Genomic DNA, 72,089 nt, shown 5'->3' with positions numbered 1-72,089 from the left:
AAGGGATTTAGTTTATGTCGGTTATTTTTGAAATTAGATTTGGTGGAATTGTGGTCCATGATCTTGTGTGCGTTTTGACTACTCATTTGGGAAAATTTGACGGGTAAAATTATGGGTTTTTCATGTTACAGTTTTGAGAAAAGGGGGCGATGGGCTGCATCCCTGGTTTTGTTGGAAAACCGTAGATATATTGTGATATATATTGTGTAATAGGGATGGTCGTGCGTTGACTTTATTTAAACTGTATAGGCTTGGAAAACATGATTTTTGGATTACCAAATGGGTGTGGTTTGTTTGGTTATATGAGCATGCATGGTTGTGTTTTGTTGAAATGCAATAGGAACTGGGTTTCGAGTTGTTCCAGGTACTGAAAGAGTGTTCGACTCTATATTAGTGGGCGTATTAAATTGCTAGGCCATGTTTGGAAAGAGTGTCCAGCTCTATATTCGAGGGCATGAGCCTTACCGGCTGATCATTGAAGGGTGTGGATCCACCATTTTGTACCGGCACGATGCCATAGGAGCCTGGGGTTCGCCATGTGCCGGGGGCACCATGTATTGCGGTCAGCTACGGATCGACCCTGGATATCACGGGCTGGCTACCAGCCCAAGGGTGTGATGACACTAGGTTGATCGTGTGTGTGTGCGTGTATGCACTGCACTGGAACTGTTTTGTGAAAATACTGGAATTGCATTTAACTGTGTATGTTTTGTTGTCATGATAACACTCAAATGCCACACACCAATGTAACTTGTATCTGCCTTACTGAGAGGTGTCTCACCCCTGCTATACGTACATATTTTTCAGGTCCTTCAGGTAACTGGAGCTAGCTTCTTGGTGTAGGAGCGTAGTGGTCGGTGTACCGTGAATAACATTTGGGTAAGTGCTGGGACTTTTATTTTGCGGGTTGCCATTTTGGGGTATGTTTGGCACCTGAGTTTATGTTATGTTATGGAGCTTGGACTCCTGTTGTATAGACTCTGATATGGTACTGTATATGTTTAGAAAGACCTTTTTCCGTTGTGTATTTGGTTGTATATGTATGTGTATAGGGTGCCTGGGAACCCCATGGGATCGGACACTCATTCATTGTACTGTATCTCTGGTTGATTTGTATGATACAGGGACAAGTTAGATTACATTTTCACCCCTGGGTCCCATTTCCAAGTTTAGGGCGTGACAACTTGGTATCAGAGCTAACCGGGTTGTTAAGTCTTGTAGACTTGGTTAGGCATAGCTATGTGTACATACCAGAGTATAGGATGTCAAAAATGGGTAGAGTAGGTTGAGGGTTGTTTTGTTACTAGACAGGGACTCGTTGGCGGTATTCCGTGTTTTTCTTGGAATGAGGATTTCAGTAAAATCAAGGCAAACCATTGATGACTTTCGTGTCGGTGTGATAGGATAGACCTGGACCTGACAAGTGGTAGTTAACATGATTAAGGTTAGATAATTATGTTAACCGTATTTTTGTAGGAATGCTAATAGGTTCCTATCAAATTTTCAGAATGAAGCCCAAGGATAATAACCTGGGAAGTGGCTCAGAGGTGACGACAAGCGATGAGTCTCCGTCAGTGCCTTGAGATTTGACGAGGCAGGTCCTACAGAAGATCGGACGAAGTGTCAGGAGATGCGAACGTTCTCCTATAGCTATGGGGTGCATTATTGAGAGGTTCACGCGGATGCATCCTTCGACGTTCTCAGGGGGACATAACCCTGTGATAGCAAAGGACTGGGTCGAGAAGATTGAGAGAATTTTGAAGGTCCTACATTGCACGGACAGTCAAAGAGTCCTCTATGCTACCTTCCAGTTGTTAGGGGAGGCAGGACATTGGTGGACTGCAGTGAATCTGTTGGAGAAGTAGAGGGCCGGTTCGGTGGAGATTTCTTAGAGCCGTTTTAAGGAGGTGTTCTTTGACAGATTCCCAGCTTCTGTGCATGACACTAAGGCGAATGAGCCTTTTGTACTGATTCAGGGGAGTATGACGGTGCAAGGGTATGCTGCTTGGTATATAGAGCTATCTCGATTTGCGCCGTGTCTAATCTCGAACGAGTACGAGAAGACTCAGAGGTTCGAGAAGGGCTTGAGGAAGGACATCCGCAGATTAGTGGGTATGCTTCAGATCCGCGAGTTCTCAGTTTTGGTGGATAAAGCCACTGTGATTGAGACTAGTATCCGAGAGGACGAGGTTGATCAGGAGCCGAAGAAGAAACCAGTACTTTCTGGTTCTCAATATGGATCTCGTCAGGGATCATGGAAGAAGAGGAACAGGGGCTCAGGGTACCGCCAGAGTATCAAACATTAGGGTTCTCAGATGAGTCAGATAGGTGATCGTTGTGTCAGGTGCCACAAATGGCATAGTGGTGAGTGCCAGCCGTTTGGGAGTAACTGCTACAACTATGGCCAGTCAAGTCACATGACTCGAGATTGTCACGCACCAAAGCGGGGTACGCTTTCTTTGAGTCAGAATCGGGGGAGTGGTCATGTAATGTCCCGCTAATAAAATAAAATTTTTTCCTCTATTTTAATATCAAAACATTAACCTAAACAGCAGAAAGCCACATACATAAACATAACCACATAAATTATAATACCAGAGCGTCTATTTATCTCATAAATTATACATATATCACTGTTCTCCTCGAAACTATTCCTTACTGACGTCAAGGCATACATAAATACTACCCAAAAATACTACTCACCCTTAACAGGACAGACTAACACCCCTTCTACCTGTGAGCCTGATCCGCTTGCCTAGCTAGTTCACCTGAAAAATAATTCAACACTGGGGTGAGACGACGCTCAGTAAGACGAATCATGCTATTACTAGTGTGTGGTTACTGAGTTATATTTCTGTATAAATAATCTAATTTAAAAAAAAATAATATCATGGATAACTGAAATTGTAAATGCTGGTATAAATAACATATGTTAAAACTATATAAATTTACTTATCATAATACTACTACTATTTCTAGAAATCTACTTATACTTGTAATATTTGAGAAAATTTCCCTAGATGGCTGTATGTCATGATTTAACCCCTCATGACAGGGTTGTGCGGCTCGAAGGCAGGACCTATCCTGGCTGGCCGACCAGGGTAAGTCAACTGAATTCCAATAGTCTGATCGGCCCCCTCAATCTATATCTGATGGAGAGCCTGTCCCGACGCGGGCACGATCAACCTCATACCACTTACTATCTGAGTAAAGTGGTTGCACTCTTAACTGAATGTCTATAGCTACGGTACCATGCTCTGCTGAATCTTATCCATCTAGGTCTGATACTATATAGGTAGTTGATATCTTTAACATACTTTTTTACCATGATTTCCGAAATAACCATAACTCCATAGAATTTATCTGAAATTCTAAATTAACTGACTGAAAATTTGATTTCTGTATAACTGAACTGTTATCTGTATAACTAAATATTGTGACGTTATGGTATTGAAAAATTGATTATTCTGAAATTACTGAAAATATATTTTTCTGAGTGTACTATATACTAAAAGTCCTTTAATCTATAAGCATGTAAATATCATAGTATTTTTGTTCATAAACTGTAAACATGGTATTCATGATTTGTATAAATATAGTACTGTACTCTAATCAACTCAAGTCACACTAGTAAATATTATTATAATCAGGCTCTGAAAACCGCATATATAATTTGAATAATAACTTGATAACATCCTATATTTTGTACTGAAATCATAATGAAGTTTCCTAGTATAGCATGTTCCCCTTACCTGACTACTAGAAAGCTCCTACTGAATATTGGTCCTACACCCGCAGGGTTTCCCACTCAACTCCCTGAAAACAACATTCACCAGAACAAAACATCTTTATTTCTCTATCTACTTCATTTCCTACAACTGTTGGAAATCCTAATTTTGAATAAAAGGCCTAAACCTGGAGAGAAATTCAACTCGATCCCATCGATGATCTGCCCCAGTAAACTTGGAGAGAACTTCGTCAAGAGCGTCGTGGTGGCCTCAGATCATCAATCCGGCGACTGACAGGGCCGAAATCAAAGAAAGATGGAGGTGAGACCATAGAGAGAGAAGAGAGAGAGTTTCTGTTGAAAATCCTGCGTAAAAATTCGAGGGTTACACTATTTATACTACGGCCTTCGTCGACGAGCCACGTCATCTCATTGACGAGTCTAAGAAGCAATTTTTTGACGAACTCTCCCCTTCGTCAACAAAATTCAGAATCGCCTAAAACATCCTCTTAGTATCTTCTCATCGACGAAACATGCCCTCATCGAAGAGACACTCTTGTACCCTCATCGACGAATCCCCTGTGTTCGTCGACGAGGCCATGAGAAAATTCCTTGGGTTATTACATACAAAAGTGCAACATTGTCAACGAAAGCGAAGCATTCGTCGATGAAGTCTTCTGCCTCCTTCTGTTTCTGTCCCCATTTCTCTCCATATTTATTATTTAAATACCATTATTCTTAGAGTCGTTACAAGTCAGGTATTCCGAGGAACCCACCAGGCGAATACAGTTCCGGCAAGGGTGTACTCGCTTACTCCGATGGATGCTGAGCAGGCGGGGAATGCGGTGATAGTTACTATGAAATTGCTTTTGAATAAAGTTGTAGTTTTATTTTATCCGGGTGCGACCCACTCCTTTATATCTATAAACTTTGTGAAACTATGTGGGGTGGAGACCCAAGTCATGAATGAAGGATTGTTTAGAGCTACCCCATCCGAGAGTGTGTCTTTCTGTAGAAGGATGTTAGAAGATTGCCTAGTGGTAATTCAAGGAAAGTTCCACTAGAGAATCTTGTGGTATACGACATGTCGGGGTTTGATGTCATATTAGGGATGGATTGGCTATTCTCTAGTTATGCTGTGATCAACTGTTGTAGAAAGGTGGTGGTGTTCAGACCTCCTGGGGAACAGGAGTACGAGTTTGTGGGATTGTGTGTGCATTCAATGCCATAGATTCTATTGGCATTGCAGGTGAGGAGATTACTCTTGAACGGATGCCAGGGGTACCTAGCTTGTGTGAAGGAACCACCGCGGGATGAGTTGAGACTCGAAGATATTCGGATAGTCAGTGAGTTTCCAAATGTGTTTCCAAAGGATTTTCCTGGTTTACCTTCGGATCGTGAGGTGGAGTTCGTAATAGAGTTGCTGCCTAGCAAGACACCGATCTCTAAAGCTCCGTACCAAATGGCTCTAGCAGAACTTTGGGAGTTGAAGGAGCGGTTACAGGAATTACTGGATATGGGTTTCATTTGACCTTGTGTTTCACCCTAGGGAGCTCCAGTACTATTTGTGAAGAAGAAGGACGGGTCGATGCGCATGTGCATTGATTACCGTGAGATTAACAAAATAATTGTGAAGAATCGCTACCCTTTGCCTCGTATAGATGATCTCTTTGACCAGTTGCAGGGTATGCAGGTCTTTTTGAAGATTGACCTACAGTTAGGATATCATCAGGTGACGGTCAGGTCTGAAGATGTAGCAAAGACTACTTTTCGTACCAGATACGGCCACTACGAGTTCCTAGTTATGCTGTTTGGGATGACGAATGCCTTGACAGTGTTCATGGATATGATGAACATGGTTTTCCATAACTACCTAGATCGATTTGTGGTGGTGTTTATTGATGACATTCTGGTATACTCGAGGAGTTCGAAAGAGCACAAGAATCATCTGAGGTTAGTATTACAGATCCTGCGAGAGAGGAAGTTGTATGCTAAATTGAAGAAGTGTGAATTCTGGTTGAATCAGGTTGCATTCTTAGGCGATGTGGTGATTGGTGACGGTATATCAGTTGATCTTAGCAAGATTGAAGTTGTGGTCGACTAGATAAGGCCAAAGAGTGTGCAAGAGGTTCAGAGTTTTTCAGGACTAGCGAGTTATTATCGTTGGTTTGTGGAAGGTTTCTCTAAACTGTCTAGGCCTCCAACTTGATTGACCAGGAAGGGGTGAAGTTTGAGTGGAACAGTGATTGCGAGTAGTGTTTTTAAGAGTTGAAGCACCATTTAGTTACTGCTTCAGTTTTAACCATTCCTTCTAGGGATGGCAGTTTCGTGATTTATAGCGACGCGTCTCTGAAAGGTTTGGGTTGCGTGCTTATGCAGCAAGGTAAGGTAATAGCATATACTTCTCGGCAATTGAAAGAATACGAGAAGAATTACCCTACACATGATCTAGAGTTGGCTGCTGTTGTATATGCACTAAAGATCTGGCGACATTATTTATATGGTGTGCAATGCGATATTTTCACTGAACACAAAAGCCTCAGGTACTTTTTCACGCAGAAGGAGTTGAATATGAGGCAGAGATGATGGCTTGAGTTGATCAAGTACTACAATTGCACCATTAGCTATCACCCGGGAAAAGCTAATGTGGTGGCTGACGCGTTGAGTCGGAAGTCGGAACATATGGTTGTATCTGCAGTTGTAGTTTAGCGTCACATCATACAAGATCTGGAGAGCTCAGGTATAGAGTTAGTGCGTGGTGATCATCAGGCTTTCTTTACTAGTTTGGTGGTTTGGATAACTTTATTTGAGCATATAAAGGCTGCACAGGCTAGTGATGCGGAGTTGACAGAGGTTATGGAAAAGGTACAACAGGGATTGGCTATAGAGTTCAACATTTCTGAGGGAGGTGTGTTGAGGTTTGGGACCAGGTTATGTGTTCTGAACAACGGTGAGATCAGAAGGATGATTTTAGAGGAAGCGCATTGTTCTTTGTATACGGTACATCCAGGTAGTACAAAAATGTATCAGGATTTGCGCGAGACCTTCTTATGGAGTGGTATGAAAAGGAAGATTGGTCAGTTCGTGGAGTAGTGTTTGATGTGTCAGTAGGTGAAAACTGAACATCAGAGGGAGATGGGAGCATATTTCCATGGATTTTGTGACCGGATTGCCGCCAGCACTTTATAAGCATAATGCTATTTGGGTGATCGTGGATAGATTGACGAAATCTGCTTATTTGATACCGATGAAGGTTAGCTGCTCTTTGGGTAGGCTAGTGGAGTTATATGTACATGAGATTGTGAGAATGCACGGAGTACCGGTGTCCATTGTATCATATCGAGACCCGAGGTTTACTTCTCGATTCTGGTCTACCTTGTAGGAGGCATTGGGGACAAAGCTTACTTTCAGTACGGCGTTCCACCCCTAGATTGATGAACAATTGGAGAGGACGATACAAATCTTGGAAGATATGTTGTAGGCTTGTGTATTAGACTTCGGTGGTAGCTGGATACAGTTTACGTCACTAGTAGAGTTCGCTTATAACAACGACTTCCAAGCTAGTATCGGGATGACACCGCTTGAGGCTCTATATGGTCGGAGGTGTTGATCTCCTCCGTATTGGAGTGAGGTTGGTGAACGTTAGGTGTTAGGACCTGAACTTGTGTAACATTTGAGAAGGTGGGTTTGATCCGGGACAAGATTAAATCAGCTCAGAGTCAGTAGAAGAATTACGCGGATGTTCACCGCCGTAAGTTAGAGTTTGAGGTGGGGTGTAAGGTATTTTTGAAGATCGCTCCGATGAAAGGGGTGATGAGATTCAGGAAGAAAGGTAAGTTAAGCCCGAGGAACATCGTACCATTCGAGATTCTTGAGCGAGTGGGTTTGGTAACTTATTAGATTGCACTACCCTTAGCACTCTCAAGGATCCGCGATGCATTTCACGTATCCATGTTAAGAAGGTACGCGTTGGATACGTTGCATATTATTAGTTACAAGAACTTGGAGATTGGGGATACTTTAGCATACGAGGAGATACCTGTTCAGATTCTGGACCATAAAGTTCAGAAGCTACGTACCAAGGACATACCTTTGGTGAAGGTATTGTGACTGAATCACGAGGTTGAGGAAGTTTCTTGGGAATTGGAAACAGAAATAAGCCGGAAGTATCCACAGTTGTTCTGAGTTATGTACATTACCCTTCTTTGTATTGGAATAGGTGGTTGGTCTTGGGGAGTGTGTGTATTTGTGAACTCTTGAGACGGTTTATGTTTGTAACCACGGTATTCCTCCGCCATAAGTGAGGGTATGTATATGTTTTGACGGGACTGCATAATAGTAGTCGCCAGTTTTCTTCTGAAGTCGAGTATACAATTGATTTCATGAATGAGTTGTGAATGAGAGATTGCAAATTTCGAGGACGAAATTTTTGTAAGGAGGGGAGGTTATAAGAACCGAATCGTGATGTATGGGTTTAAATAATTAAGAGAAGGGTAAATTGGTAATTGAGCAAGCTTCGTCGATGAAGCCAGAGTTTGTCGACGAAGTCCATGTGCTGCTCGTCAATGAAGTTCAGAGGCTCGTAGACAAGGAGAAGCAGAGGGGTTTCAAAAAATCGATAATATCAGGTTTGTCGACGAGGCGATCGTCTCGTCGGCTAGTTGCCTATGCAACCTTGTCGACGAGGACCCATTCATCGACGAGGAGTGGTCGGGTTAAAGGGCTATAAATATCCATTTTCATTACTTGTCAGCTAAGAAAACTCAAACTCTCTCTTTATCTCTCTAGAAACTCAACCTACTTTTTATCTCTTTAGATTTCTTCGCCATATGTTGTTGGAATCGTAGATTCGACGTTACCACGGGAATTAGGGAAGGATTCTCTACAAAACCTACGGATCGGAAATTCACTTTGGACGTTTTCGGGTTTTGACTCAAAATTGAGGTAAGGCTCGATTTTCAATTCCATTTCGGTAGTTTGATAGAGAACGGAGTCGTGAGTATATTATGTATTGTGTTTCGTAGGTTTTGAGAACTCAGTTCGCTGTTTAGGATCCGTAGAGTTTGGGATTGGTCATTTGGGGGAAAGGTAAGGGGATTCAGTTTATGTCAGTTATTTTTGAAATCGGATTCGGTGGAATTGTGGTCCACGATCCTGTGTGTGTTTTGACTACTCATTTGGGAAAATCTGATAGGTAAAATTATAGGTTTTTCATGTTACAGTTTTGGGAAAAGGGGGCGACGAGCTGCATCCCTGGTTTTGTTGGAAAATCGTAGATATATTGTGATATATATTGTGTAATAGGGATGGTCGTGCGTTGACTTTATTTAAACTATATAGGTTTGGAAAACATGATTTTTGGATTACCAAATGGGTGTGGTTTGTTTGGTTATATGAGCATGCATGGTTGTGTTTTGTTGAAATGCAATAGGAACTGGGTTTCGAGTTGTTCCAAGTACTAAAAGAGTGTTTGGCTCTATATTCGTGGGCGTATGAAATTGCTAGGCCATGTTTGGCAAGAGTGTCCAGCTCTATATCTGAGGGCGTGAGCCTTACCAGCTGATCACTGAAGGGTGTGGATCCACCATTTTGTACCAGTACGATGCCATGGGAGCCTGGGGTTCGCCATGTGCCGAGGGCGCCAAGTATCATGGGTCGGCTACGGACCGACCCTGGATATCGCGGGTCGGCTATGGGCCGAAGGGTGTGACGACACTGGGTTGATCATGTGTGTGTGTGTGTGTGCGTGTATGCACTGCACTGGAACTGTTTTGTGAAAATACTGGAATTGCATTTAACTGTGTATGTTTTGTTGTCATGATAACACTCAAATGCCACACACCGATGTAACTTGTATCTGCCTTACTGAGAGGTGTCTCACCCTGCTATACGTATATATTTTTCAGGTCCTTCAGGTAACTGGAGCTAGCTTCTTGGTGTAGGAGCGTAGTGGTCGGTGTACTGTGAATAACATTTGGGTAAGTGCTGGGACTTTTATTTTGCGGGTTGCCCTTTTGGGGTATGTTTGGCACCCGAGTTTATGTTATGGTATGGATCCTGGACTCCTATTATATAGACTCTGGTATGGTACTGTATATGTTTAGAAAGGCCTTTTTCCATTGTGTAGGGGTCAGACGCTCATTCATTGTATTGAATCTCTGGTTGATTTGTATGATACAGGGACATGTTAGATTACATTTTCACCCTGGGTCCCATTTCTGGGTTCGGGGCGTGACATTTTCCACTGGGCATAAATATATAGATCAGTATGAAGCACCCGTATGTCCCCTTTCAGGGCGAGTTGTATATGTATGTTATCAGAGACAAGTATGTTATGTATGTATAGTAGCACTCCAGGCCCACCTAGAGGATCGGAGCATTACAGGTAACGTTTTTATGTTTGGGATAAGTAATAGTTTATTTAGTTTTAAAGTAATGTATTTTTTTTTTTCGTATCCATGAAGTATATCAAAATGTGTGGTATGAGATTGGTTGATTAATATTAGGGAATAAGTAAAATGACCAGTTAACAAATTTCAAGGACAAAATTTTTATAAGGTGGGGAGAATGTGATGACCCAAAAAATAATATGCTAGTAAGTGCGATTCAAAAAAAATTAAAATTAATTATTAATTATTATTAAATTGAATTAATTAAATTAAGTAATATGATGGCTATATATATATTGTAATCTAAAGCTTCTTTAAGATGCTTGCTTCAGATTCCAAATTCAATTTGGATTATAGCTTGCGCCTCTCTCTAGCACTCTCTCTCTCTCTCCCAACTCTCCTTCTCTCTCCTCATGACCTCCCTCTATTTCTTTAGATTATTTCTCCATTTGTAAGCCAAATAAAAAAACGAACACCACCACGAGATCCCGACTTCGATCCTGAGCAAATTAATCAGAGTAGATTTTAGGTTTGGGCATCCTAGGATCCACTCCAAGGTTCAGGTAAGGGGAATAAATTATGTTAAGAATTTTCTAAAATTCAACTGATTATATTTGTGATTCCAGGAATTGATATATATATATATATATATATATATATGTTTTTTGGGTATTCAGATTTATGGAAATTGGATTTTGGATTATTATTATTATTATGAATTGATTAAACTAGTGTTATGAGCTTAGGGATTTTATAATAATTGTTATTTCCCAAAACTAACTGATTAAATTTGGGTATAAGGCTACAAGGTTAAAGTAATGGACTTTCTGAAAAAATTTGACCTGTTGAAATTATCAGTTTGAGTTATTAAACATGTTTTGGTAAAGGATCAAACTGAATAGGGTTGATCATCTCAGTTTAGTAAATTATGATTTAATGTTTGAATTGTGTTATAACGACTTCAAAAATCTTAATATAAAATGAAACATAATAAATAGAAAAGTCAACCTGAACCCGTGAGTAACGGGGACACCTGTCAATCACAGCGGAAATCTAAGCAGTAGTAAATATAAATCACATTCTCAAAACTATAGAATACATAATACCAGAGTCTATTGTAATTCCATAATACTGTGTTTATATACAATTTCCAAAACATTAAAATAACCCTAGGATCATACAACAAAAATCTCCTGATCCTAGATCAACGCTTACCCTTTAGTAGGGAAGCACAACTCACTCAACGGCGGCCTTGACCCACTGGTCTCTCTGGGTTTCCTGAAAATCATTTAATGTTCGGAGGTGAGACACTTCTCAGTAAAGGAAAATAAACTAAATACAGTTGTGCAACAACATAAATATTTATCGCAGTTATACATACTCATTACATTTCATATACTAAAAACATACATCATAACATGGTGGAATAATCATATACTTTCATATTTTCTAATAATTCATACTGATCATGAAATGTCTGTTATAGCTAATAATACTGAAAACACACCCAAGACGAATAGTTAGCTGATGTCATGTATTACCCCCCATGACGGGTTGTGCAGCCCGAAGGCAGGACCCGACAATGGCTGGCCGACCACTGCCGAGTCAAAAATTTCTGTAAGTACGATGGGCCCGCCACACCCTGGTCCGGACTACCAGGTGGACGTCCACACTCTACACTGAAAGCCACATCGACTATCCATCTCCCACCCCCTCGTGGGGTGGTTAACACTAATTTGATTATAGATATCTAATCTATAAGTTACGGTACCGTGCTCTTGAACTGAATTAAACTAACATTCGGGTTCTGATAACATATAATACATGATATTATAGCATTTTTCATCATTCCATAAATACGACCTCGCGCCGAAAATCATTTCATAAATATGATCTTGCGTCGAAATCATTTCATATATATGGTCTCGTGCCAAACATTTCATAAATACGGCCTCGCGCCGAAATCATTTCATATATATATATATATATATATATATATACGGCCTCGCGCCGAAATCATTTCATATATATATATATATATATATATATATATATATATATACGGCCTCGCACCAAAATCATTTCATATATATCATTCTAAAAATAAATTAATTATCATGTATTTTCAACATCATTTGTACCATATCATTTCATATTCCTGAAAACATGCTTCATTCATAATAAAGTCATATCGTAATACATTTCACGTAAAGTAATATTCATGCCACACATTTGTTGTATAAAGCCATACATTGTATTCTTAAAATCATAATTTCTGGCATCTCATACATATATATACATTTCAACATAATAACAGTATTTTCCCAAACGTGCATTTCCTTTGTAATATATAGATATAATACATGCTTTCGTGAAAATAAGTTTACTTATACATAATAATACTTTGCATGGAAAATAACTACTTTAGTTTATTCCCTTACTTGGCTACTAAGAAAAGCCCCTATAAATTATGGTCTCACACCCGTAGGATTTCCTAATCAATACTCTGAAAATGAAAACTCCCAATACTAAACTTCAGTATTTTCATGCGAATATCATTTCCTATATCTACAGTAGGATCAAATTCGGCATAAAAAGTCTTACCTCCACTCAGGGATGATTTTCAACGAAATTCCACCAACGATCCGCTCTGACAGATATGCAGAGAACTTCTCCAGGAGCGTCGTGGTGGCTTCAAATCGTCGATCCGGCGAGTGACGGAGTAGGAATCGAAGAGAGAAGGGAGAGAAATCGAATAGAGAGAGAGAGAGTGAGATTTTTTCTAAATTTTGACGTTTAAATCCAGGTTTTTGATATTTATAGGATTGGATTCATCGGCGAGACATGTCACCTCGTCGACGAGTCTTGTAGAAAGTTCGTCGACAAACTTGCACCTTCGTTGATGAATTTTAGACTTCCTTAAAACCCTCTCTCGGTATCTTCCCATCGACGAATCTTGTCTTCATCGACGAGGTCCTCTTATATCCTCGTCGACGAATCCCCTGTGTTCGTCGATGAGGCCCTGATAATTTCCCTCGGTTATTCCTTCCAAATTGCAATGTTGTCGACTGCCTCCTTCTATTACTATTTTCATTTCCCTTCCTCTTTATTTAAATTACATTATTATTATTCGGGTCATTACACGTGTGACATGAGAATAAAATTTTATAATTAAACTGCGGGTTATGAACATATATGTGTGTGTGAGGTTTATTTGTGAAAGTTTTGTGTGATGTGAAAGTCCTTGTGTGGGCCACATACTGAGAAGTATGAAGTGAAAGTCCCTGTGTGGGCCACATACTGAGAAGTACACAGTAAAAGTCCCTGTGTGGGACACGTATTGAGAACGATGGGGAGGTACGCTCAGTACATGACGAGGAGGTCAGAAAGTAAAGGTGTGATGTAGAGATGCACATTTCAATCATGGATGTGTGTGCATGAATGTGAATTGAATGTATGGTAATTGTGATGTGATGTGGTAGACATGTATGTAGATTTAGTGGTATGGTTGATATTGAATGTGTGAAGGTTTTAGTTGGTAAATGAAAGTTAATTATAGCAAAGTATTAAATGTAATTTTAAATTGTGGTATTATGTATGATTGAAGTGAGATAAACTCTCCGCTTGAGGGCTTGCTGAGTCAGGCGGGTGTCTTGATAGGTATCTATTAGCTTTGGTGCAACCTCAAGAGGGGGGGTGAATTGGGTATTTAAAATTTATCGCCTAGGTCTACTGGTTTTAACAACAATATAACACAACCTAGGGTCAGTCTATGTAATCAATAAATAAACATACACGTACAGTAAAAGTAAAGTGCAGAAAAGTAAACAATACACGCGATATGTTATCGGGGTTCGACCAAATTGCCTATGTCCCTGCCTTGGCCACACCAGCACAAAGATTCCACTAAAACTCACTTAACGGGTGAAGCGACACCGATACAACTAGGTCAATTCAAGGAGCTGACCTCAACTAACACACCTTACCAGGATGGCACACCTAGCTTTCCTAACCGGGTCTAAGCCAGTCCGGGACTATTCAACAGGGCTAGTCTCTCTCTTCAGGCCCGCGCCTGGAATACAACCAATGTGTATAAAATTTGTACACGAAAATACACTTCTACACAAGCAGATATGTGCACCAGTACAGCTCAATCAATATTGCAAGCATGAATGATATGTAAATATGTTCAGTGCTCTAATGTCTGCTAAACACTTAATCAAGTATAGATTATGAGTCCATATCTATAGTGTATATCAAAGCAAGATTTGAAACACAACACGTTGATGATATAAAATCAAATCAGGGTTTCAAATATGCTTAAGCAAGTTGAACAATCTCAACAAGATATTTTAATATACAAAGCACAATGGAGTTGTTTGAAAAACTAGTTTTTGAAAAAGATTTTTGCACACAAAAAAACTAGTCTTGCAATGACAATGCAAAAACCACAACCTTCTAAGTCTTCCCACACAAGATTTATCAAGTAAAATCAGTGGAAGAACTTAAGACTATACTCTAAAATAAAATCAATCAAATAATATACCAAATGAGGGTATTAGCTAGTAAGACTAAGCACAATCAGTTTAGAAGTACTCACAACACTTGAAAGATCAAGAAATATGGAGAGTTTGAGTGTTTTGGAGTAGTATAGGCTAAAATAGGGTTTTGGAAATTTAGAGAATTTTTGCCTTAATAAAAAATGCTAATCCTTGCTATTCATGACAAATGAATAGGTATTTATAGGCAAGGAGGATTTTTTAACCATTGGGGACACAATGGGAATAATTAAATTTATTTTAAAAGCTATTAAGGAAATTAATCCAATTTATCCCATTAATAAATCGGTAAAAAATATTTTAACCCACGAGGTTCGGGTGCCCAAACAGACTCAGTCAAAAATTCAATTTTTAATGATTTGGGTGCCCAAAGAAACGGTCAGTTGGCTAAACAAAAGTCAGTAGCATTTTGCTTGTAAATTTGGGTGTTCGGTTCCAAGTTCGAATAACCAAACTAACCAATTTGGTCGCCCGTGTAGTTGAAAAGTACACTGACACAGGTTCGGGTGCCCGAGAAAGATATGCTCAAAAAGGTTTGGGTGCCCGAATAAGAGTCAACACGTTTGACTTGTCCAGGGTTTGGTTGCCCGAAGCATTTTAAACGTAGTCGTTTGGTCACCCGAACACTCTTAACATTTTCAATTAAGTCCATTTGAGCCAAATTTAATTCCCTTGATATTAAGAGTGATATTGGGAAATTTTTGTGCATGTGTTTAGGGACCTAAGGTCTTTCTATCTCATTGAAAAAATTCGACGTCGGTCGACAGATCCCTAAGGTCTTTCTATGGTCTGTGTAGGTACCTAAAGTCTAACTAGGGTTTATTTGAGCATACATACCTATCATGCATGATGCAAATTATTACAAGCCATATGAGTGTACACTCCATAAGAAAATTAAATCCCATAATGAAGAAACAGAATAATAATTACAAATACAACACATATCACTTCATTCTTCGGCACGAATACCGCACGCCACCATGGTATGTCTTTCAGTCCGAATACACGTGCACAGTGAACCTATATGTAAGCTTTAGTACAACCATTAGTATCAAGAGTATTTGTCATGATCAAAATCGGGTGTGACCTATCAAGTCAACAATATCAGTTGTAACTACACCCAAGCTAAATGAGCAAAGTTACATAAGGTATCAGAGCAAAGGGGCGTTACAAGTATGGGCGTATAATCTTCCAAATCCAGGTCAAACTCTCGCTATAAATAATAGTGTATGTGAATTGAATGCATCGTGATTTTAGATATATTGTGGTGTGATCTGTGATTGTGGATGTGCTATGGTAATATGTGTGATGTATGTGTATGTGGATTTTTGTGTTATGGATGATGATGTATGTGCGAGTACTGTCTGCAAGTGTTTGTTCAGTTATTGTTGAATAATTAAACTGTTATATTTTGACTACACTAAAACTCATCTATCACACACTAATAATAATTTATTTTGTCTTACCGAGAGGTGTCTTACCCCACTATACAAATTTTTTTTTTTCAGGACCTTCTAGTCGTCGAACTTAGCAAGCTCCAGGGCAGGGTTTTCGGGATAATTTTGTATAGTGTGAGTATCTGCAAGATATTGGAGCAATTATGTTTATGTTTATGTTTTAATTTCTTGGGTATGTAACATGGCCGAATGGAGGCCCTTTTCGGTTGTATAAATTAGCACTTTGGTAATATAAATTGAGAATATTTAGCTATTTTCCACTACGTGCATGTTAATGCTGGTATCAGAGATCTGTGAATGGAACACATAACACCTCGGGCCCCACTCTTGGGTTTGGGCGTTACGCGCTGCTTCCGAGATAAGACTTACGATTTGCTTTGATTGCTAGATGTAGGGCCGGTTAGTGTCCCATGGGTTTGTTGCCACATCAAAGATTTCAATGTGGTTTGTTGGTGGCTAAAGTTTCTGTGTCATTTAAAAAAAAAAAAAAGAAATAAAATGAAAATCTGTCTTTATAATTTAATGTATTTATTATATAAATTTTGTTTCGTTGCATTTGCATTTCATTACTTTTTGACATTCTAAACGTTAAGTATTTATTTTTTTGAAAAATGCACTAAAAACACACAAAAAAATGTTTGTATGTACCGCCACAACATTTGACCTTCCCAAAATGCATAGATCTCACAAATCATACAATATTAATTCATGTGATTGGCATCATTACAAATTAATTTATTACCTATTAACACAATTTTATTTGATTGCGAGTTGTCAAAAAGAAAATGATCCACACATGCTCTTATGAGAAAAAAAGTATAACAATTTAAGAACTCGATTAATTATAATTTTTGTTTAACATTTTTCATTTTATTATGTACAAAGAATTATAAAATTTCAATTTATTTTTATGTTTAAAATTTTTTAATTAAAAGATAGAAATAAAAAGCTTGTTTATTTCGGTAAAATATTTATTTTTTATTTTTTATTGTGGAGTGTAAAATAATTATAAAATTAATTTATTTTTAATTTTTAAAAATCATATAATTAAAGTAGTATCAGAGATCATAGTTTTTAGGATTTGATACGTGGAAATATAAATGAAAATTGATATTACTTTATACTACATTTTATCATAATTTACAAAAATTTAAATTCAAAATCTAAATTTCAACTCTAAATGTAGAGTAAAAAATAAAAATTTTTAAAGAATAAATAAAATATTTCTAAAATTTTCTTTATAAATTTTAAAAATTTTAAAATGACGTAATGTTTTTGTAATTATTTTTAAAAAAATGATCAGTGTAATCATTTTATATTGTCAAAGAAATTTCGATGATTTGGTAAATTATGTATCTCAATGTGTCAAAGTTAGCAATAGGGAGTTCACTAGGGAGCCTCCCTTTGGCCAACTTTTGTATAAAGACAAAATATATGTTCATCTCTTTTTTTTGGGAAAAAAATTGGTGTGGTAATGAATTTTTATTTTCAAAAAAAAAATCATGTAGTAATATAAATCACATTGGCAAAGTAGATGTTTTGATCCATCAATTAATGAGGTATAACTGTATGTTTGATACTTAAAAAATAAGATAAAATCAGGGTGAGTAGAATCAAACTTATCATTTAATTTTGTTATATTCTATTGGGCAAAGTGATAAGAAAAGAAATTGCTGTTGTGTTTGGAGTTTAGATTTCGGGTTTTAAATTTAAATTTGGGTGTGTTTGGACAAAATTCAATACAATTTTATATTACCTTTCGTCTAAAGTTGCACAAATCCAAATTCAGTGCCTCTCCCAAATTTAGGGTAAGTATATTTAATTCAAGTGACTAAAAATAATTATGAGATTAGATAGAAGACATTTGTCTCAAATGAGGTTTAAGAAAAGATGAAGACCTTTCCTCAGGTTTGTCTTTTTTAGTCAAGTGACTCAAATTTTAAGGGTGTGTTTGATTTGGGGCACAAAAAATATTCTTATAAAATGACAATTTTGAAAATTTCATTCCATGGGATGGAAACTGTTTTTTATGGGAATTTTTTGTTTGAATCATTTTATAAAATTTTCATATATAGGTAAGATTTCATGCGGTATTTGGTTCAATATAGGAATTGTGTTAGACATTCGAGGAATGACACTTGTATAGACAATATAAGAATAATAATTATATTTTCAGCGAATAAACTTACTAAGAATATATATTTGATAAAAATTATATTATAAAATTTTCAAAAATTATAATAAAAAAGATCCAATACTTGATCATTAAATTAATTTAAAAAATTAAGGAAAAGTTGGTCTCTAAATGTTAATCATTATTTATACTATTAATTAAGGAAGAAGATGTAGTTTTTTACCTGCATTTTATTCCTTTTTTTTTTTTTTTAAGAAGGGCAGCACCTCTATTTATTTATTGATATACCCTTACTTTTGGCGGAAGAATATCATGGTTACAAGACAAATAATGAGAGATTATAATAAAAAAAAAAAATTTAAAAGCCTCCCCAAAACAATACTAACATCCAACCAAAACAGGACTACAAGTCCAAACAAAACTAAACAAGGACCTACTAACCAATAAAATACCCCACACATCAAATCAAACAAAGAAAAAAAAAAAAAAAACATATACCAATACCAAAAGGAAACCAACTAAACATATCTTATATAAGTTGTACCCATCTTATCCAGTTTATACAAACCATTGATAATTTTAGGAAGTTGACTACTATTTGTAAACAAACCATTTCTTTACATAGCACCTTATCGAGTCAAATTATCTGTCGCTTTATTCCCTTCTCTATGCAAATGATTTATCAAAAAGTTTACTTCCTCTAATAAATCAATAAGCTGCTCTCAAAAACCCTACAAATACCATAAGGAGTACTTACTAGATCTTATCTAATTTACTACAATATTCGAATCACATTCAATATCAATACTGATATGACTCAAATGTTTGCATATCTTTATTCCTTTCATCACAGCTCTCAATTCAGTTTTATTATTTGAACAATAGCCAAAATATTTTGAAAAATCAAAAATAAAAGAACTTGAATAGTCTCTAATGATGCCACCACCATCCGCCGAGCCTGGGTTCTCCAAGACCTACATCTTTTCCCTTCATTGTATCCTTTTAAAAACCTTTGATAACTCCTCATTTTCTTTTTAAGACCTTTAACTTAGAGTTGTGGATAACACAAAGTGTTTGCCCACTACTCGTATTATATATATTATTGTATACTAATAATAATAATTTCTTTTATTTAATTAATAATTTATTATTTTAAATTTGATAATAATGTATAATAATACTAAACTATAAGAATTTGATGTCTAATAAAATAAAACAATAATAGTAATTTCATCTCAAAAAAAGAATTCAAGAAAATACCTTAAATTTAAAATTATATTTAATTTAGATAAAATATAATATAAAATTATATTAAAATTTATCGAATTTACTCGAATCTAAATTTGAGGTCCAAAATTTATAAGATGTGGCTTAAATTGTTTTTTTTTTCGAAAATAATCCCATTTAATATCCATTATTGAAATACAATTACTGTAATATATCCAATTAAAATAAAAGGAAATGCAGAAAAAAGGAGCAGCCAATTGAAAAGTGCGTTTAAAAGGGTCCCCCTCCTCTCTCTCTCTCTCTCTCTCTCTCTCTACCTGTATGACGTGGCTGAGGGAACGCAGTCCAGGCTTTACGAGGCTCCTTTCTTTTTCTCAACTTACTTCTTACTCTATCGTCTTCGAATCTTCTTATTTTTCTCAACCCACTTCTTCTTCTTCGCTGGTCCACTTTGTATCCGTAGCAACTTACTTCTTACTCTATCGTCTTCGAATCTTCTTATTTTTCTCAACTTACTTCTTCTTCTTCTTCTTCGCTGGTCCACTTTGTATCCGTAGCCCGACTGCTAATTCCTTTCTGAATATGATCTCTCTCTCTCTCTCTCTCTCTTCTTGATAGGTATCGGAATTTCAGATCCTAGTTTTGCATGGGATCTGTCTCCATATATTCGTCGGTTCTTCGAGTATTCGTTACTCTGAAGCCGACTTTGTAGCTGAAGTAAGTTTATTTGCACTGAGTTACCATCGAACTATTATTTTCGCCTATTTATTTCATCTTAAATTATAGTCTACGAACATCTCAGGACTGTTCATGCACTTTGTTCGTAGGGTCTGTTTCCCCGGTCTGTGAATGAATAAATTTTAGCATCTAATTATCCTCACATGTGAATGAATTTTCGCTGCTGGAAATGCTGATAGAGTAATTTGGTTTGAGGATTTAGTGCTTGATTGGCTCATAACTCTTCCTTGTGCAGCTGTGTCTTCATCGTTTACTTTGTGCGATTGGGGAGAGAATTTTTGGTGTGATGAGGGGCTTTCTTTTAATTTGTTAATTTTTATGGGGATTATACTTGATCTTTTGGGAGAAACTGCTTGTGCTGAGAATTTGTGGGTTAGACAACCCATCGATTTTGACAACATGATGGCCCGCCACATAGATTAGAGGCATAGAACTGAGGGAAAAAAATGTTAATTGAGTCGTTATTCTAGGAATCTCCAAAATGCTTGGAGTGAGAGAGTTAGATGAGAGACGCTTTCAAACTGCATGATGAGGCTTTTATTATTCTTTTTGGTGTTTTTTCACTTGGCGGGGGCTCTTATTTATGCTGAAGCACATGCCATCGCGTCTTCAAGTTCCTTTCAATCACGCACGTCGTTTTTAATGGGCTTTTCATTGTTTCAAAGTTCCTTCGACTTCAGTTGTCAGTTTTCTTCATTAGTACATCAGCTCGAGTGACTTTTACCCGTAATTGCCTCGTGTGGTGATAAATCCGAGTCTCTGACTTCTCGTCTATTCTATTCTTGTCTTGCCAATCATCTTTTTGAAAAACTCCTGTTTTTCTGTTCCACAAATCTCTCATTGGTAGAAGTATATTGAAGCATCTCAAATCAAGAAAATGGCAGTCACTGAATTTTTTGAGTGAAATAATGGAGAAACAGATGCCAATAACTATGACCACCAATACCAATTAAATAAACTTTTTTCTGAAACTTTATTGCCTATGGACATCATACGTTATCATTTATCTTGTTTAATCTTATTTTTTTTTTATTTAATTCTAATTTTTGCTATGCTTTTATTACATAGAGCAATGATGTTTGTGAATGATCATTGCCTGACACCAAAAACTGCCTGCTAAACTGCATTTTCAGGCAACTCTTGGTAACCTTCAGAAGGGAAGTCTATGTACTGACTACCGAAGTGTTAATCGTGTCGTACAATCATATGAAGAAAGTGATGTGATGGCTGGGCAATCTAAGCATCCTTATCAATCTGTTTGGATGGCTCGTTGGTTGCAAACAAGCTATAAGTCAGTACCACAGGTTCATAGCCGTTTATCTCTTCAATATGAGATCAATGTAGGTGACAATGATACTAAGCAGCATCTTTTACTTGGTGAACTAAAGCGAGCACCTAATTTTGAATCTGCCAAAGAATGTAAACAAGTACCCGTAGGCAGAGCAGTTAATATTGTGAACGAGACTCTGAAAACAAGTTCAAAAAGCTTGAGAAATGAAAGATCTGATTATCAGTCCTTTCCAATTTTCAATCTTTCGTGAAATAGAGAGCACATTTCTGCTTTAGATTCAGGGAATGACCTGGCTGCAACCTCTCGTAGGCAAGTAAGATCTCAAATCAATCTCAACTCTGGATATGATACTGTAGCATCAGGGGACTGTCTATTGCAATCTGGAGGTACCTCTCTGAATCATGTGAGATCTGAAAAGTTTCTTGAAAAAAGCTTTGCTTTCTCAAAATCTTTTCAGGTTGATTTCGTGGGATCGACTTCTAGTATTCTGCCACACGGATTCAGCGGTGGAAAAGCTCCAATAGAATCACTGGGGGGTAGACAAGAAGAAGTGAGTCAATCGAGTTCCCTTATAGCGTCCCGAGGACACTTCATAAATGCTAATCCAGGACATTTGGAACGTGAGCATTCTAATTATCATAGCTATTCTGCAATTTTGGTTCGTGAAAAGAAAATAGGTGATCGCCAAAATTTGGGAAAGTCTGGGAAGTCATTAATAAGGGAGAATAATATTGGTAGGTTACCACATGATCCCTCTTCAAGCAATGAACAATTACCAGTTTTTTTTGAAGAGCATTTCCAGAAGATGCATAATTGTTCTAATTTTGAATTGTTTCCACATCAAAACAATCCTGCAAAGGTTACCCACTCAGAAAAGTTATATAGTGGGTGTTGCTCACTACAAGGAATGCCATTTTCTGTACATGATGTGGATACTATGAAAATACGAACCACCTTGGATTCTGTGGAGGGATTACCGGGAGCTCTTCCCAAGTTTGTGCAAGCCACTCACCTTTTCTTGAATTCAAAAGTAATGATGTTAAATTGTCTGCAGGTGGTCAAATATTTGGCGAGGCAACAGTATCCCCCAAATCTGAAGGAAACAAATTTCGTGAATTCCTTAGTGTATCCCCTGATTTTGGTTTCTGTGGTCATCAAGGAGTGAAACTTCAACCACTAGGGAGCTCTGCAGAGTGTAGAGGTGCAGACAGTGAGGAAGGAAATGCTGGAGACACTAAAAATATAGAAGTGGCAGTTAACTTAAGGAATGAATCGTCAGCTGAAACTGATACCATGGACATGGATGCTTTTCCGGACAAGAACCATCTTTCTGGTATGTATTTGCGTCATTGCATCTATTCAGATTTTAGTTGAACTTCAGTTTGTATAATGCTGATATGGGAATGTTTTAGGTTCTACATCATGAAATTAGATATATCGCTTTTAAGCAATTTGTGATTGAAAATATATATAGTCTTGTGAATATTTATTTTTAAAGAACCTTATAATTTATCATGCTCATGCACATTTTGTGCATCTAATATGTTTGTTGTGTTGAATTATGGCTTATTCTAGAAGCCTACCATTGCCATTGAAGTCTTCAATGGTGGGCTATTTTTTCTAAGGTAGGTGATTAGTGGTTGTAATAGTGATATTTCCTAACCTATATAAACCCATCACCTCCATTTGTAATTTCATCCCCAAATTTGCCTACTTCTCTCTTAGGCACATTCTCTCTTCTCTCTCTCATTTTGTAATATTTCTACAATAGAGAAATATTGATTGATAGTGTCCGAGGACGTAGGCACAATTAGCCGAACCTTGTTAAATTCTGGTGTTCTTCATTTTATCTATTCAATAGTTAACTTTTGTCGGGTATAGTTGTAGTAATATATTGTATGAATTACATGTCTAAGGAAAATTCTGTCTAGGAAAGAGGGATTTAAGCGGTCCGTTGTGACGCCCCACTTCCCTGGGAATTTACCTAGTGTAATTTTGTACAATTATTCACTCTCTATTTACCTATACAATAGTAAACTGTGATAAAGTTAGGTGGAACAATTTCAAGTTTCACAACAATTGGTATCAGAGCCAAGGTTATTCTTAGTATGCTCTGTGGTTGCAGCTTAGTCTAATCTTCCACATCAGAAAAGTTTTCCTTGAGCTATTGGCATTCCGCATCGACAACTATTGAATAGCATTTATGGCAGAGATGGCAGATAGTGCAAAAGCATCCACATCAAACTCGTCTATTTTGGCAAGAACTACTGTGACAAATGCCAGATTTGCAGTGGAGATTTTTGACGGCACCGGTCATTTTGGTATGTGGCAAAGTGAGGTTCTAGACGCTCTCTTTCAGCAAGGTCTAGACATTGCCATTGAAGAAAAGAAACCAGAAGATATTGAGAAGAAAGAATGGGGGACCATTAATCGGTTAGCATGTGGTACAATTCGATCGTGTCTTTCAAGAGAGCAGAAGTATGCATTCTGTAAGGAAACTTCTGCAAACAAGTTGTGGAAGGCACTAGAGGAAAAGTTTTTGAAGAAAAGCTCTCAAAACAAACTCCATATGAAGAAGAGACTATTTCGCTTCACTTATGTCTCGGGTACCACTATGAATGATCATATCACCAACTTTAATAGGTTGGTTACTGATCTAGTTAATCTGGATGAGACTTTTAAAGATGAAGACCTGGCTTTGATGTTGTTGGGATCCCTTCCTGAGGAGTTTGAGTTTCTTGAAACTACTCTGCTCCATGGAAAGGATAAAGTGTCTCTTGGCGAGGTTTGTGCTGCTTTGTACAGCTATGAATTGAGGAAGAAGGACAAGCTTGAAAGCACAAATGGAGCCAACGAGGCTCTAGTAGTTCGAGGTTGTTCACAAAGCCAGAATAGTAGAAAGAAAGAGAGATCCAAGTCAAGGTCCAGACCAAACAAAGATGAATGTGCCTTTTGTCGGGAAAAGGGGCACTGGAAGAAAGACTGTCCGAAGCTAAAGAATAAAGGCAAACCTGATAAAGGAAAGGTCATCTCAAATGTGGCTAAGTACGAAGATGGGAGCTCAGATCTTTCGCTTGCTACTACGCCATCAACTAGTTCTTCGAGTATATGGCTACTAGATTCTGGGTGTAGCCATCATATGTGTCCCAATCGGGATTGGTTCTTTGATTTTAAAGAATTAGAAGGTGGAGTCGTCTACACAGCAAATGATGTCCCTCTTACCACACATAGGATTGGTTCAGTCCGCTTGAGAAATCAAGATGGATCAATCAAAATATTGACGGACGTTAGATATGTACCAAGTTTGATGAAGAATCTTATTTCTGTGGGAACCCTAGAATCAAAGGGATTCAAAGTAACAGCAGAAAACGGAGTCATGAAGATCATCTCTGGTGCACTTGTGGTAATCAAGGGAATTCGGAAGAACAATAACTTGTATCACTATCAAGGTCGTACAGTTATTGGGATGGCAGCAACAGTTTCTTCTGATGATAAAGCAATAGAAGCAACTAGGTTATGGCATATACGCTTGGGGCATGCAGGTGAAAAATCCTTGGGACTTCTTACATATCAAGGATTATTAAAGGGAGCAAAGACCTGCAAGCTAGATTTTTGTGAACATTGCATCAAAGGGAAGCAAATAAGAGTGAAATTTGGTACTGCAATCCATAATACCAGGGGTATTTTGGATTATGTTCACTCTGATGTGTGGGGACCTTCCAAGACAACTTCACTGGGAGGAAAACACTACTATGTGACCTTTGTTGACGATTTTTCTCGAAGAGTATGGGTGTATACTATGAAAACTAAGGATGAAGTGTTAGGAGTCTTCCTCAAATGGAAAAATATGGTGGAAACTCAAACAAGTAGAAGGATCAAGCGCCTCCGTACAGATAATGGTGGAGAATATAGAAGTGATCCATTTCTTAAAGTCTGCGAAGATGAAGGTATTATACGACACTTCACAGTGAGAAGTACACCACAACAGAATGGAGTGGCAGAACGTATGAATCGAACATTGTTGGAGAAGGTTCGGTATATGTTATCCAATGCTGGGTTGGGTAGAGAATTTTGGGCTGAGGCTATAACATATGCCTGCCACCTCATCAACCGCCTACCATCTACTGCTATTTGTGGTAAAACACCATTGGAGAAATGGTTTGGAATGCCTGCTACAGATTATGATTTCTTACATGTATTCGGTTCCACTGCCTACTATCATGTCAAGGAATCAAAGCTGGATCCGAGGGCTAAGAAAGCAATCTTTATGGGAATCACCTCTGGAGTAAAGGGATATCGTCTTTGGTGTCCAGAAACAAAGAAAATAATCTTCAGTAGGGATGTTACCTTTAATGAATCTATTTTTTTAAGAAAGGTGACAATAGAAAGTGTTGAGCAAAAAGATGGTGCTCCAAAACAGGTGGAGTTTGATAGAAGAATTGTTTACCCAGAAAATGAAGACTCTCCTATGGTAGAAGAAGAGTCGCCTGTAGAAGAGGTTTCAACCCAAGAACCTCCACAGCAACATGAATCTATTGTATTGAGTAAGCTAAAGAGAAAAATTAGAAAGCCTGCTCGCTTTGTTGACATGGTGGCTTACGCATCTCCAATTGCAAACGATGATACTCCTGTTACTTACAATGAAGCAATCCAAAGTTCAAAAGAAGAAAAGTGGAGGGAAGCCATGAATGAAGAAATGCAGTCCCTTCATAAGAATCGAACATGGAAGCTTGTTAGTCTTCCGAAGGGAAAGAAGGCAATTGGGTGTAAATGGGTATATACAAAGAAAGATGGATTTCCTGACAAGAATAGTGTTCACTACAAAGCAAGGTTGGTGGCTAAAGGCTATGCACAAACGGAGGGAATTGATTACAATGAGGTATTTTCTCCAGTAGTAAAACATTCCTCCATTAGAATCTTATTGGCTTTGGTAGCAAAATTGGATATGGAACTAGTTCAATTAGATGTAAAAACTGCATTTTTACATGGAGACTTGGAAGAGGAAATCTACATGACTCAGCCAGGAGGTTTCAAAGTTGCTGGAAAAGAAAATATGGTGTGCAAACTTGAAAAATCGTTGTATGGATTAAAGCAATCCCCAAGGCAGTGGTACAAACGATTTGACAAGTTTATGATGGGGCAAAAGTACAGAAGAAGCAAATATGATCACTGTGTGTATTTTTGCAAGCTACAAGATAGATCTTTCATATATCTTTTTCTTTATGTTGATGATATATTGATAGCCTCCAAGAGTCAGACAGAAATTGACAAACTAAAGGCTCGGTTGAATAGGGAGTTTGAGATGAAGGATCTAGGCGAAGCAAAGAAAATTCTCGGTATGGAGATAAGTAGAGAAAGGAAATTGGGGAGGCTTTGTTTGACTCAAAAACAATATTTGAGAAAAGTACTGAAGCGTTTTGGTATGGATGAGAAGTCAAAACCTGTTAGTACTCCGCTTGCTCCTCATTTCAAGCTGAATGCATCTATGTCTCCAAAAACTGAAGCAGAACGACAATACATGTCAAAAGTACCGTATTCAAGTGCTGTTGGTAGCTTGATGTATGCCATGGTGTGTACAAGGCCCGATATTTCACAAGCCGTTGGAGTTGTGAGTAGGTATATGCATGATCCTGGAAAGGAACATTGGCAAGCTGTGAAATGGATTCTACGATACATTTTGTATACGGTAGATGTTGGACTAATATTTGAGCAGGATAAGCAAGATGATCATAGTATTGTTGGATACTGTGATTCCGACTACGCTGGTGATTTGGATAAGCGTCGGTCAACTACTGGCTATGTTTTTACTCTTGCAAAAGCGCCAGTTAGTTGGAGGTCTACCTTACAGTCAACAGTTGCTTTGTCCACTACAGAGGCAGAGTATATGACAGTCACAGAGGCTGTGAAGGAGGCAATTTGGCTTCAAGGATTGATGAAAGATTTGGGAATTGAACAAGAGCACATCAAGGTGCATTGTGATAGCCAAAGTGCTATCCATCTAGCAAAAAACCAAGTCTACCATTCAAGGACAAAGCACATCGACGTTCGATATCATTTTGTTCGAGAAATTCTGGAAGAAGGTGGAGTAGTAATCCAGAAGATTCGAACCACTGAGAATCCTGCTGATATGATGACAAAAGTGGTAACTGTGGTCAAGTTTCAACATTGCTTGAACTTGATCAACATTGTTAAAAATTGAAAGATTTGCGCTACAAGCACGTTTGAAGACATTATGGAATCTATGAGAGATGTTAGGAGATGGAATTTCGCCAAGGTGGAGATTTGTTGAATTATGGCTTATTCTAGAAGCCTACCATTGCCATTGAAGTCTTCAATGGTGGGCTATTTTTTCTAAGGTAGGTGATTAGTGGTTGTAATAGTGGTATTTTCTAACCTATATAAACCCATCACCTCCATTTGTAATCTCATCCCCAAATTTGCCTACTTCTCTCTTAGGCACATTCTCTCTTCTCTCTCTCATTTTGTAATATTTCTACAATAGAGAAATATTGATTGATAGTATCCGAGGACGTAGGCACAATTAGCCGAACCTCGTTAAATTCTGGTGTTCTTCATTTTATCTATTCAATAGTTAACTTTTGTCGGGTATAGTTGTAGTAATATATTGTATGAATTACATGTCTAAGGAAAATTCTGTCTAGGAAAGAGGGATTTAAGCGGTCCGTTGTGACCCCCCACTTCCCTGGGAATTTACCTGGTGTAATTTTGTACAATTATTCACTCTCTATTTACTTGTACAATAGTAAACTGTGATAAAGTTAGGTGGAACAATCTCAAGTTTCACAACATGTTGTTCTGATGCAGGTGTAGCTTCATCCTCATCAGATATGGTAACTTTCCCTTTGTTTCTATTTTATTAGTTGGTTATTTTTTGTTTCTGCGGGCTGCATAAATATAGCAATCATGTACCTATCTTCAGATGTCAGGCACACTGAGTTGGGTTACAAAAATATTTTGGCCTATCTATATTCATGTCATGCATGCTAATTTCTCACAATATTTTGTTCATTTCCTGCTTATGTACTGCTTACTTATTCTACCAACCTTATGAAATATTGCTTTTGTTTTTGGCTATTTAAGTCTTGTGTTTGTGTGTGTACATATACGCAAAGGTATGGCCAACTTGCACGCATGGATGCGTCTAAAACTTTTTGTATAGCACTAGAGCTTAAATATTGCTTTTGATTATAGCTATTTAAGTTGTGTTTGTTTGTGTTCATATAAACAAAGTTATGGCCAAGTTGCACACATGCATGCATCTAAAACTTTCTGTGTAGCTCTAGAGCTCTAATTTTGACCATTAGATATATATCCTCTTACACTTGGGACAAAATATACTGACCTTCCATAGGTTTATCAAAAAATAAGGACATCTTTTACAGCCACTCCACCAACAACAACAACAAACCAAGCCTTAGGTCCCCCACTAGGTGGATAAAGACCTCTTTTAACATTTGAAGAATTCAACTAACCTCCCTTGACATTTGATCTTGGTTAGTCCACCATTAATAAGATAAATAAAATGCGATGATGTCATCTTCCAAAAATTTTAAATATCTTTTTTACCCTCTGTAGACAGCCAAAATTGTCCTTCAATCTTTGCATCCACAAATCCTTGAGGAACACCTGCAACTAGGATTGAGAACTTGGTCATGAATGAGCCAAATTAATTGAAAATTTTCGGTTAGGGGATGGCCTACAAAATCAAACTGAATTACACATTATATCAAACTATTAGTTGACCAAATAATAGTTCGGTTAATGACAGTTAAGTTGTTAACCAAATTGATTTAGTGTTCAAATCCTTGCTTCAACTTGTTGAAAGTCCCACTTCAAGCAATATTTAATAAATGAAAATCCTGCTTAAAAGTTTAATTGGCTAAAATAGTGAAGAGTGAACTCGGTTAAAAACTTAAAAGTTAAAATGTGTGTTATGTATTAATATATGTTTATATATTTGATTAATTTGGTCAACTGCATATATTAATTCCTTATACCAAACTGAAGACCGAATAAACGAGTTTCCATATATTTCCCAAACTGTCTGAATTGGAAAACTTAACTGAATTGAGTTAACCGAATTTGATTGATTTGATCAATTAATTCAATTTTGACTAAATATTATTAAGCTTACCTGCAACCAAGGAAATATCTTGACCTTCCTTTTAGATGAGCTCCCCCTAACTTAAATGTTGCTAGTGGACCTTTTTATTCTTCAATCTTGCATCTTGGATGCTTGGACCAAGCTCCGAGGTGATATGTGGATTCTTGGACCAAGGTGGCCATTGGGCTTCTTTATTCTTCAATTTTACACCTTGGATGCTTGGTTTGAGGTGCTCCTCAGATTCTTGAACCAAGGTGGCCATTAAGCCTCTTTACTTCTAAATCTTAAACCTTGGATGCTTGGACTGAGGTACTACTCGGATTATTGGACCAAGGTGGTTATTGTGCCAATGACCTCTTGTTTTAGTGATGATGGAGTCCTGCTTGTTGGGAATTAACAACAAATACCCGAAACCTGTGAGAAACAAAATAGAGAAAGAATACACGCCAAAGAAAAATCAATCATACGCACAAGACTGTATTTACGTGGTTCGACAATTTTGCCTACGTCCATGGAGTTGCAGGAATTTCACTATTATCAAGATGAAAAATACAAAAAATGCGGTGGTACAATGCTCTCTCTCTCGCTCTCTCGCGAAGTGTGACCGCTTACCCTAATCACCCAAAAAAACAATCATTTTATATGCTGTGCACAGGGTTCCAAATGGGCTACAAAATGGACCCAAAAAATTTTCCCGAGGGCCCCCATAGGTGCGGCCCAAGCCGTAGCACTCATGGATTAAGCCTTAGGATAGAAATCTCTTATTAAAGAAAGGTCAAGTCATCATCCAAATTTAACGCAATTAGGTTCCACAAAAGCCCAACGCTGCACATCAAGGCATTTCCAAGCTTACCACCTTGGGTCTTATGACCAAAATGGTCTTCTCTTTCATAGGTATTTCTTTGGGTTTCCACCTCTTCTTTTAGCCATGGTCTCTTTCCTATGGTTTTCAGGGTTACCACCTTGTCTTGTCGATGAAGGTGGCTTGCTCTCTAAGGTTACTTGCCAAGGTTAATTTCCGTCGTTGTTGCTTGGGTCATTTTGCTAAATAGGTCTATTTGGCCTTTTGTACTTGGCCTTTTTCGCCAAGTGAGCTTATTTTTTCTTTTGTTCTTGGTCATTTTGCCAAGTGGACCTATTTGCCTTTTGTACTTGGTCTTTCTTCCAAGTGAACCTATTTGGCCTTTTGTATCTAGTAATTATGCTAGGTGGGCCTAGCTTTTTGTTTGAGCTAGGCTTTAGGTGGGCCTTTTTGGCCTTTTGCACCTGGCCATTTAGCCAAGTTTCTTTAGTGGGCCTATTTGGCCATTGTACTTTTGTATGTTGTGGCTTCATAGTGTGACTCTTTGGGGCTTAATCTTTGTGACCCCATATGGAGACCCCTTAGGGTTAGGCCTCCTCTTTGGTATTTTCCTGCACATGAGTTGCTAAAAGAGAAAACTGCATTCTGACAATATTGTGAGGGTGTTGTTTTACAATGTGAATTTATTAATAATTTTTTGTTTATATTTTCTGTTGTGTGATATGTAATTTTTATGACAGTTTGCCATTGCCCATTCATATAAGGGTGCTTGTCTTACCAACCCATTGGTTTGTTATTCCCTCGTGTTCATTCATTGGCAAATTGAGTGATGTAATTAAGTGTGAGAAGGGATGTAAGAAGCCGCTACTACGTACGTTCTATGGCATGTTACAATATTTTAATGATGTGCTTAACTTGGGTCCCTTGCTCTGATGGCAAAACACAGCCCTACAAATTAGACAGTCGAGAGACTTTCCCCTCATAAGCCTCGACTTGCCAAATCTATACATTGAGAGCTTAGCTGTTTGCTTGTCTTCTTTTAAGTGCATGCCGTATTTTGGGCTGAACAACCCATTGAAATAATTGATTTATTTGGGAGAGAATAACCCCATTTTTGGTTTACGAATAGATTTTAGCCAGGAAGGAATTGAGTCAGCAGAATCAAGATGGGAGTGGAATCACTGTTGGAATGCGACTACTATGTTTGGTTACTCACACTGAATGATATTTGAATTTCATTCCCTCATTCGGTACTCTTGAATGTGACTAGAATGGAATGAAAAATAAGTCACCTAGTACAATATGTTTCTTTTGCAATGATCTCCAATGTAACTTCAATTGCAATATCAACTAGATGGTAATAATTTTTATTTGAAAAAACACCATTCGGTAATTTGAATCTACAGATGAATTACACATTATGTAATCTTATATAACAAGGCTATATCTTCTTAAATTTGATATCCTACCCTATAAATTAAATATACTTTTTTTTTTTATAAATAAATAATGGGCACATCTCCTTTTAAAATTTGATCTCACACCTGTAAATTACAGATAATTTTCTAAAATATTACATGCATTTAGAAACTTGGAAAATTGAAGGTTTTGTGTTGGAATTTTGGTGCTCTTGCCCTCCTATCTAAGGTATTTGTGGACTAATGGTCAGTGGATTCCATGACTGTTTGGAATGGATCTGTATCTTAAAAGTTTAAAAGTTAGAGCATATTCGACCAAAGTTTGCCTCCAACCTATCATAGAGTAAACAGGATTTTGATTCTCTTGACTCTACACCAGAATGATCCAACCTATACTTCATCTTATTCTACTTGGGTATTATCGTGAGTTGTTTCAAAAAAAGTTGGTTTTATTAGAATGCTAGAATCTTCGCATCAAACTAAATGAAACACACATACACAAAGAAAGAGATGCTAGGAAGTCCTATAGAACATGCAGTGGTGGTCAATATATGCATGCCAAATTTCAAGCTCATCAAATCTTTCAGTTCCCACTGCTACAGTGGGAACATGCAACAATTGAGGGGCAGTAGCCAGCTTAGAGCTTTGTTCTATGCTTCATGAGATGCTACGGGTGGCATTTGATTGTACTTTGGGTTATTATGTGAGGTATACTTTTGGTTATTAAAATATTTATAGGTTATAATTGTTCTCTAAAAATAAGTCAGGATTGAATGGTTGACCGCCTGGGTTAGAGGGGGAATCACGCATTCTTCAATTGGAATTCAACAGGATAGATTCCAACGCCTTTGTTCTGTTACCTCAAACATAGGAATTGTATTGGAGTCACAACACCATCAAATGCAATTCATTCATTCCAGGCATGATTTGTGCAGACCAAACCCAGGGGTTGGAGGTGGGTGGGATGCTGAGTTTAAGAATGAATTTCACTTTTGTTAGAATAGCACTGCTATGGCACTTTTTGTGTCAATCCCAACTTTGAGGATTTGGATTGACTAAGCCAATTTTGGTACTTTATGACTTGGACTTAGACAAGCACCACTTGCAAGACTTAGTCTTTGTTTGGGTTCTTTAGAAGTTGAAATCAGTAAGAAAAATCATTGGTGCGTCCTTTGAAGGGTTTGAGGATAGAGCCTTACAATTGTTTGAGGATATTGAAAGAAAGAGAAGAGCGGAGATGGTAAGTAATCACAAAAACCATCCGGTATTATTAGAAAGTTGGATACCGACAGTTAATTAAAGTTCTTGGAATGCTTAGTGAATTATGGAAAAATAGGAGGATACCTCTATTCTTAGTGGTAAGATTCCCTACTCCATTCGCTTTCCTAATTCACCTTTATTCTCTTTTACTCCTTGTATATTTGGGTGTGTGTTCTTTGTTCATCAATTAACTCCTGAGGTGGATAAGTTGGATCCTCATACTATAAAATGTGTCTTTTTGGGCTACTAATATACTCAAAAGGGATATCGTTGTTATAGCCCTACACTGCATCACTTCTTTGTTTTTGCAAAGTTACCTTCTTTAAGTCTACACCTTACTACACCTTACTACACCTAGTCTCTGAGTGCTTCTGATCTCAGTAAGTGTCTTCCTTTGTCTAATCTTCCAAATTCTAGTTTGCTGTCCTTGCCCAATCAAACACCTGTGTCGCCATATAGTTCGAGCCCTTCTCATAGTCTCGATTGTCCTAATTTGGAGGTGTATTCACAACATCGGCTCCAAGGAGGAGAGTACCCCTTAGCTTCTACTATCATGCTTTTAGTTTCCTCGTCTGATGATCATATTTTCCATGATGTATATCCTCCTATTGCTGTCCGGAAAGGTATACACACATGCACCCAACATTTTATTTCCAACTATGTTTGCTATGACTTCTTATCACCCTCCTATTATTGTTTTGTTATGGCTCTATCATTTACTGGCGTTTCCCTAAATCTGTTTCGATCCTAGCACCACTCTGGGTGAGGAGTGCCATGGTGAAGAATGAATGCTTTATTAGGACAATGGTACTTGGTACTTGGTAATCTTTCTTCTTGACACGTATGTGACTATTTGTCGTTGGGTATACATTGTGACAGTCAACCTAATGGTTTTTGTGGCTCGTCTGAGACAACGGTCTATTTGCTAATGAGTAAACCATATGTATGGTTTGTATTATTCAAACACTGTTTTCTTCGGTTGCCCAAACTTACATTGTACTTTTGTTCATCTTCTGTTGGCTACTTACTTGTCATTGGCCTCTGCATCAGTTATTGAAGATCCTTCTTGCGCGTAAAGGTGAATCCATGCTTGGTGTGTCAGCATCAGAGACCAACAATATGGTGAAAAGAGTCTTCTCCCTAGAGCATGGTTGGGTCTATTCATGTTGTAAGTACTTGAGTTTGGATCTCGTGGTGTGCATTGGACCATTTTATGTTTTTATTGTCATACTTCATTAGTAGGGGGGAAATCCTCCTTCTTGTGTATGTGAGATAGTGTTATTACATGTGATTGATGATAAAGATATTTAGAGTCTCAAAACTTTGTTCTACCATGTAGTTTCAAACCAAGATTTGGGTCTATGGAAATACTTCTGGTATAGAAGTATCTAGATCTCGTATAACTAATTTATGTCAAAAAGGAAGTATGTTCTTGATTTATTGGATGAAACTAAATTATTGATCCAAATCGGCTGATACTCTCATGGATTTAGTTTGCAAGTTAGTGTCGGATTCCTAGTCCTGACAATATCATAGACTTGTTGGAAGTTGAATTATCTCATAGTCACTTAGGAGGGTCGGGTGTATCTTTTGCAAACAAGTATTTGCAGTCAATTTCTAAATTCTTCGAGTACAATTCACTGGACGCAGTAATTCGCCTCTTAATATATCTCACAGGTTGACCTAGGAGAGTTCTTTTTATATTGAATGTAGGTCACACTTATATTCAAAGATATACAGATGGCAGATGGGTGGGTTCGCTTCTAACCGCAGATCCACACTCAAGAATTGTATCTTGGTTGGCGGCAATTTGGTTTATTGAAGAGTAGAAACAACTGCGTTGCTAGGTCACGGTGCTGAATCAGAGCATAGAGCTAATGACTCACACTACTTGTGAACTTGTTTGATTGAAGAACATGTTGAAAGAATTGAGTCTCCCCATTCTCAGCCTATGGAGTTGATGTGTGTCTAATCATGCTTCTTTGTATTGCCTCCAACCTGGTTTTTTATTTGTCTAACGAAACCATTGAAGTTGATTGTCATTTTATTCAGGTACCCTTGTGCAGAAGCTTATTACTACCACTTATGTGAAGCCTGGTATGCAACTTGCTGTTTTTTTTGCCAAAGCTTTGTGGGGGAGGGGGGTGCTCCTGTTAAATTTTATATTTGAGTAACAAGCTAGGAGTAATATGGAATGATTTGCTCAACTTAAGGGGGCTGTTAAAGTTATTTTAAGTCATTTTATGTATTATTATTAAGTGTTCTAGTATGTTAATTAGTGAGAGTAAGGTAAAGGTATTATGGTTATTAGAATGACTTGATTTGTACTATAAATAGAGGGAGAGACCTATCTTCAAGTTAGGTCATTCATTTAATCAAAATCTTAATAGTAGTCACCAATGATTGTGCTGAGATGGCTGGTTAGGCAAGTTTCTCAAAGTCACTGCTATTTTTCTTCAAACATAGGGTGCTGGAAAATTGACGAATTAACGGTGATAACTGTTATTCATCAGGTCCTTCTTCCTCAAAATCTTGCTTCAAGAAAAGTGGCCTAAGCCCGCCCGTGAAATAAGCCTAGTCCCTTCTTATGAGGTGATCACTATGGTATTTGGGAAGCACCTCTTCCTCTACCTGGTGCACCAATCTGTTTTGATGCGAAATCTTGCTCAAGTTTTTGTTCCACTGACGCCTAGACAATATCTTGCAAACCGAAGAAATAAAGTGGCTTGGGAGACCCCTTGGTTGCTGCTGACCTCTCCTATTCTCACTTAGAGCTAGGACGGAGTATAGGTAATTGTAACTATATGTTTGTAATCCCGATCTAATTGGTTAACCCCTGACCTTCCTTTGTAGTGGCTTCCTTTTATAAATGCCGCAAAAAAAAAAAAAAAAGGATTGGGGGTTATGGTATTTGTGTGGGAGGTTACAATAACTTCCATTGGCCCTCCATAATTCTTTTGGTGTTACAAAGTACTCCTTTAGTTCCTTGGACAAACAAGGGGACTCCCTATTGAATAACTTTGAGGACCCCTTTGCTATGCTAAATTGGTATTTTGCTCCGATCACCTCATAAAACCTCGTTAAACTTTTTAAACAATATTTTTATTCTGCTCTCTCTTTTCTCTTTTCTTCATTCATTCATCCCTTCTATGATCAGAATCCACCTACTAACAAAAGTAAATCCCCTCTTCTCCTTCTTCCTTCTTCTCCTCCTCCCTCTCTGTCCTGTGTGCTGGCCTCTCTCTTCGGTTCTTAACATACTAAAATCTCCCCTGTTTTTCCCTTTTGTGTTCTGTCCGCTGCTGTCTAGTCAGCCCTTTTCTTTCTTCTTTCTTCTCCTCTTGTTCTTCTTTCCTTTCTCTTCTTCTCTTCTTTCTACTTTCCCATTATTCTCTCAATCTCCATATTTGTAAGTTTCTGTCGCACTCCTACATCATGGATGCACTATCATTTTGGCTTCAATACCTCCATGGTCCCTGGAATTCGTGGCTGGCAATGATTTGGTTGAAGGTTGCATTTATTGATGTTTTGTTTGGTGATGATAATGACAAAAGATGATGACAATGGGATGATGACAGTGGGGAGCATAATATGGTTTTGACAGGAAGCTTGAAGAAGTCATGAAAGACTTTAGCAGCGAAGAGGTACATGGTGGCGGTTGCTTCTCTACTTTCTCTGGAATTCTTTTTTCTTTTGAAAAAAAGTTAAATTAATAGGGGGCAAGGACATCAAAATAACAAAATCTGTTGACTTTGGTTTTCTTGACGGCAGGGTCACTGTAATTTTCCTGAATGGTTAGGAGCTCTCTATCTTTTTCATAAACATTGGGGATGGCTCTGATAGTGTATTTCTCCTTATAATGCATGCTCAATCTCAACATGATAGAAGATCAATCTCTGTAACCTGTCTCAGCCTTTTCCAAATTAGGGTTGTACTTATCCTTTTTATAAGAAAAAATGATGATTTATGGGTTTATGGTTATGCTGGCTACAATATTCGATCAACCCAAAATAGCATGCATAATGGGGACAAGAGCCATCCATTCAACAATGGTATTGACAAGTTGGGTTCTACCAAAGGTTATTTGGGGATTTAGATACTGAATCATAGTTTTGCTTTTGTTAAACAGATTCTTCTCCACCCACCATAAGTGTTCACATTCTTTGCAGTTAAGCATGGGAGTGTGCATGCTCATGCATTTGTTTGTAGTTAAGTGACCTTTGGACTTGCCAAGTTTTTCCTCGGTGATCAGTAAAAAGTTCATTTTTTTCATTAACCAGCAGAATGAATTCCAAGCATCCCCTTGCTATTAGATCTTCATGTGAAAGCTAGGTGTTTGCAGATAGGCATCTTTAAGCTAATCATCTATCAGTGCCCTTTTATGGTGTATGTGGTCTTAAGTACATTGGTCAACACTAAAACTCAATTTATGTCAGCGTCAGACTGTTAAGGTATGGAAAGCTTGGCATAAATAATGAAAAACTTGCCCTGTGATGGTTTTGTTTGGATCCCTATTTTGTTCTACTATGAAATTTTACTGGAGATCAATAGAGGAAATAAGATTCTAATGTCTTATTCTCTTACGAAGATACTGCCTTTAAAAAATAAGTAGTTTGATAAGAAATTTGTATTTTTTTTTTGGTTTTTGGAAAAAAGAAGGTAAGGAGTGGAGTGGGGAGGAATTATTATTATTATTATTATTATTCAAAATAACACGTATGACTTTCTGGACCATGTATTCACGGTCTCTTTCCAAATAATCACTGTAGATCTGCTGATAATTTTGAGTTAGGATTGAATCAGCAAATTCTACAGCCTGGAAGAACACATTTTTATCAATGAGAAGCCATCTTCTTAGTTATCAAATAATTTTTTCTTTTTAACATTTTTTTATTTCCAGGGCTTCATGGGGAACCAGAATACAACATCATCTCAAGCTACAGTTGATTCAGCTAGAGAAGAAGTTGGAGATACAACGCCAAACAAGGATATACTTGATATAAACCAAGAGGTTCCTGCTGTTCCAGGTGCCACAAGCCCAATGGATGAGGGGGAGCCAAGCATCTCAAGAACCCAGAGCTTGGATGTGGAACATCTTATTTCTCAAACTGAGCAGCATACAGATTCAAAGTTGAGTCGTTGTCCAGATGGTGCTCAAGAACCAGAACTAAGCAGCATATGGGTAAAGCGTCTGAAACTGAGTGCAATTGATTCTTTTGGTCATGGTACTAAGAGCTCAAAAATAGAAGATATCTCATCCCATGAGAAGGCAAACAAGTTCTTAAACAAAATCATGAAAAGAACCAGAACTGACTCAGAACCCAGTATGGGTAAACGCTGTGGTAAAGAGCCGATGACACAGGATCAGACTCCAATGTTTTCGAGTAAAGATGAGTCTGCTTCCATGGTCTTAATAAAGAAAGATCGAGAGATAACCCTTTCACATTCTTGGATTCAGCATTGGTGTCATAATCAATTTGTGATGCCAAAGAAGAAGCCTCAGGCAATGGTGATTTGTGAGCCTCAAAGCTCAAAGGCAGTTTTGAATGAGTACCAAATGGAGCAGTATCCAAGCACTGAAGCTATGGCACTGATGGGGAAGGCTATGAGTGGTTTTTGTCGATTTGAGTTCAGGAAAAGAGGATCTTCTGTAGTTTGGAATACGGAGGGCTTTTGAGATAATTTATATGATATGATTCAAGCTGGCAACAAGTAGAAATCAGTGTGCTGGTTTTTGAGGGCTTCAAGAGAAGTAATGAGGGCAGCGTCTGGAGCTTTGAAAATGCTCTCCATTCTTGCTGTCCTTTCCCCATCCAATTGGGGAGCAGTGTCTGAGAGTTTGGAAGCCTAAATGTTCCAGTGGTATGTATTTACCTGTAATCATATTGTGATTTTCCTTTTTTTTTTTTTTTCCATTTTCTTTTAAAAAATTCTCTTGAAGAATACCTGTGTTTTGCTTTAGCCATTTGATGGAGAATATCCTTACAGGCATTGTTTGTGAAGGTGGCCACTTTGGTAGCATCAGGGCCACCTTAACTGCTGCCACTTCATTTGGCGAGCTTAGAAGCACTCTATCATGATGCAGATCTGCTCCTTTTTTTTTTTTTTTATAAATTCAATATAACACTAATGGCTAGAAGGGAATTCAACATTTAAACTTGCAAACAGAAAACTAGAAATGAACAAGATATGAGTCACATAGTTTAAAATTAGAGATGGTGCATGTCCAATACCTTATGGAGTTTATGCTGGAGCTAGCACACACTATATATTGGCTCATGATGAAATTGGAGATTGGTAGATAGAGAATGTGGGTACATTGTGTTTTTTGGTTGCCCATTTAAAGACTTAAATTTATTTCGTTGTAGAGAATTGGATGTTCTTGCAATTCTCTAGTAAGTGTTGCATGTGTGCGCATGCATGCATGTGTACATTTGCTCGTGTATGACTTGCTAACTGCAACCACAATTTTTTTACACTTATTGCATGACTGGATGGTAATTGTCTTGGACCTCTTGATAACTTCTTTGTAGGATTTGTATTTGTCAATCACATTGTTGGATTGAGGGTCCTTTGATACCAAATCATGCTTGCCAAATATCAAGATGATTGGAGACTTAGACCTGTCCAATCCATGTAGACCTTTTTAATTTTTACTTATTAGAAGAATGTGAGCTTATGGATGCTAATAATATTTAATCAAGCATGAAGACCTGGTAAAACATGGGTCCTAAAGATGTGATTGAAGGATGTGAGAGAAGCTTTTTTCTTAAATTATCCCCCTTGAGGTGAGTTTGCACTACTAGTTTCCTATGGGTTTATAGATGTAACTTCAAAGTTAGAGAGCAAACCTTTTGCTTATATTTTCTTAATGATCCCTTGTATATTTAAAGTTTAAAACTCGCCCTCTTCTCTCTCTCTCTCTCTCATTTTTTTTTTTTGTTTCTGCTCCAGTGCTAGAATTTATAGTTGCTGAAGTTTTGTCATCTGCTGAACTTTACATTTGTGATTCATGGTATGCGAATAAAACAAGCTACATTCTGTCTGGTTTACTGGAGAAATATGCACATTTTATTTTTTCATTTATTTATTGGTTTGCAATAAGGTCGAAAACCCCGAAGAGCGACTTGAGTACTAGAAAAATGAACAATGAGTAGATGTGGATGGGCAACGCCCAAAAGGCCAGCCCTCAAGGTAGTGAATCCAAAACTGTGAAGCCAAGCCAAGGCCATAATGGACACTTCGGGAATGCATTGCCAGTCCTTGAGAGGAGCTCTATTTGCTTTTGCCATTGTGGGTGAAAAACCCAGAAGCCATCTGCCTCCCAGTTTGCAACAATCGGATGGGCTTGGCTTGAGACTTTTATATTCACAATTGTTTTGATCAAGGTTTTGGTTAAAAATGAATGAAAAATTTGAAAGAAATTTATTTTTCATTATATTCCCACATATGGTACGATAGTGTGAAAAATAGTTCCAACACACATGCGGAAGGCAATGACCTCGAAGGATCTACTTTTGATTCTTCTAGAGCAGCTTGGTACTTGCACAAGTTAGAGCAACGAGTGCAGGAAAAATCCTCCAATGCTAGTGAGTAGGGTAAATCCTACTTAATGCAGGGGATGTATTGATATAGGTTCTCAGCATCTCAATTTTCCTCATTATTTAAACAAATTTTAATATAATTTTATATTATATTTTATCTAAATTTAATATAAATTTAAATTCAAAACTTCTTCAAACATAGATTAGTGTTTAACTTTTTTGCAATAGAAAACAAAGGGCCATACCGGCGGTGAAAATAAATTACCATCTCAATCCATTATGCGTTTATACAAGAACAGAAGTATTACAAAGATGGCATAAATAATTCTCCTCACACTGTTTTCTATGGGGAGAAATTGAGTTCACAAAACAGGAAAAAAAATACAAGAAAATACAAAGTAGCCTCCCCAGGAATGATAAATTGGTACTTGAGTATTGTGAGCAAAGGAAGAATCAGTGATTACAAACTATACTCCCACCTTCAACATGACACCCACTCTGTTCCAGAGCAGATTCGAAGAAGCCAACCCCATTGATTCTTGAATCCACACATGGCGGAGCAAATTGAACAATTATCTCTCTTAATGTTAGAACTCCCGTTGCTTGCTGCCGTTCATCAACTAGAAAGCTGAAGTTGCTCTTTGTCTCGGCCATATTTTTCATGGCCTGCTTGAGGGTGTCGGTTTTCTTGTTGATCACTGGCAAGTCCATTCTGGGAAGGAAGCTGTTCTTCAGCCGGAGAATCCCTTCCAAAAGAAGAGCCCCGAGGTCTTGTTCAATGGTGGGATCAGAGTCTAACTTGCCTCCATCCAAATGAATGAATTGCTCAACAGAAATGCTCCTGTGATTTTGCAAAAGTATGCTTTTAATCGTTCTTTCTAGTAAAGGGAAGTCCTGTATTTTCTCTGTTGTCTCATGGTTCTATCAAGAAACTAATGCATAAACCGCAGAGAAGTAGTCTAAATTTTTCACCAAGAGCTTCCTTATGCTGCATTTTGGAATATGAATTTTTGGACCTTGAATTTGGATTTGAGTAAATTTGAATAAATTTGAATACAATTTTATATTACATTTCTTTTGCAAATCCAATATAAATCCAAATTCAAGACCTCTCCAAACATAGGATTAATAAAATTCAAGTTTGAGAGGGAAAAAAGTGGCTTATTGAGAAGGGATGGTCTTTACTTTCTGTTATGAAAGAGATGGCCGTTGTCCAAAAGAAGATGGACATCGCTGCTCCTCACACAACCAGTGAGCCGATTTGTTTCTCGGTTTACAACTGCAACGGCACTGATTTGGCTTTCCCATAGGATGTGCAATGCCTCTGCTATGCTTTGGTCTTCAAATGCCTGAGGAACACGGTCTTCATTTTCAAGCCTACGCCGAAAGTACAACGGGAAGAAGGAGCATTTTGAGCAGATGGGTCAGTCAGCCAAAATGAGAAACATTCAAAATATTCACCATAAGGCTCCATTTGGGTCGAAGGAAAGAAAAATAAAATAAGAAGAAAAGCTATCCTTTGTATCTTATTTCTATATCAAATACTAGGAACCAAAATTTGTTGAACTCTGATTAGAACTTTAGAAAAATCAAAAGTTATTTCTGGTTTTCCCTGACAACTAGACAAGAAAAAGTGAATTTCTTCATATTTTCCTTTCTTTTCCCTTATGTTTTTTGAGTTCCAAATGGGGAGCAAATGTTTTGGGTAACGTACCGGAACTCTGTTAGAGCCTTGTTTGCAATGTTGTCGAACCACTCCAGTCCGCTAGATTGAAGCAGCAACTGGATCACTGCATTCTACACCAAGGCAATGGTTGCCATTCCAAAGCTAAGAAAAAAATTAAGAAATTTAACTATGCTGATTACTGTTTCACTAAATTTTAGCCATGGGGGGATGAAAATTATGTTTGGGGTTTGTGGAAAGGCTTGCTTTATCATTCATAAAGATTAGTTGTCTTCATGATAGGGAAATGAAATAGAATCCCATGATCTGAATAATGCAAATCAAATGAGGAACAATTCAAACTCGAACCTGATAAAAGTACCTGTGTAACGAAACCTATGACCTGAGAATCGGATTGCTCGATGACAGGCACGACTTTTAGCCGGTGCTTTGAGAGAAGCAGGAGTACATGAAAGAGTGTGTCATCTAAGTTCACAGGTAAGAAGGGATCCCAGAGGAATGACTTCGCAAGCTCTCCCACCTATAAAATCAGTGGTCAAAATGCAGCAAAGCACTCACAAAACAGGAAATGGTAAAGCATTTTGCTCTCTTTGGGCAAAGAGAGAGTGTTGTTGTGGGTGTCAGCAATTCAAGAAAACCAGAAAAGGGGCAAGAAAGAAAGGAAGAAAAGCAGAACAGAACCTTAGTTTGGCCAATGTGGGGATTCTGTTCTAGCATGGAGAAGATCCCACTGCTGCTGGCCTCATTGTCGTCACCATCTCCTTCTGTATTAATTTGATCCTTCTCACTTCTCTGGAAACACATTTTAGGACAATTACTTAACATGTGCTATTGCTCTAATTTTTACAAGGACAAGGAAAAATAAGAACTGAGGAAGGTGTCAGTGATCAATACTCCCTACTCCTTCGGATTATGTGCACACCTAGCGAATCAAAAAGAAACTAGAAGAAGAATGCAGCATAACTACCCCCATTTTAATTTTACAATTTATCTGTACTTTCTAAAGATTCCTATTCCATTATGTACTATTTAAGAGTATTCTCATTTCATAACACATGTGTATCATAATAAATGTCTTCGAAGAGATGTATCCTTCCCTGAGAAGTTGTTTCTACTTCTATAGATAATTTGTCCAACCCAAGAATAGCTATAATGTCCTGGAGTTCTATAGCGTTGTAAAGTTTAGTCGACTCTTTGTAATGCTCCTCACCAATGAATCTGGGCCAAAGCCTGATGGAGCAACGACTCTCTGTACTTGGGGCGATCTTGCTGTTCCTCCGAGGTGGAGACAATGGCGTTGGTCCATGAATTTTCCTTCCCTTTGCTACATTTCGCTTAATGGGTACATTAAATACATGAGATCACAATAACATGATCTCCTCTCTCTCTTCTTCTTCTTCTTCTTCCTCCTCCTCTATTATTGATTGTATACTTTTATGTTATCTATATTTAGGCATCTGTATAGACTGTTCACCTCATCTCGAGCCTCCCCAATGAACTGGTTCATGAATGGAAGATGGAACTTGGGAAAACTAAATACTGGGAGTTTAAAGAGAATAATCTCCAGAGGTAAATATTTGGCATTGAGCACGACTATCATAAGTGCATGTCGAGAGACTGAGATGCAGGGAGACCAGCAAAACTAAGGTTACGTAGAATGAACAATTAACTATATAAGAAATTATATTGTTATTATAAAGTAAATAACGTGAAATATTTTATTGAGTCCATAATTATGAATAAATAAAAAAATAACTATTTTCAAATTTCATGATGGGGCTTGCATGTTGAATAAAATAATTATATTAGGAATATATATGCCATAACTATTCCCTTAATTTTCAAAATTTAAATTATATTCTATCTTCTGCTGAATCAAACGAGCAACAGTTTGACCTCGGAAATGGTGTTTGCTAGTATCACCCCATATAGAGAGGGAGGTACATATTTAGAACAACGGTTGTTATTTTACATTAGTTTCACTAAATTGAGTAATGGTAATTTTCTGATCTAACATTTTCTTTCACTCGGCCAAACAAGAGCAGGGGAAAGAAATTTTTTTTTTTCTTTCCTTTCCTTTTTCCTTCACATTTCCTTTCCCCTCCCCTGTCTTCCTGTCCTAAACTCGAACCAAACGCAGCATATGAGTTCTTTGTTTGTCATCCATTTGGGGCAAAGCGACAAATATATGCAAACGGTATATACATCACCTCAAGAGACCACAGAAGCATGCTGGCGAAATCAATGAAACCAATGTATCGATCCGAAAATCTCCGGGCGGCAGCATTGGGATCAACGACGACATCTGCTATCGGAGCTCCTGAAACATTTTTCTCGTACAGCAAACGAATGGCGTCTCTCAAAGAATCCCCAGTTTTGAGTTCCAATACTTGAATAATCAAGAAAAAAATTTCAGCAGAATCCATCATCGATCGTCATCTTTCACATTAAAAAAATAATAAAACTAAGCGAAAAACACGCGCAGATGGGTTGAAGAGGGGGAGTACCAGGCGGGTTTCGGATACCGGGGATGGAACTGATGGGAATGTGGTTGAGAAAGAGCTGAAGAGCGCTGCTGGAGTCGGTCTTTCCGGCGCCGGCGGGGTTGCCGGAGTCGTCGTCATGGAGTTTGGAAATGAGGTTGTCCTTCTTATCACCAACTCGACCTCCTGAGTCCTTCATCACCTCCTCTATTTGCCTTAAACTCATCCTTCCGTTCTGCTTTTCTTCTTCCTTCTGTTGAAATTGGATTACTCTGTTTTTGAAATGGATTATTCACTGTTTCTTTCCTCCATTCTTCTTCTTCTTCTCCTCTCTCTCTCTCTCTCTCTCTCTCTCTCTCATGTCTTAGACAAGTGTTGGAAGGAGCTTCTTACACGTTTCAGTAAGAGAAATTGAACGAATCAGCGATTAGCACATGGGAAGGAAAAACAAAGCATCGTAAAAAATATTTTAATTTTCAGGTCGGGCTGAAAATATTTTATTATCACTTTTCAATAGTACTAATCACGGTGCTAAATACAATTTTAATCTTTTTAAAATTATATTTTTTATTTGTTATTACTATACCTTCGATTTGCCCTTTTACTTTTATAGTGGAAATTAAATAATCGCAAAAACATTTTAAAAATTAGATCAAAGGCAACTACAAAATGAAATTTTCATACCTATTCATCATCCCCATGTTGTGAATCTCATGAAGTGCAGGGTGGCTGAGTGTGAAATTTTATTTATTCTTGTTTAATTATTAAAAATAGTAAATAAATAAAAAATAAATAGAATAGGGTAAATATTTTTATTCTGCATGCTGTTAAATTCAAATTTTACCACTCTTAAATTATATTTTAATAAATTTTAATTTCAATAAAAGATATTTAATTAATTAATTTGCTGGGTGGTCTTGTAGCACATGACAGAACTGCTTCACACCATTGCAGTAAACAAAAGCTCTCTCTCTCTCTCTCTCTCTCTCTGAGTGAATCCCTGTTAACAGAGCTGCAATGAATTTGGCCCCAACTGTCAAAAGCCTGCTTTCAAGTCAAACTTGGAAAATATTTGGACCTTGGAAAGTTGTGAAAATAGGTTGTCCTGTTTGGCAAAGAAAACTCCTCATCAGCGAGAAAATGGTAAGGGGAGGAGCTGATAGTTGATAACGAGCCGAAGTTTCGCTTGAGTTTGTTCAACATTTCAATGAATGGCAATATTTGTTACCTGTGACTTTGAGAAATAGTGTGAACAAAAGATAACATAGATGATAAAACTGCTTCACCCCATCTGCTGTTCCCATTAGAGATCAGTACTCTAAATCCAGCAAAGGGGAGATGGGTCTTTTTGACTGCTTGGTGAATATGCATATACACTAAAAAGTAAAATAAAGGCCCTATTTTAAATATATTGGAACTTAAAAAAGAGTCTGAAACAAGCCTCTCTGGACTCGCTAACATTATTGTTCTGAACCAAAAGTTTTCTCAGCTAGAAACTCCTATTGGCTTTTATTTTTACATGACTATGGGTTTCGATACATGCAGGAATAGAGGCAGAATCATGCAAGGACGACCATCTTCGCAGCTTCTCGTGCAGCCAACTGAGCCTGCTTCGCAAATCCTCTTCAAGCTCTCGAATTGAACAACACCGAAAGAGTGCTTGAGATCCATCTATATAACAGTGCCATCTGGTATTGTTACTTTCTCCAGTATAATGGTAATCCCATCCCGAATGTAAAAGCCTTCTTCTGGCCTATCTGCTTCTTGGACACCCTAATAAACCAGAGCATTTGGATGTGTAATGTCAATTATTGATAACATTTTATGCAGAGTAATTGTTCTATTTAAACAAACTTATCAAAGGAGGACACGGTGAGCATGGTAACTGTGCTTACATCTCTATTCATGATAATCACATCCTTTCCTATCTTTGCATTCTTGTCAATTATACAGTTCCTTCAAATCAAATCATGTTAGAAACAAAGGCACAAACACACACACACACGCACATACATATATATATGTAATGACTGAATGAATTTTGTCTCTTTTACCTGATTTTTGTATTTCGTCCCACTCCGATTGGGACCTTCCCCTCTGCCAGCAGGGATGCAATTTCAGATTCTGTTTGGTAATTGTCTGCTCCCATCATCAATGTATCCTGCAAAGAATAGATATATAAAGAAAAAAATTGAATTGTCTCACTCTATTCTTCTTGTTTATATGAGAGCTCAAGCTCGTCTATTGAGCTTCTTCTACTTATCAATGGAGAAGAGATTTCTGAACCATGATAACTCACCTTAAGTTCAACGCCATAGTCTAAGCGTGACCGTTCACCCACTATGGAGTGTTCAACACTACATTGTTGCAAGAAACACCCATGTGATACTATTGCATCCACAATCTGCAAATGACCAAATTGAATCATGAGAAGCAACACACTTGGATGAAATCACTGTAGTCACACATCATATTGGAAGCATAAAAGCATACCCGGCATTTTTCAATTTTGGTTGGCGGTAAGAATCGAGGAGATGTGAAGAAAGGTGTCTTGGGATCATAAAATTCAAACTTTGGTAACTGCATGAAGTGGAATGTTTGGTCATTATGCAGAAGTCAGTCTAGTACTTCATTAGGAAATCTAATTTATAAGAAATTCTGGCATTTTAAAGAAATATGAATCGCTTGCATCAAGTAACTTGCTCAATGTCTTAGATGTGTAAAAACAAATAATAGTATCCAGGAAAAATAAAAACTCTCCTTTCCTGTTGATCATAGTACAGCGCCACTTGATGGTGTATTTGCAGGGTACCACTGGTTTGTGGATGGATTACCTCCAAGGATTTTCTTACTCTTTTGGGTACGATAGAGGGCACAACATACTAAAACCTTTTGCGACTTGCACTTGCTGCTTATTAAGTTAACTAAACTAATGCAGAACCAAAGGGATATAGAACAAGAAGATGTCATTTATGTAACCCAACCTCCTCTGTGAGTGCCAAATTAGCATCATAGAAAGACTTTATTGTTCCAATGTCATCCCAATAGTCCCTGAATAGGTATGCCTGCCAGGATAAAAAAAATTATGCAAATTTAATGTTTGCTCCCCTTTTAAAAACAGACGGTTTATATGAGAGAAAATGAATAGTAAAAATATAACTTGAATATATAGTTTTTTGCTGGAACTTCATTTTCATCAATTTATTTACATATGCACGTGTTTGGTGGGAAGGAGCAGGCATGTGTTAGAGAAATGATGAATAAACAATGACGACTACCTAATGGAACCAATGAGAAAGAAAATCAAGAGAAAAAGAAATTCAAGCTTTAGGCTTCTCTTACTTGGACATTGTGCTCCATCACAGCTGAAGGAATGATTTCAGATCCAAAATCATTGGAAGTAGGATATCTCCACCTCAGAAGCTTCAATAATATATCCATCTTGAATACATAGACTCCCATTGATGCTATATATGGGGATTTCAAGGCATCTTGTGGAGACAATCCTAGGATAGCAGTATCTGCTTGCTGCAATATATCCAATAAAAACTAAAATAAGTTAATCAATCTTATTTTGATGATCAGGATATCCTAACTACAAGGGTTAACCACCTAACTGAAATCTAAGGCCTCATAGTTGTATCTGCTTGCTGCAATATATCCAACAAAAACTATAATTAGTAAAAGTCAATCAATCTTATTTTGATGATCAGGATATCCTAACTACAAGGGTTAACCGCCTAACTGAAATCTAAGGCCTCATGACACTAATGATTTAAAAGTTAGGCACAGAACCCAGTCTTTCTGATGTCAGTACATGGCTTCCAAAAGGGTGAGGAGAATCAAAGAAAGACTAAGTTGGCTTTAGACTTATTAGATATCACTAGCTGCACAGATTTTAGATCTTTTATACAAACTTGTTGCTATTTGCTCTGAAAGATGTTAGTGAGACCTTCTATGATGGTGGGTGTCTCGCCATGTTTTAGATTATGAAAAAATGATATTTTAGCCAAATTTCTGTCTTGGAAGGTTCTCTCAGGGGTTTTATTACAGGAACACATTGAAAAAGATCAACTTTTTTTGTGCTCTCAGGTATAATAACATTTAATAATTATCTGAATAGTAGGACAGAGAAAAGTACGTCAAAGCATAAAATCTTCTTCTCACCATTGCTTTCAGATCATCGCCCTTGGGTTTTTCCGCAAAGTGAATGACTCGGCCTCTGCTGTCTATCTTCATTAGTCCGTAATCAGATACACGGCTGGGGAACACCATTCAATTTAAGATGTGATCCAAGAAAAATAAAGAGGAACCCCCCTACCCACCAAAATAATCAATTAAGAGAAAAGCAGTACAAAGCAGAACAATTATCAAGTGATAAAATAAGTTCATACAGACCTGCCACCAACTGGCACACATGAAACTGTAATTTCAGCTTGCCTGTCAATGTGATTCTGTTGACAAATTGTAAATAGTGAGCATGACTTTCTAGAAAAAGATTTAAGCTTGTTCCCCAGTGGAAGTAAATGAATACCTGCAAAAGTTCCATGTAGTTCATCCGATAAAGATGATCTCCTGCCAATATAAGGATATTCTCAATGTTCTTGTTCCTGGCATCCTGTACATGAATAGATGGAATAACATTAGACTCAGCTCATTACAGCAGCAACAACAACAAAACAAAGCCTTAATTCGCACTATATGTGGTTGTCTACAAGATTGGCCAAAACTAAACTGAAATACTCACCTCAAATACCCATGTAAATTGCCTCACAGCATCTGCAGTTCCTTGGAACCACTTCATTCCTGCTTCTCCTGGTGTTTGAGTGGCTGCCAAAACCTGTTTGAGAGGAATTGACATTGCATAAATGAGACATTGATGAAGGAATTATTTATTTAAGTGACGAACATGCTCTTTGTCCCTTAGTGTCGTTCTAAGTGGGCTTTGAAATTATGCAATATTTTATAGAGATCCTTGATTCAAATTTTATGCTTAAATAGTTAGTGTATATCAAGTTACTTGACCCTTTCCCTCACCTATGACCATGTCTTGTATGCAAAGAGACAAACAAATATACGAACTTGAACAGGTCCACAAGTACATATAGAACAGAACGGACATAACGGGAGAAAACATATATGACATGACTTGAACCCAGGGCATCCTAGAACTAGGGCTCTGATACCATGTTGGGTTATCTAAAAGCTAAAGCTGTAGGTGATAGGCCAAGAATACATAACAAGCTATTCAACAGAAACAACCTAAGAATTTAAATTCTCCTGCATCAATTAAAAATCATCCTTTGTGTTCATAAGTTCGCCATAAACTCTTTCCAGAAATTCATTGAGGCGATATCTACTAGATTTTCTCTTCCAATGGAGAGAATACAAATTAAGGTTTCGTACCTCAACAAATCCATCCCCAAAGTTTATACCATTCCCAAAGTATGTGGTGGCGATGTGATGATTGAGGGAAGCAGAGTTGTACTGGGTCAGCACAAATATCTTGTTTATGCCACTGTTGATACAGTTGCTCATTGGAATGTCTATAAGCCTGTAGCATCCTCCAACTGGAACCTGCAGAATAAAATCATCCCATATTAAGACCTCAAATATTTTGAAACTCCACATATCCAACAAAAAACGGTACAAAACCAGTGCTTGAACCGCTTGGCAATTCAACAGGGGAAAAAAAGAGCTTTTTCTCCAACAAAGCTCCTCAGTTTCACCTCAGTGACCCCAAGATTCACAATCAATAAGTGTGTGTGTGTGTGTGTGTGTGTGTGTGTGAGAGAGAGAGAGAGAGAGAGATTCATCTGTGTGGAATACAATCAGGGACATAAAGCATGGTGTCTTCTTACAGCGGGTGTGGCTCTTCTGCTGGTAAGAGGAAAGAGCTGAGTCCCAGCGCCTCCCCCCAATATGATGGAAGCTACATTTTTTGGGTCTGCTTTTCGTCTCTCAAACACTGGCACTTGCAGAGTCTGAAATTGAATCAGACAACAAAAAGAATGAGACTGAAACTACATACTCAACAAAGATATCAAATTAAAATTGCATAATCAACAAAAAGACGACAGTTCAAAATCAATTTTCACATTAAAAATACAAAAAAGCTATTGGATCACATAACCCCTCCTGTAAATTGAAAAGGGGCTATTCTTGTTCTATCCCATTTTCAAAGGTATCAATTTGTCTTCTCAGCAAAAATGAAAAACAAAAAATCTGCAGATAATCAACTCACCACGGTCTCTTTGACATCATTTGGTGTCAAAACAGAGAAAGCAGCCCCACGATTGATCTTCCCTTCCCTCTTCTCAGTTCTCAATCTTTTTGAAATATGATTATCCCAAACACTTGTATTCAGACTCCCTCTGATCCTCTCCCCCCAAAATCCCTTATCTCCATTGCTTAGGCCAACTTTGCCGGCTCTTCCAAGATGGGTGTTGGCTTTCAAGTTGACACAGCAAGAATCCATTACAGCAGCTTTACTGCTAGGGTATTGGCTTGGTCAGAGGTCAGTGGTTCCAGAAGATGACGGATCAGAAATACAGCACTGCTAAATTACTAGCTATGAAGGGCCTCAACCCAAGTCCCAATAAAGTAAAACGCCAATCAGAGCAACCAAGTAAAGTATAGATCACACAAAGATACGACCAGGAAATGGAGAGACAGTTGCATTACCATTACATCTTAAAAGCTGTTTATAACATAGTACGGAAAATTTTATAAAGGCAACCGCAGAGACGAAGCTTAAGGGTCAGAACTACGTACGGAAAGCTGAAGAGAGATCTAGAGAGAATCAAGCATTATAAATTAAATACTACAATACCCAGATCGCAAAAATACTAAGAAACGAAGATTTGAAGTACCCAGAAGCTTAGAAACAGAAAATCCAGAGGAAAAGGCAAAACCCTTAACAAGAAGACAAAGGGTTTGGAGGGAGGGAGTGAGTGAGTTCAAATGCGTGATATCAGAGAAGCTGTGAACCACTGAAAATGGAGGCAGCTTAAGAGTTAAAGAGGGAGGAAACGCGTGAACAGATGTTGAAAGGGGTGGTTTAGCTTTGCTGGCTTGTGAATCCTCCCGACAATTGCCGCTAACTTGGGTTTTATACAGAGGAAGAAAAATGTACGCTAGTTTCTCCCCCCGGCCTCCTCTGCCTCTATGCGCCTGTGAATTTAACTCTTTCTATAGTCCAACTTTCTAGGCTCCTCAGGCACATGGAGTCTCCGTTACAAGACAACATCTGTCCATTTTAGCCACATAAGAAAATTAGATTCGCTTATCTTGGTTGGTATTTTTCCCATCAGGAGATGAAAATGAAAATTTTAAAAAGAGAAAGAATTGATTACCCTTTCCACCATTTAAGCAGTTCTGAACTCTCATTCGACGATCACAGCGGATACTTGCTGCCCCTGCCTCTGGGCACGTTGATTTTTGACGATGATGGCTTCCGTAGATTACAAAGGTGATTCAGTTAGCCAATTGTCAAATTTTGCAACTTTGGCATTTGGTAAAGGTTAATGCTCGTCTAAGAAAGTTTATTTGTAAATCTACATTAAAAAGAGAAACACAGACACACCTCCTTTTCGACAATTGGGAGTCTAATAATGTTCACCCAAAAAATAATCATGTTCACCCAAAAAATAATCATGCAAGTTTAGATTGGTGTCCTGCAGCATTTTCACTTTTGGAGACAAAATACAAATATAACATAACTACGAGGAGTTTTTTTTTAATTTATCTTTTTTAAAAAAATATATATTAAATAATATTTTTTTTGGGAAAATAATTCTCGGACTCTGACGTAATATTGCTACTTGCTCCAGTGAAATTTAAACAAATTTCGCTTAACCAAGTAGAGATTTAAACGGTAAAGAAAATTCATGTGTTCACGTATAGCGGTCAAATCTCGCTGGATGGAGTAGCAAGATTTAGCAAATCTTACTACTCTATTCAGCGAGATTTGCATACATGAGAAGAATAAGGCAATTCATAATTATAATAGTAGTAGTATCAAATTGTTCTATTTTTCCTTTCGGTCTTCTCGACTTAGTCCTCCGCTATCATCGGATCAAGTCCTCCTGAAAACGTCGGAGGGTGCATATGTGTGAACCTCTCGATGGTACACCTCGCAGCAGTAGGAGAACGTTCACATACCCTAAAACTCCGTCCGATCTCCTGCATAACCTGCCTCGTCAACACTCGAGGCACAAAAGGAGACTCATCACTCACAGTCCACTCGGAGCCACTATCCAAGTTGTTATCCTTTGACTCCATTTTGAAAATAGAATAGGAAGCGGTTAGAATTCTTATGTTATATACAATTCACACAATCATTGACATCTAATCATGTTAACTACCCATCTCACGGGTCCAAGTCTGTTCTATCACACCAACACGAAACCATCAATGGTTTGCCGTGATTTTACGGAAATCGTCATTCTAGGAAAAACACAGAACACTGTCAACGAGTCCCTATTTAGTAACAAAACAACCTTCGACCTATTCTACCCATTTCCTACACTTATACTCTAGTATGTACACATAGCTATGCCTAACTAAGTCTACAAGACCTAACAACTTAGTTAACTCTGATACCAAATTGTCACGCCCCAAACCCAACAATAGGACCCAGGGTGTGATGTAGTAACCTAACATATCCATGTATCATACCAAACACACATGATACTATAATGAATAAGGGTCCGACCCCGTGGGGTTCCTGTACACCCTATACACATTCACATACACGACATATATGCAGCGGAAAGGTTCATTCCATACATACATAGTACCATGCTAAAGTCTATACAAACAGAGTCTAAGCTCCATATTACAAAACATAACCCAGGGTTCCAGCAATACCCAAAACGACAACCTTGTTACAGTCCTAGTACTTACACAAGTACTCCATGCAGTAAACCGACCACCACGCTCTCAACACTAGGATTCTAGTTCTGATTACTCGAAAAACCTGAAAACATGTACGTACGATAGGAGTGAAACACATCTTAGTAAGGTAGATCTAGGTTATATCGGTGTGTGGCATATGAGTGTTATCATAACATAAAACATACACAGTTCAGTTCTAGTATTTCCACAAAACAGTTCTAATATAGTTCTCAACACACACATGATCAAGCAACCCGGTGTCGTCACACACTTCGGCACGAAGCCGACCCACATTACATGGCGTCCTTGACACATGGCGTAACCCCAAAGTCCCATAGCATCATACCGGTACGTTTGGTGAATCCACACCCTTCGGTGATTACCTAGGAAGAGGCAATATTTCACGCCCTTGGATATAGAGTCTGACGCTCTTGCTAGACACTCTTTCACAACTTGAAACAATTCGGAACACACGTTCCTATATCTCATTTCAACAAATCATAACTCAATGCATATTCATATAACAGTTCATTGCACGCTCATTCGATAATCACAAAATCATGATTTTCAAAATACAGTTTAAAAAAGGTCAAGGCACGACCATCTCCATAACACTATATATAACACAATATATCCACAATTTTCCAACGAAACTAGAGATGCAACTCGATGCCCCCTTTTTCCCAAAACTATAACATGAAAAGCTCATAATTGTACCCGTTAGATTTTCCCCAAATAAGTAGTCAAAACACACACAGGATCGTGAACCATAATTCTACCAAATCCGATTTCAAAAATAACCAATATAAACAGAATCCCCTTACCTTTCCCCGAAAATCCCAACACGAACTCTACGGCTCCTAAATAGCGAACCAAGTTCCCAAAACCTATAAAACACAATACAATAATTACTTACAATCTTACTCTCTACATATCTACCAAAACAGAAATGAAAATCGAGCCTTACCTTGATTTTTTGGGTTAAAACTCATAGACCTCAAAATGAAGATCCATTCCACAAAACACCTAGAGATTCCTTCCCTGATTCTCACAGTAACGTCGGTTCGTCGATTTTAACGACGAATGGCAAAGAAATCTAAAGAGAGAGAGAGAGAGAGAGAGAGAGAGAGAGAGAGAGAGAAATTTGGGTATCTTAACTTCTAAGCAACCCAAAATGATATTTATAGCACCTTTGACTCGACCAGCCTCGTCGACGAGTTGGCGTCTTCGTCGAAGAGCTCGCGAAGGAAATTCATTGATGTAGGGGTGGCCTCGTCGACGAGCTTGAAATTTCATAATTTCCCACAACCTCTCGGCTTCTCCTCATTGACGAACCTCTGCATTTTGTCATCGAACAATAGAAGGGCCTTTGTTAACGAAACTACGGCTTCATCGACGAAGCCTACTCAATTTACTGTTTTACCCTTTTCTTATTTATTTATTCCATATCTCATGGGTCGGGTTCTTACATATAATCAAAATTAAATGATTGAATTGGAGAATTAAAGGATACAAAATTGTCAATCAAATAACAAAGCAATGATAAATATTAAAAAAGTAGGGTAAAAGATATTGATTTACATAAGTTTGTCTAAAAATGTGGATCTCCCCTAACGTTTCAATAATTTCATGAATCTTCCTTGAAGTTTAGTAAAAACTCACAAACCCTTCTTTAAAGTCTGAAAAAAAGTTATAGACCTCCTCTGAAATTATAAAAATTACATAAACATCCTTTTGTATTTGCCTTTAGAATACTTATGTCTCTCTAAGCTTGCCTTTTTATCCAATATCAGGAGAATTAGGGAGGTTTATTTCTGTCTAGAAAACTTTTAGGGAGAATCCGTGAGATTTTTAAAACGATCTTCCTCTTTTTGCTAAATTTCAAAGGAGCTTACCAAACTTAAGCTCCCGAGTAGCTTGTCGGCTACTTGGTTCATTTGCATATCTCCTCCACCATTTGTAAGAACAAAGGTTTAGTCCACCTTGTCCCCAAAGGCCTTTGCCTTTGGCTACAAGCTTGAGATCCCGTTTCACCTCTTCTACCACTTCACTTGATCTAAAGAGACGGAAATAGAGGAGGTCTACAAGGCTCACTATTATGGCTTCATCATGTCAGTCAATGGCCTTTGATTGAATAATGTAATGAAGTAGACCTTATCTCAATTATAACTTGCTCTATCCTTTGTGTTCTTGCAACCACTAGATATAGGTTTGGTGAGAGAGATTTGCCTCAAGCTTTGAGCTTCCACCATTTTAAAAATGATGCCTTAGTTATTAGAACAAAACAAATGAAAAGGATCCATATGTGAGGCTTGGGTAAAAGTGAAGGAGGGATGAAATTTGGTTGAAAAGAGGGGATTTCTTAGGTAGCCGAGGATGGAGAGATGGAACGAGAGTAAATAAGGGAGAGGTTTCAATGAGAAAATAGGGGGAGGGGGATTTGTGTGTGTGTGTGTGTGTGTGTGTGTGTGAGAGAGAGAGAGAGAGAGAGAGAGAGAGAGAGAGAGAGAGAGATTGGGCGTATTGCTATTATTTATTTTTAAAACATGTCCAATACATAAGTTGACATAGAATTCAAGAGTGCAAAATTCAAAACAATCAATGTAATGATCCCAAAAATATATATACGATTAAAGCATAATAATAATAATAATAATAATAATAATGCTCATTAAGTTAATATGAATACGAAGGTGTTTCTCTATTAGGATCATTAATTCCATATTTGATACCAAAGAAAAACCTTATCTTAATGAGTATTTTGAGACTATTGCGGCTCAGTCGCTCCTTGGAGGTCGATTTGGTCAAAATGGAATTTCGTAAAATAAATAAAGTAGACATTATTTTTACACACGTAAATAAGTATATATACATAAAATAATGTTTTAACTGACATAATTTATAGAAATATATGATAAAATAATAATAATAATATAGATATCCTATGCGGAACCCATATGACCATGTGGGGGCCCACATGAGTCCCGAAATCGTGTGGGGTCCACATGAATCTCGAAGTTATATAGGATCCATAAGATCGGAGTTTTCCCAATTTGCCCTTTTTTTAAAAAATATATTAAATAATACCTTTCTTGGGAAAATAATTCCCAGAATAACCTTGACATAATCTCGCTACTTCAAGTAGAGAGATTTGCCACGTATCATTTCGGGAATTATTTTCCCAAAAAAGATATTTTTTAATATATATATATTTTAAAAAATGATAAATCAGGAAATAATTTCTCTTGCGTAATAAATAGGGAAATAAATTTTTTAATAAATTTTTTAAAAAATAGATAAATCGGGGAATAAAACAAAATTTAATTCTTTCTCTTATTACTTTTGGAACAATAAATTTTTTAAAAAAAGAAAATTCCTATTTCATTATATCTATTTTTTTCTATTTAATATATTTTTGAAAATTTTTTTTACTTAAAAGTACTGTTTTGTTCACTAAATTTAAAGATTCTTTATTTAGTATATCTTATATCAATATAGAAAATGTATATACGATACTCATTTCTCTATTTGGTTCATAACAAAAATAAAATTTCTACATAAGATTCTCATGAGTTGCATAAAATTAAAATTTTCATATTTTGTAAGCATTGTCATATGTGAGCATAAAGATAAGAGTGTCACATTTTTAAAATTTTTATATTCCTCAAAATATGAAAATTGCCATTATATATGGCTTTCTAATCACTAAATGTAAAAATAAATATCATGAAGACTTTAAAAAAAAATTAATGGTCTATTTAGTTATGGAAAATATTTTTAGTTTTTAATTTTAGTTTAAAAAAATATTTAAAAAATAGCTAATTTTTCATTTTTTAGAAGTTTTTTTCTAAAATAAATTAACAGTATAAAATATTTGACATTATTTTCTTGTAGAAATAGTTCTACTTTTATTTTTTAAATAATTAAAAATGAATTTTTTTATTTTTTAAAATTCATATAGAAAAGGTAACAAATATTTTTTACTGTTTTTTAGATTTCTAACTCTTATTTTGTTAATTAAGACTTGAGAGCATGCACTCATATATTAAATTTTGATTTGTGAATTCAAATCCAAAATTAGTGATCAAATATATTAATATGACAATTTATATATAATATATATTACATAAATTTTAAAAATAATATTAATATTATGATATCATTATTAATATTTTTATTATATATAATAATATAATAGCATATAAAAATTTATAGAAAGAATTTATTTCCCGATTTATTACGTAGAAGATTTATTTCCCAATTTGTCATTTTTTAAAAATATATATAAAATTTATTTCCCTCTTTATTACGCAGGAGAAATTATTTCCTACGTAATATCTTTTTTGGGAAAATAATTTCTGAAATGATACGTGGCAAATCTCGCTACTCCAAGTAGCGAGATTTCGGCAGGGTTATTCCGGGAATTATTTTCCCGAGAAAGGTATTATTTAATATATTTTTTTTTAAAAGGACAAATTGGGAAAAAACTCCATAAGATTGTGTAAGGATTATTGGAATTATGTAAGGTCCACTTGGGTCTCGAAATGCCATAAGACTCACAAGACCATGTGAGGCCCACATGAGTTTTGAAATTTAAACTTAATTCTTCTTTCATAATAAATACTAAGACATAACTTAAAAATAATAACAATGATAATAATAATAATAATAATAAATAATAATGAGTTAAAAAAACTAATTAATTAATTAAATGGAAGTGTCGGCAAGCACTCCCATTTTTTCCATATATACCCACATCCCCATCTCATACCTCCCATCCTAAACTCATACCATGCTCATTACATGCACATTCCTTAAAAAAAAATTATAATTTCACTCATCTCCACACACTTTTATAAATTTTATTTTCTTTATCAAAATTTTCCTATAAATAACAAGCTCTTAACCTTCATTTTTTACAAAAAATTTTCAAAGAAAGAGAATGATTAGTGAATAAAAGAATTAGTGGTGGAGGGAGAATTTTGTTATAATTAAAATTTTCACTTACCCACTTTTTCCAATTTCATTTTCAGAGATATTCATAGTGATCGTTTCACAAGGTTAAGAAAGGGTAAGTAAATTTGATTATGTTAGATTTTTATTAAAATTTATACTCGAATTTATTTGTAAGTAAATTTTGATTATGTTAGTTATTTTCATAAATTTTCTCGAATTTATTTTTACGTATATTTAATTATACTTGTTTTATCTTTAATATACTTGCGTTTATTTTTGAGTTAAGAAATGTTCTAAACCCCTTGGGTATTTTACAGCATTAATTTTTATTCAAGAAAATATTTTTAATACGAAAATCGTGTAACATGAGTTTATTTTTACGTTGCATATTTCACGAAAGTATGAGTAAAGATGACATGAGTTTATTTTTACATTATATATTTCACGAAAATATAAGTAAAAATGAGATATTCATGATATTATTTTAATTGCATATAAATTATATATTAAGATATTTTCAAAACCCCTTATGGCTTAGAGGATACAAAAAATTACGAATGTTCGGTACCGTAACTTAAAGTTTAAACGGATGAGAGTGCACCTATACTATTTACAGAGTGGTTTTATATGACAGTGGATTTCTTCTGAGTGCACACTTGAGTCGGACCAGAGCTTAATAGGAAAAATCTCACTTAACAATTATGTACATTGATTTAGTTTGACAGGTCAACTAGCTAAGTCTAGTTTTTAGATCGCACAACTGTTAGGACCGGAGGAGCCCATGGGTGGACTTGATACACATGGGTGAACACCAATTTGACCCAAAAGTTCAAGCTAATTGGGTCTTGGGTCCATCCATGTATATAAACACTCATTATCCACTTTAATTTTCCAATGTGGGACAAGCTCACAAGTGGAATTCTCAACAATCTCCCCCTCACTTGCGAGTTCCTACTCCTCCTTGATCGGAAACCGTTTCCCTTCTAGGACAATTCTCCAACAGTTGTTCAAGTGAGCCTTACCACTGGCGTCTTACGTGCCTCAGATTGCATTCCACGTGCCTCCAAACCAATCCTACCTCTCACGTCTTGACCCTATTCGGATCCATCTGCAGCCTAGATGATCCTTATTGGCCTCAGCCACACACTTGGTCCTCCAACTGTTAGCATGTCAAGAGAATTAGCTTCCCGTCTCGACTTTTACGATGTCAATCACCTAGAGTTACGAACCGTCGGCTCTGATACCACTTGTTAGGACCGGAGGAGCCCATGGGTGGACTTGATACACATGGTTGAACACCAATTTGACCCAAAAGCTCAAGCTAATTGGGTCTTGGGTCCATCCATGTATATAAGCACCCATTATCCACTTTAATTTTTCAATGTAGGACAAGCTCACAAGTGGAATTCTCAACAATCTCCCCCCCACTTGCGAGTTCCTGCTCCCCCTTGAACGGAAACCGTCTCCCTTCTAGGACAATTCTCCAACAGTTGATCAAGTAAGCCTTACCACTGGCGTCTTACGTGCCTCAGATTGCATTCCACGTGCCTCCAAACCAATCCTACCTCTCATGTCTTGACCCTATTCGAATCCATCTGCAGCCTAGATGATCCTTATTGGCCTCAGCCACACACTTGGTCCTCCAACTGTTAGCACGTCAAGAGAATTAGCTTCCCGTCTTGACTTTTACGATGTCAATCACCCAGAGTTACGAACCGTCGACTCTGATACCACTTGTTAGGATCGGAGGAGCCCATGGGTGGACTTGATACACATGGGTGAACACCAATTTGACCCAAAAGCTTAAGCTAATTGGGTTTTGGGTCCATCCATGTATATAAGCACCCATTATCCACTTTAATTTTCCAATGTGAGACAAACTCACAAGTAGAATTCTCAACAACAACTCAGTCATGGAGGTAAACATGACTTACGATTAACAGACCTAAGGGTGATTTTTACAGTATATGTATATACATATTTAATTACGTGAACAAAGCTATTAAAAATTTGAAGGAAAAATATATGTTTACGTGAATAGGGGCATCTTTGTGCCTAAATGATTATTTGAAGGAAACACATAAGTATATACATAAGTATTATGGTTATAGTTTTAAAGTTAAAAAGTTCAATTTAACAGTTATGGTATATAATTATAAAATTTTATTACTATAAATGATAATACAAGTTTTATACATAAAATTTTAAATTTACATTTATTTTAAAAATAGTTTTGAAGTTATGACATTAAATATTATTTTACAAAATTATAATATTATGAAAACTCATTTTGGTCAAACACTAATAATAATCTTATTTACTTACTGAGCGTCGTCTCACCCCAATTATTATTTTATATTTCAAATAATTTTGAAAATGGTACCAGAAATCTAGCATAACAAGTGCATGAGTGAGAGTAGAAAGAACATAGTAGAATAAAAAATTTAGTATAGTATAATTTAGAATATGTTTGTGTATTTTAGAATTTTAGAAATTTTAATTTTAACATTTGAGATATATATTTGTAATAAAGTTAATTAGTATGCTAGTAATAAAAATAATTGAAATTTGTTGCGTCCACTGAAAAATTTATGTAGGAACCCACTCAGGTTCAAGGCTTTACAATCAAAGTTTAGTAAAAAAAAATTAAAAATTTAAAAAATTTAGAATTTAGGATTGGAGTTTTGGAGCCTCCTTGAGCATTTCAACCTGCATTGTGTATATAAAGTATAAATTATTGAAGAGAACATAAATTTAATTATAGTGCATAAGAGTGGAATCATAATTATTAGTCAAAAAGGGCAAAATGAGAATATGCTATTTAAGGTAGAGCTCATGCGGTGTGACCACCCAATGAAAAAAACACACCTTAACAATAAAGTGCAAAATCTTAAATTTTTTATTTTTGGGTCAAAAAATGTTGTATTTATTTTGCTCTTTATATGCTTCAATTAAAAAAAAAAAAAAAACCTTTATATCTTAGCTAAAACATATAAACACATAAACTTTCTATCCTACTTGGAAATTTTGTGTGACGACCTGCTTAATTTCCACTTTTAAAAAATAAAATAAAATCAATATCACAAATCTCAGTTCAGTAGATCATAATCCACCTGAACCCGTGGGTACTAAGGATAAATCAGAACACGACACGGAAGCCTAAACAGCAGGAAACACATAATCACAATGTTGTAAATACAAAACATCCATCACATTACTACAAATACCAGAGTTACTACATCCATTGTATTTCAGCATATACATCCTAAAATAAACAAAATCCAGGAACACTTCCCACAAAAATTCAACTGTCCCTACTAAAACTTACCCTTCAAAAAGGACAGACAACAACTCTAGATCAGCGGGGCTTTTCCCGCTCTCTTATCAGGGGCTCCTGAAAAGTTTATAAAATTTTGGGATGAGACACCTCTCAGTAAGGGAAATAAACTAATACCAGTGTGTGGCAACATGAATATTCCGTGTTATACATATACCATACAGAACATACTGATGTGTGGCTCTCCATTAAGTATTGGGTGGGGATTTTGAGTAGGAACATGACAGAAATGGTTCAATTAAAGGATGCTGACTTTTGGGTATTGCAGAATCTGGAAGTGCAAATTGTGAATAAAAGAATTAAAACTATGCAAAGTGTGATATGGCTAAAACCGAGGCAAGGGAGGTTGAAACTAAATTTGGATGGGAGCATCCTGGGGAACCCAGGGCTGGTGGGTGGTGGTGGCATCCTTAGAAACCATACAGGTTCTTTTGTGATTGGTTTTTCAAAATATTTTGGTTCTTGTTCAAATAATGAAGCTGAATGAGAGCTGTGTTGGAGGGAATAAAGATTTGCAAACATTTGGGACATACCTGTATCGATATTGAATGTGATTCGAATATTGTAGTTAATTGGATAAGAGTCAGGAAGTGCTCTTTGTAGTATTTGTGGGATTTTTGGGAGCAGCTTATTGGTTTATTGGAGGGAGTAGATTTTTCGATAAATCATTGGTATAGAGAATGGAACAAAGTGACAGATGCTTTGACTCGACAAGGTACTATAGGGAAGAATAGTTTGTTTACAAATAGTAGTCAACTCCCTAGAGTTAGCAATGGTTTGTATAAATTAGAAAAGATGGGTACGGCTTATATGAAGTATGTTTAGCTTATTTCCTTTTGGTTTTAGCTTATGATTTATGTTGTTTATCTTTTGTTTTGTTTTGTTGTGTGAGGTTTGTTTTGTAGGTCCTGTTTTGTTTTGTTTTGTTTTGTTTTGTTTGGACTTGTAACCCTGTTTTTGGCTAGATGTGGGTATTGTTCTTTGGGAAGTTTTTAACGTGTTGTCTTTTGTTATCTCCCATTGATTGTCATGTAACCACGGTATTCCTCCGCCAAAAGTGAGGGGTCATCAATAAATAAATGGAGGTGCCGCCCTTCTTATAAAATATATATATAAATAATAATAATAATAATAATAATAATAATAACACAAAAACGTTCCTAGTAGGTTAGCTAGCTGTTGTCATGTATTACCCCCACATGACTGGGTTGTGTGGCCCGAAGGTGGGACCTGACAATGGTTGGCCGACCACTGCCAAGTCAAAAGAATAGTCTGTAAGTCTGATGGGTTTGCTTGACTTGGTTCGTACACCAGGAGCGCTCACACTCTTCTTAAAAACCACATCGACCATCCAATCTCACACCATTCCATACAACGGCGTTAACACAAATATCATAATCATGAGGACCATGGATACATAGCAACGGTATAGTGCAAATGCTAGCCTAGACCAAGCCAACCAGGTTCTGATTTCATATAACATATATTGAAACTGTGATACATGGATATTTCATATCATTAATTATCAGATCAATCATATCATTTTGCATATATACGTATATTATGAAAATCATCGGCTCGTACGTCGGTATTACACATTTTATCATAGCTCGGCCCATACGCCGGCAAATCATAACACAACCCGTATGCTGGCAAATCACATCATAGCACGGCCTGTATGCCGATTTTCCCATTATAAAAATTCGTACCATAATCCCATTTCATAAAACAGTATTTCATAACATTTTACACTCATGTCACACTGAACAAATTTTTCACATATTTAACATATCACCATTTTAAACATATTTTTACAGATATAAATCATATATAAATATATTCATTTCCATGAAATCAAATTCTATAATAATATACATACATTTTTCACAAAGTACTAGTTTAGTTTATCCCCTTACCTGACTACTGAGAAAACCCCCAAAATATTCTAGTCTAACACCCGAAGGATTTCTTGACCAATACCCTAAAAATAAAAACTCTCAGTATTAAACTTCAGTATTTGCACGTGTATATCATTTCCTATAACTATCGCAAGACCAAATTTGACTTAAAAAGTCTTACCTCAACTCAGGGATGATTTCCAATTTGCTTTCACCAACGATCCGCTCAGGCAGATTTGGAGAGAACTTCCCTAGGAGCGTCGTGGTAGCTTCAAGCTGTCGATCCGGCGTAAATTTGGTCCGAATTCGAAGAGAGAGAAAGAGAAAGAACCGAAGGGGAGAGAGAGAGGAGAGAGTTAGCTTCATTAGTAAGTTAAAAATCCAGATTTTGATATTTATAGAGTAGGGAATTCGTCAACGAGTCACGTCATTCTTCGACGAATCCTTTAATAATTTCGTCGACGAAATTCAGTCCTCGTCGACAAAATTCTGTCGGCTCAAATCTCTCTCGGTATTTCCTCATCCACAAATCCCCTGTATTCATCTACGAATTCTCTAATACCCTCGTCGATGAATCCCCTATATTCGTCGACGAATTCTCTTATACCCTCGTCGACGAATTCCCTATATTCGTTGACAAATTCTCTTATACCCTCGTCGACGAATCCTCTGTATTCGTTGACGAATTCTCTTATATCCTCGTCGAAGAATCCCCTGTATTCATCGACGAATTTCTTGTTGATTCCCTCGGTTATTCCTCCTTCTGTTACTGTCTCCATTTCCCTTCTTCTTTATTATTTAAATCCCATTATTATTCGGGTGGTTACATTCTCCCCTCCTTATAAAATTTCGTCCTCGAAATTTACTATTCACGTAATTTGTCATCCTTTAACAAGAAAAAGGTCTACTTATTTTATTACTTACCCTCGCTTATGGCGGAGGAATACCGTGGTTACATTCTGAGTCTTGGAAGATTACATATACAAAATAAAACTTCTCCCAAAACTAAAATGCTACACTAATTAAACCATTACATGTACCTGCAAAAGAAATATTACTTAACTACTTAAGTTCCTTGAAATAGTTGTGGGTACTTCTGCTTTATCTGCTCCTCGGATTCCCAAGAAGCCTCTTCAATTCATGATTCCTCCACAAAACTTTTACCTGAGGAATTTTCTTGTTACGTAGCTCCTGTACTTTCATGTTTAGAATCTGTACTAGTACCTTCTCATACACCAGTGAATCACTAAGCTCCAATTCATTATAACTGATGATATGAGAAGGATCTGGGACATATTTCCTCAACATAGTAACATGGAATATGTCATGAATCCTGGACAACACAGATAGTAAAGCTAGCCTATAGGCTACCAGCCCCACTTTATCTAGAATTTCAAATGGACCGTTAAACCTAAGACTAAGTTTACCCTTCTTTCCAAATCGCATAACCCCTTTCAGTGGAGCTATCTTCAAAAACACATGATTGCCCACATCGAATTCTAGATTTCTACGGCGATTATCAGCATAACTTTTCTGTCAGCTCTGAGCAGCACTGATCCTGTCTCTAATAAGCCAAACCTTATCACGCGCTTGCTGCACAAGCTCAGGCTCCACTACTCGCCGCTCACCCACTTCATCCCAAAATAAAGGAGAACGACATCTCCTACCGTATAAAGCTTCAAACGGTGCCATGCCAATACTAGACTGGTAATTATTATTATACGCGAACTCTACTTGTGGCATGAACTGAGTCCAACTACCCCCAAAGTCTAATACGCACGCACAGAGCATATCCTCTAATGTTTGTATCATCCTCTCAGTTTGCCCGTCTGACTGAGGATGGAAAGCTATGCTAAACGATAGCTGAGACCCTAGTGCCTCCTACAGACTCTGCTAAAAATGTGATGTAAAACGTGGGTCTCGATCTAACACAATCGATACTGGCACCCCATGAGAACGAACTATCTCCTGAATGTAGATTTCCGCTAAACAGTTGAGGGAGTAGTTGATCTTGATAGGTATAAAGTGGGTGGTCTTAGTCAAACGGTCAACAATCACCCAAATGGCATTCTGGCCATGTAATGCCGTCGGCAGTCCAGACACAAAGTCCATAGATATATGATCCCACTTCCATTATGGGATAAAGAACGGCTGCAACTGACCTGCCGGCCTCTGGTGCTCAGCCTTTACTTGCTGGCACGTCAAACACTAGGCTACATACTCGGCGATCTCTCTCTTCATACCACTCCACCAGTACGATTCTTGCAGATCTCTGTACATCTTCGTACTACCGGGATGAACTGTATACAAAGATCTGTGAGCCTCCTCTAAAATAGTCTTCCTGATCTCTATATCGATAGGAACGCATAATCTGGAACAGAACCGCAAAGCTCTGTCATCTACAATACTAAATTCCTCTCACTGACCATTCTGCACTCTATCCATCACCTCTGCTAATTCTGGGTCTTTCTTTTGAGAGACTTTAATTCTTTCTTGTAGAGTAAGCTGTACTACTAGGCTGGCAATACACATTGGAAGATCACTCTCTACCAACCCTATGCCGAGTCTCTCCAGATCCATTATGATCAGATGCTGGATCTCCATAGTTGCCAACACTGGTTCCCTGGATTTCCTGCTCAAAGCATCAGCTACCACGTTTGCTTTCCCTAAGTGATAACTGATGGCACAATCAAAATCCTTTATCAACTCCAACCACCTTCTCTGCCTCATATTCAGTTCCTTTTGCATGAAGTAATACTTTAAGCTCTTGTGGTCGGAGAAAATCTCACTCTGCTCGCCGTACAGGTAAGGCCTCCAAATTTTCAATGCATATACCACAGCAACTAATTCAAGATCATGTGTAGGGTAGTTCTTTTCATATTCTTTCAACTGTCTGGATGCATACGCCATTATCCTGCCATGCTGCATCAATACACAGCCAAGTCCCTTCAAGGACGCATCACTGTAAATAACATACCCCTCGCCCCTTGATGGGATAACCAATACTGGTGCTATGACTAATCTTTGCTTTAGTTCTTGAAAACTCTGCTCATAGTTGTTGTCCTACTCAAATCTGACATTCTTCCTCGTTAGTCATGTTAAAGGTCCTGACAAAGCTGAGAATCCCTCAACGAAATGGCGATAATAGCTAGCTAGCCCCAAGAAACTCCTAATCTCCTGGACATTTCTCGGTCTAGCCCAATTCACTACTGCCTCAATCTTATAAGGATCCATAGAAATACCATCTCTAGATACAACATGCCCTAAGAACCCGACCTTCTCAAGCCAGAATTCACATTTACTGAACTTGGCGTACAACTTCTTTTCCCGAAGTGTCTGCAAAACCTACCTCAGGTGCATCTCATGCTCATCGAATAGACCAGTACATCATCAATAAAAATAACAACAAACTAGTATAGGTATTGGTGGAAGACTCTATTCATCAAGTCTATAAATATCGTAAGAGCATTCGTCAAACCAAATGGCATACCAAGAAACTCGTAATACCCGTACGTGGTCCTGAAGGCCGTCTTTAAGACGTCTTCTGCTTTCACTTTCACTTGATGATAGCCGGATCTGAGGTCAATCTTCGAATACTCCCATGTACCTCGGAGCTGGAAAAAAAAATTGTCGATACGGGGTGGAGGATACTTGTTCTTGATTGTCACTTTATTAATCTCCCTATAGTCTATACACATCCTCATGGTCCCGTCTTTCTTCTTCACAAATAAAACTAGAGCTCCCTACGAAGATACACTGGGTCGTATGAAGCCTTTATCAAGTAGATCTTACAACTGATTTTTCAATTCTACCAACTCTGCGGGCGCCATCTGGTATGGTACTTTAGAGATCGACACTGTACCTGGAAGTAGATCAATAGGAAAATCTACCTCACGATCGGGTGGCAAGCCTGGTAACTCGTCTAGGAAAACATTTGTAAACTCCTTTTCTACATTCTTGCTAGCAAGTTTCAATTCATTTTCTGACATCTCCTTTACAACAGCCACCAACCCCTGACAACCATTCAGCAATAGTCTTCTGGCTTGAATAGCTTAAATTAGTTGAGGCGGTGATTGCACTCGCGACCCTATGAACTTGAATTCAATTTCCCTTGGAGATTTGAATATCACTTCTCGTGCTTAGCAATCTATGCTAGCAAAATTAGCTGCTAGCCAATCCATGCCAAATATAACATCAAACCCGTGCATGTTCAGTACTATCAAATCAGCAGACAAAGTCTTTCCTTGAATATTAACTGGACAACCTCAGAGCACCATACTACACCTCATTGCTAACCCAATCGGTGTAGATACCAACAATTCAACATCTAATAGTTGTGTTTCAGCCCACATAATTTAACATACCCCGAAGACATGAATGAGTGCGTAGCTCCCGAATCAAATAATGTAATAACTTTAAAAGAAAATATAATAACCATACCTGTCACCACGTCACCTGCCGTCTCAGCCTCACCCGGCGTCAAAGTAAACACCCTAGCTGGAGCCGTATTCCTTTATTGGCCCCCACGTGGCGCCTAATAACCTCCTCGGTATGGTTTGGGAGCTGGAACTACATATGGTGGGGTAGGGCAGTCTCGCACCATGTGCCTCAATCTACCACAACGATAACACACCACGCCCCCAGCTCGACACTCTCCCCAGTGCCTCCTACCACAAGTCTGACAGACTGGAGGACCCTGCCCTGCTTGCACCTCGCATCCTCCCGTCTCCTGTCTCTGCCCTCTGCCATGGTTTCCTCTCCTCTACTGACCCAGCCTATGACCCTGCTGGTAACCGGTAGATGCAGATCTCTTCCTCTGTCCCTGCTCCTCTGCATCAAGATGCTCACCAATCTCCGCCAAGGCTGCCCTGTTGACTAACTTAGTAAAATCCTAGATCTGCAGCACCACCACTTGCTTGAATATACTTCGCCTCAAGCCTCTTTCAAACTGCCTCGCCTTCTTCACTTCATTAGGAACAATGTACGGGGTGAAACGAGAGAGCTTGATGAAACGTGCTGCATACTGCTGGACAGATAGTTGTTCCTGGTTCAGACTCAGGAACTCTTCTACCTTAGCCTCCCTGACAGTAGCTGAAAAATATCTATCGAAGAACAATTCTTTAAACCGATCCTATGTCATAGCTATCAGAGTCACCCTCTGCTACTCCAATAGTCTCATCGCAGTCCACCACCTCTCGGCCTCTCCTGTCAATCTATAGGTGGCGAAGAGGACCCTCTGTTCCTCAGTACACTGCAACACGGCCAAGACCTTCTCGGTCTCCTACATCTAGTTCTCGGCGGCTACAGGATCAACTCTACCTGAGAATGTCAGAGGATTCATCTTCGTAAACTTCTCGATAGTGCATCCATGACCTTTAGATGGACCACTCTGCTCCCTCGAGCTCCTAGCGATCTCAGCCATAACCTATTGAGCCACGCTACGTAATACCACGTTAGAGACGGTCCCAGCTGCACCTGATGGTCCTGCTCCATCACTGCCACTCGCATGGGTATTATTTCCTTCTGAATCCATCCTGAAAAATAGCAGTTGCAACTCAGTAATCCTATCCTCATAATTTACCCACCTACCCTCACCACTTATCTTAACATTTCTAACTCATTTCTAATTCCCAGCCCTACATTCTAGGAACATAACCCGACAATAGCTTACTATGGTTTTCCTGAAATCGTCACCCTAGGAAAAACGCAGAAACTACCACGAAAGTCCTACCTCTAGACTGTAGAACAACCTTAAATCTTTTCCTAGACTCTGGTATCATTTTCGCTGCATTCTAGAGTCTACAGAACCTAGCAACCTAGGCTCTGATACCAAACTGTGACGACCTGCTTAATTTCCACATTTAAAAAAAAAATAAAATCAATATCACAAATCCCAGCTCAGCAGATCATAATCCACCTGGACCCGTGGGTACCAAGGATAAATCAGAACACGACACGGAAGCCTAAACAGCAGGAAACACATAATCACTATGTTGTAAATACAGAACATCCATCACATTACTACAAATACCAGAGTCACTACATCCACTGTATTTCAATATATACATCCCAAAAGAAACAAAATCTAGGGACACTTCCCACAAAAATCCAACTGTCCCTACTAAAACTTACCCTTCAAAAAGCGCAGACAATAGCTCTAAATCAACAGAGCTTTTCCCGCTCTCCTATCAGGGGCTCCTGAAAAGTTTATAAAATTTTGGGGTGAGACACCTCTCAATAAGGGAAATAAATTAATACCAGTGTGTGACAACATGAGTATTCCGTGTTATACATATATCATACAGAACATATTCGGTAATTGTTATATAAAATCTGGGAAAACATATATATATCATTATAACATGCCAGAACATACTGCATTTTCATAAACATATTTCATCTCATATAATAATAATAACACAAAAACGTTCCTAGTAGGTTAGCTGGCTGTTGTCATGTATTACCCCCACATGACTGGGTTGTGTGGCCCGAAGGCGAGACCTGACAATGGTTGGCCGACCATTGCCAAGTCAAAAGTAGAGTCTGTAAGTCTGATGGGTCTACCTATCTTGGTCCGTACACTAGAGGCGCTCACACACTTCTTAAAAACCACATCGACCATCCAATCTCACACCACTCCGTACAGCGGCGTTAATACAAATATTATGATCACGAGGACCATGGACACAGAGCAACGGTACTGTGCAAGTGATAGCCTAGACCAAGCCAACCAGGTTCTAATATCATATAACATATATTAAAACTGTGATACATGGATATCTCATATCATTAATTATCAGATCAATCATATCATTTTGCATATATACGTATATCATGAAAATCATCGGCCTGTACGCCGGCAAATCATAGCACTGCCCGTACGCTAGCAAATCACATCATAGCACGGCCCGTACGCCGACAAACATATCATAGCACAACTCGTACGTTGGAAAATCACATCATAGCACAGCCCGTACGCTCGAAAATCACATCATAGCACGGCCCGTACGCCGGCAAACATATATAAAAATATCTGTCCGTATGCCGGTTTTCCCCTTATAAAAATCTGTGCCATAATCCCATTCCAAAAAACAGTATTTCATAACATTTTATACTCATGCCACACTGAACAGATTTTTCACATATTTAACATATCACCATTTTAACCGTATTTATCTAGATATAAATCATATATAAATATATTCATTTCCCTGAAATCAAGTTCTATAATAATATACATACATTTTTCACAAAGTACTAGCTTAGTTTATCCCCTTACCTGGCTACTAAGAAAACCCCCAAAATATTTTAGTCTAACACCCGAAGGATTTCCTAACCAATACCCTGAAAATAAAAAACTCCTAGTATTAAATTTCAGTATTTCCACGTGTATATCATTTCCTATAACTATTGCAAAACCAAATTTGGCTTAAAAAGTCTTACTTCAACTCAGGGATGATTTCCAATTTGCTTTCACCAACGATCCGCTCTGACAGATTTGGAGAGAACTTCCCTAGGAGTGTCGTGGTGGCTTCAAACTGTCGATCCGGCGTAAATTTAGCCCAAAATCGAAGAGAGAGAGAGAGAACCGAAGGGGAGAGAGAGAGGAGAGAGTTAGCTTCATTAGTAAGCTAAAAATCCGGATTTTGATATTTATAGAGCAGGGAATTCGTCGACGAGCTACGTCATTCGTCGACGAATCCTTTAATAATTTCGTTGACTAAATTCAGTCCTCGTCGATGAAATTCAGTCGGCTCAAACCTCTCTCGATATTTCCTCGTCGACGAATCCCCTGTATTCGTCAACAATTCCCCTGTATTCGTCAACAAATTCTCTAATACCCTCGTCGACGAATCCCCTATATTCGTCGATGAATTCTCTTATACCCTCGTTTACGAATCCCCTGTATTTGTTGACGAATTTCCTGATGATTCCCTCGGTAATTCCTTTCAAAGTGCAATGTCGTCAACGAACGCTGTCAACTTCCTCTTTCTGTGACTGTCTCCATTTCCCTTCTTCTTTATTATTTAAATCCTATTATTATTTGGGTCGTTACATTTCGCAAGTGAGGTAACTAAATCATTTCTTAGTTTTTCATTGCTTCATTTTATTTTTTTATTTTTTAGATTTTATTTTTTATTTTCAAAATGTTAACTTTGTTT

General features: G+C 37.5%; 3 protein-coding genes across 3 annotated transcripts; 1 reads left to right on the top strand and 2 right to left on the bottom strand.

The window, feature by feature from the left end:
* Nucleotides 1-19,922: 19,922 nt before the first annotated feature.
* LOC131148835 (F-box protein At2g16365-like) lies at nucleotides 19,923-39,211 on the top strand. The gene is made up of 4 exons (XM_058098770.1): nucleotides 19,923-20,210; nucleotides 21,365-22,256; nucleotides 22,577-22,855; nucleotides 38,028-39,211. Exons 3-4 carry the CDS (start codon nucleotides 22,790-22,792, stop codon nucleotides 38,802-38,804), a joined length of 843 nt encoding a protein of 280 aa, XP_057954753.1. The 5' UTR covers nucleotides 19,923-20,210; nucleotides 21,365-22,256; nucleotides 22,577-22,789; the 3' UTR covers nucleotides 38,805-39,211.
* A 1,721-nt stretch (nucleotides 39,212-40,932) lies between these two features.
* On the bottom strand, nucleotides 40,933-45,126 carry LOC131149358 (SNF1-related protein kinase regulatory subunit gamma-1-like). Its single transcript, XM_058099745.1, has 7 exons — nucleotides 44,863-45,126; nucleotides 44,566-44,744; nucleotides 43,037-43,147; nucleotides 42,717-42,875; nucleotides 42,386-42,468; nucleotides 41,857-42,048; nucleotides 40,933-41,512 (listed from the first exon to the last, which is right to left on the bottom strand). Exons 1-7 carry the CDS (start codon nucleotides 45,062-45,064, stop codon nucleotides 41,125-41,127), a joined length of 1,314 nt encoding a protein of 437 aa, XP_057955728.1. The 5' UTR covers nucleotides 45,065-45,126; the 3' UTR covers nucleotides 40,933-41,124.
* A 1,096-nt stretch (nucleotides 45,127-46,222) lies between these two features.
* Nucleotides 46,223-52,461, bottom strand: LOC131147688 (glucose-1-phosphate adenylyltransferase large subunit 1-like). The gene is made up of 15 exons (XM_058097207.1): nucleotides 52,194-52,461; nucleotides 51,083-52,087; nucleotides 50,700-50,822; nucleotides 50,245-50,415; nucleotides 49,586-49,678; nucleotides 49,373-49,456; nucleotides 49,237-49,292; nucleotides 49,006-49,099; nucleotides 48,181-48,366; nucleotides 47,823-47,903; nucleotides 47,332-47,418; nucleotides 47,138-47,242; nucleotides 46,893-46,999; nucleotides 46,734-46,794; nucleotides 46,223-46,611 (listed from the first exon to the last, which is right to left on the bottom strand). Exons 2-15 carry the CDS (start codon nucleotides 51,314-51,316, stop codon nucleotides 46,510-46,512), a joined length of 1,584 nt encoding a protein of 527 aa, XP_057953190.1. The 5' UTR covers nucleotides 51,317-52,087; nucleotides 52,194-52,461; the 3' UTR covers nucleotides 46,223-46,509.
* Nucleotides 52,462-72,089: the final 19,628 nt, after the last annotated feature.

This window comes from Malania oleifera, chromosome 2, assembly GCF_029873635.1.
Source record: "Malania oleifera isolate guangnan ecotype guangnan chromosome 2, ASM2987363v1, whole genome shotgun sequence".
In the NCBI taxonomy this organism is placed as follows: Eukaryota; Viridiplantae; Streptophyta; class Magnoliopsida; order Santalales; family Ximeniaceae; genus Malania; species Malania oleifera.
The sequence above is the reverse complement of the archived record's forward strand: the minus strand, read 5'-3'. Positions and strand labels throughout refer to the sequence as shown.

Coding starts and splice junctions, on each gene's coding strand:
- LOC131148835 (XM_058098770.1), top strand. CDS start 22,790: ATGAATCGTCAGCTGAAACTGATACCATGGACATGGATGCTTTTCCGG. Junction 22,856..38,027: donor GGACAAGAACCATCTTTCTG/GTATGTATTTGC, acceptor TTTTATTTCCAG/GGCTTCATGGGGAACCAGAA.
- LOC131149358 (XM_058099745.1), bottom strand. CDS start 45,064: ATGAGTTTAAGGCAAATAGAGGAGGTGATGAAGGACTCAGGAGGTCGA. Junction 44,745..44,862: donor CGGTATCCGAAACCCGCCTG/GTACTCCCCCTC, acceptor TGATTATTCAAG/TATTGGAACTCAAAACTGGG. Junction 42,049..42,385: donor AAGGCTCTAACAGAGTTCCG/GTACGTTACCCA, acceptor CTTTCGGCGTAG/GCTTGAAAATGAAGACCGTG.
- LOC131147688 (XM_058097207.1), bottom strand. CDS start 51,316: ATGGATTCTTGCTGTGTCAACTTGAAAGCCAACACCCATCTTGGAAGA. Junction 49,457..49,585: donor AATTTACATGGGTATTTGAG/GTGAGTATTTCA, acceptor ATTCATGTACAG/GATGCCAGGAACAAGAACAT. Junction 48,367..49,005: donor GCGATGATCTGAAAGCAATG/GTGAGAAGAAGA, acceptor GATATATTGCAG/CAAGCAGATACTGCTATCCT.